A 68,307-nucleotide genomic window follows, 5' to 3' on the forward strand; every position below is an offset into this window, starting at 1 on the left:
TTGATATTATTATTAATACTGTTATATTCATTCAATCTCAGCCCACAGTTCTACTTTATTATTATTATTGCTGTTGATATTATTATTAATACTATTATATTCATTCATTCAGTCGCAGCCCACAGTTCTCCTTTATTATTATTATTGTTGTTGACATTATTATTAGTACTATTATATTCATTCAATAGCAGCCCAGAGTTCTCCTTTATAATTATTATTATTGTTGATATTAATAATAATAATAATAATAATAGGCATTTGTTAAGCGCTTACTATGTGCAAAGCACTGTTCTAAGCGCTGGGGAGGATACAGGGTGATCAGTCCCACGTGGGGCTCACAGTCTTAATCCCCATTTTACAGATGAGGTAACTGAGGCCCAGAGAAGTTAAGTGACTTGCCCAAGATCACACAGCAGACATGTGGTGGAGTTGGGATTCGAACCCATGACCTCTGACTCCAAAGCCTGGGCTCTTTCCACTGAGCCATGCTGCTTCTCTGTTAATACTCTCTTCTTATTAATACTATTATATTCATTCATTCATTCAGTCGCAGCCCACAGTTCTCCTTTATTATTATTATTGTTGTTGATATTATTATTAGTAGTATTATATTCATTCAATTGCAGCCCAGAGTTCTCCTTTATTATTGTTATTATTGTTGTTGATATTATTATTAGTACTATTATATTCATTCATTCAGTCGCAGCCCGGAGTTCTCCTTTATTATTATTATTGATATTACTATTAATTCTATTTATTATATTCATTCATTCAATCACAGCCCAGAGTTTATTATTATTATTGTTGATATTATTATTAATACTATTATATTCATTCAGTCAATCGCAGCCCACAGTTCTCCTTTATTATTATTATTGTTGATATTATTATTAGTACTATTATATTCATTCAATCGCAGCCCAGAGTTCTCCTTTATTATTATTATTATTGATATTATTATTAGTACTATTATATTCATTCAGTCGCAGCCTGGAGTTCTCCTTTATTATTATTATTATTGTTGATATTCTTATTAATGCTATTATATTCATTCATTCAATCACAGCCCAGAGTTCTCCTTTATTATTATTGTTGATATTATTATTAATACTATTATATTCATTCAGTCAATTGCAGCCCACAGTTCTCCTTTATTATTATTATTGTTGTTGATATTATTATTAGTACTATTATATTCATTCAGTCACTGCCCAGAGTTCTCCTTTATTATTATTATTGTTGTTGATATTATTATTAGTACTATTATATTCATTCATTCAGTCGCAGCCCGGAGTTCTCCTTTATTATTATTATTATTATTGTTGGTATTATTATTAATAGTAGTATATTCATTCAGTCAATTGCAGCCCACAGTTCTCCTTTATTATTATTGTTGTTGATATTATTATTAGTACTATTATATTCATTCATTCAATCGCAGCCCAGAGTTCTTTATTATTATTATTGATATTATTAATACTATAATATTCATTCATTCAGTCATATTTATTGAGCGCTTACTATATTGAGACTATCTCAATGTATATTGAGAAGCAGCGTGGTTCAGTGGAAAAGAGCACGAGCTTTGGAGTCAGAGGTCATGGGTTCAAATCCCGGCCCTGCCAATTGTCAGCTGAGAGCTCCCCTCCTCCAGGAGGCCTTCCCAGACTAAGCCCCCTCCTTCCTCTCCCCCTCCTCATCCCCCACCTTACCTCCTTCCCCTCCCCACAGCACCTGTATATATGTATATATGTTTGTACATATTTATTACTCTATTTTATTTGTACATATTTATTCCATTTATTTTATTTTGTTAATATGCTTTGTTGTCTGCCTCCCCCTTCTAGACTGTGAGCCCGCTGTTGGGTAGGGGCCGTCTCTCTATGTTGCCAACTTGTACTTCCCAAGCGCTTAGTGCAGTGCTCTGCACACAGTAAGCGCTCAATAAATACGATTGAATGAATGACTTTGGGCAAGTCACTTCACTTCCCTGGGCCTCAGTTCCCTCATCTGTAAAATGGGGATTAAGACTGTGGGCCCCCCCTGTGGGACAACCTGATCACCTTGTAACCTCCCCAGCGCTTAGAACAGTGCTTTGCACATAGTAAGTGCTTAATAAATGCCATTATTACTATTATTATATGCAGAGCACAGTACTAAGCCCTTGGGAAGTACAAATCGGCAACATATAGAAACGGTCCCTACCCAACAAAGGGCTCACGGTGCTTACTATGTGCCAAACGCTATTCTGAGCGCCGGGGTAGATCCAGAGTAATCAGGTTGTCCCACGTGGGGCTCACAGTCTTAATCCCCATTTTACGGATGAGGTAACTGAGCGCTGAGTATTTAAGTGCTTACAGTGTCCTATGTACACTGTTCTAAGCGCTGAGGCAAAAACAAGGTGATCAGGTTGTCCCACGTGGGGCTCACAGTCTTAATCCCCATTTTACAGATGAGGTAACTGAGTGCTGAGTAATAAGCGCTTACTATGTGCTTACACTGTACTATGTACACTGTTCTAAGCACTGGGGTAGGTAAAAGGTAATCGGGTTGTCCCACAGTCTTAATCCCCATTTTACAGATGGGGTTACTGAGGCACAGAGAAGTGACGTGACTTGCCCAAAGTCACACAGCTGGCTCAGTGGGAAAGAGCCCGGGCTTTGGAGTCAGAGGTCATGGGTTCAAATCCCGGCTCCGCCACTTGTCAGCTGTGTGACTTTGGGCCAGTCACTTCACTTCCCTGGGCCTCAGTTCCCTCATCTGGAAAACGGGGATGAAGACTGTGAGCCCCACGTGGGACAGCCTCATCACCTTGTATCTCCCCAGTGCTTAGAACAGTGCTTTGCACCTAGTAAGCGCTTAATAAATGCCATTATTATTATTAAGTGGCCGAGCCGGATTTAGAACCCATGACCTCGGACGCCCAAGCCCCGGCTCTCGCCACTGAGCCGTGCTGCTCTGTGCGCTGTTTCTCAGTTCATCCCCACCCACCCCCTGCACCGGGCTCAATCCTATTCCCTTGCAGCGGTCGGCACGTTGTTTATAATAAATGCCGTAGTTTTTATTTCCCGTATGGAAGAACTTAGCGTCTCCTGCCGATTTGGAGGCTTCACCGGACGCTCCCGTTTCCAGATCAATTAGGAAAATGCTGGCCGAAACCAGCCCTGGCACCGATCCCCGGGGCGGGGGGTGGACCCCGCTGTTTACCCACCCCCCTGAAATGGCACGCATCCCCAGCTTCAACGGGCTTAGCAGGAAACCCATTTTTTCCCCGTGACTAGACACCCGCTCCGATCCAGTGAGCCTTCGCAACAGCAGGAGCTCACAACTTCCCCTCTGCATTTCAGAACTTCCTCCTGTCTGGAACAGGATTCTGTCTCTAGATGTTGCCAACTTGTCCTTCCCAAGCGCTTAGTACAGCGCTCTGCACCCAGTAAGCGCTCAATAAATACGATCGATTGATTGATTCACCTTCCACAGATTGCAGGGTGGAGCCGGGATCTGGCCATGCCCTCCCCACCGGGCCACCACAGCCACCCAATCCCTTATGTCCCAAACTCCAACCAGTCATTTTTAATAGTCGTGGTGTTTACTATGCACTCACTAGGTGCAACACACTGTGCTAAGGGTGAGGGACATACCAGATCATCAGACTGGGCACAGTCCCCGGATCACAATCTGAAGAGACCTGGGATCTTGCCTCCAATTGACAGATGGGGGAAACTGAGGTTCAATCAATCAGTCATATTTATTGAGCGCTTACCGTGTGCAAAGCGCTGAACTAAGGATCAGAGAGGTTAAGGAACTTGCTCAAGGTCCCACAGGCCAGTGACAAAGCTGGGATTATTATTATTAATAATAATTGTGGGATTTTATTTTGTTAGTACGTTTGGTTTTGTTCTCTGTCTCCCCCTTTTAGACTGTGAGCCCACTGTTGGGTAGGGACTGTCTCTGTATGTTGCCAACTTGGACTTCCCAAGCGCTTAGTCCAGTGCTCTGCACACAGTAAGCGCTCAATAAATACGATTGATGATTTATTAAGCGCTTACTCTGTGCCAAGCAATGTACTAAGCACTGAGATAGTTACAAGATAATCAGGCTGGGCAGTCCCTGTCCCACATGGGGCTCATGGTCTAGGTGGGAGGGAAAGCAGGCACATGGCATCCTCATTTTAGAGATGAGGAAACTGAGGCACAGAGAAGTTAAATGACTTGCCCAAGGTCACCCAGCAGGCGAGTGGTAAAACCAGGATGAGAACTCAGTGCTTGGCATATAGTAGGCGCTTAACAAATGCTGTTGAAGAAAAAAAAAGTCCTCTGATGCCCATTCATTCATTCAATCGTGGTAAAGCCAGGATGAAAACTCCGTGCCTGGCATATAGTAGGCGCTTAACAAATGCCGTTGAAGAAAAAAAATAAGTCCTCTGATGCCCATTCATTCATTCATTCATTCAATCTTGGTAAAGCCAGGATGAAAACTCGGTGCCTGGCATATAGTAGGCGCTTAACAAATGCCGTTGAAGAAAAAAAATAAGTCCTCTGATGCCCATTCATTCATTCATTCATTCATTCAATCGTATTTAGCGTCCAGGTTCATGCACTTTCCACTAGGCCAGCCTGTCGGCTCCTGTTCAGAAAGTCACTTCAGTAGGGAGGCCTCGGCCACGGACCCAGTGCCGTCCCTCCCCCGGCCCCCCTCTGCCTTTCCCTGCCGACTGGGTCGCCAACTCCAGAGCTGGCCCTTGCGGACCCCGGATGCCCGGACCCGGAGGGGGAGGCGGTCCACACTGCCCCAGGCCCAGTCTTCTCCAAACTGGGCCACCGAGTGGAGGCTTTCCGAGGTCCAGCATGCTCAGGCCTGGAGGGTGGACAGGCTTCACCTCTAGCCTGGCCTGGGCTGCCGCCGGCCCCGCACCAAGTCCAGGGCTTGGGGGTCTCTGACCCCGGCAGGAGGAGGCCGAACGTGGGACCCCGGGAGTCGTCGCTCTCAGCTTTCTGGGGGCCCCCGGGCGGGTCTGCAGGTGGGCAGGCAGACGGGTCCAGCCCCCGGCGGGGCGTCAGGCCCAGGCAGGGCCCCCCCCTGCTCCCATGCCCCAGCTGCGGGCAGGTGCCAGGGAACTCTGTAGTTGTCGCCATTGCGCTCAAGGAGCCCGGAAGAGGTAAGGGTGAGGGCTGGCGGGGGGGGTGGGGGGTCTCCGTCCCCATCGCTACATCTGAGGCTGGCAGGGAGGGCTCAAACAGCGAAGGGGAAACCCGCTGGCCCTCTCGGGGCATCCTCTCCTTCGTCAGTGCCAGTCCCGGTTCCGGGGCGCCCCTGCCTCCGGCTGCGTCCTCGGTCTCACCCCACGGGCTTCATCTTGGACGGGGTGGAAGGGGGCATCCTCAGCTGAGCTGCTGCAGATCTGGAAGAGGCAAAGCAGGGTAAGTCGTGAGATGCCCCTCCCCGTGGGGCCTCCCCCGGGATTCGCGGGTCCCATTTCCCACCGAACCATCTGGCTTCGGACAAGCCGGAGCTCTTCGGGTCGCCCCCGACGTGTCTGGCCGCCCCCGGGGGCCCTCCACCTCACCGCCCGCCCTCCGAGCGCCAGGGATCCGAGGGGGCCGGGCAGGGGTCCCCTCCCCGGGCTCACAGCGGAGGACGGTGTCCTTGACCTGGCGGAAGCCCCCATCCGGCTTGCCGCCGTCCACGTAGTACATGTAGCGCAGCTCGGCCGGATAATCGGCCCGGGCCAGGCCGCGCAGCAGAGGGATGGTGCGGCCCGCGGCGCCCGGGGCCTCGCTCAGGGCCTGCAGCATCTGGTACTTGCACCAGGGATCCCGCAGGAAGCCGGGGGAGAGGAGCAGCACCCAGCAGTGGCTGCTGCCCAGCGCCTGGCACAGCTCGGACACCACCGCCCCGCCGGGGGCCGCGTCGCGCAGCTGCAGGAAACAGCGCAGGCCGCAGGGGCCTGCCTCCAGGTAGGACACCAGCTCGTGGGCAGGCCCCAGGTCCCCCTCGCTGTGGCACACGCACACGTCGTACGCTTTGCCCCACCGGGCACCTTCGCCACCCCCGGCGGCGTGGGCCTGGGACTCCGAGGATGGCGCTTCGCTACGGGGCGAGGAGCGGGTGCCGGAGGGCGTCTCGTGGGTCTCGCTGCGGCCGGTCGAGTGGGTCTCGCCGGGGCCGGTGGTCTCGCCGGGTCCGGTGTCGGGGGTCTCTCCGGGTCTGGTGTCGGGGGGCGAACGGGAGCTCTGCTTGCGCCTCTTTAGGACGCGCTGGAGCCAGCCTGCAAGGAGGCAGGGGCTTGGTTCAGGAGAGGGGGCCCAGAAGGGATCTGAGCCGATGCCCCTTCCCTTCCCTCTCAGCCCGCTTCCCCCACTTACCGGCCATACTGTCCGCGGCCTCCGGTCCTGGGGAAGAAGCGGGGTCAGTGACCTCGAGGCCTGATTGGGGGTAGGGGGGAAACCTCGCCTCAGGGAACCCCAGGCCCATGGGGGCGAGAGAGGCAGATCAATCAATCAATCGATCGTATCGTTCTCGCCTGTCCCGCCATCGATCCCCGGCCCACGTCCTCCCCCTGGCCTGGAATGCCCTCCCTCTGCCCATCCGCCAAACTAGCTCTCTTCCTCCCTTCAAGGCCCTACTGAGAGCTCACCTCCTCCAGGAGGCCTTCCCACACTGAGCCCCTTCCTTCCTCTCCCCCTCGTCCCCCACTCCATCCCCCCATTTTACCTCCTTCCCTTCCCCACAGCACCTGTATATATGTTTGTACATATTTATTACTCTATTTTACTTGTACATATCTATTCTATTTATTTTATTTTGTTAGTATGTTTGGTTTTGTTCTCTGTCTCCCCCTTTTAGACTGTGAGCCCACTGTTGGGTAGGGACTGTCTCTATATGTTGCCAATTTGTACTTCCCAGGCGCTTAGTACAGTGCTCTGCACATAGTAAGTGCTCAATAAATACGATTGATGATGATTGATTTATTGGGCGCTTACTGTGTGCAGAGCACTGTACTAAGCGCTTGGGAAGCCCAAGTTGGCAACATATAGAGACAGTCCCTACCCAACAGTGGGCTCACAGTCTAAAAGGGGGAGACAAAGTCTAAAAGGGGTACCAGGCAGAGACCCTGGTACCACCTTGGGTCTTCAAGGGCCCCTCGGGGAGACCCCTGCCCTTTCCCCCCCCCACCCCAGGAGCCCCAGGCCCGACCCGCAGAATGGGGGGACAGTTTCCACCCGCCCTTCCAGCAGTCTACAGGCTAGCCATGCAGGGGCAGGGAGCCATCCGGTCTGGGGTGGAGACCCTCCGAGCCCCCCACCCCCGGGCCTGCTGGGGCCCACCGAGACTCTCCGGCCACACTCACCCAACCTGCGGCAAGGGATCTTTGCAAAGGGCAGCCAGGAGGCCCTCCGGGAGGGAGCAGCCCTCACCCCCAACCACCGCTCGGTAGATCCGGGCTGGGGGCGGCCCCCTCCAGCCGCTCCACGCCCCCGGGGAGGAAGTGAGAAGGGTGGAGCCCCCGCCCCACTTCACAGGCAAGCAGGGCCCCAGGGGACCCCGTCTCCCTCCCCTTCCCTCAGGAAACCCGCTTCCCCATCCGGGCTGCCCCAGGCCAGGCTCCGCCCGCCCTTCCCACCCTCCAAGGCCAAGGAGCAGGTGGGCAGAGCGTGATCTGACCCAGGGGAGGGTGCCAAGCTTGGGGGCGGGGAAGGACACCCCTGCCACTTCCTACTGTGTTCTTCCCGTTTCAGACACCCCCAGTTCCCCTTCCCCTCAGTGCCCTCTACCCCCACGCAATGCCCAACCAACCCATCACCACCTCTGCCCGCTCCCGGCTGCCCTTTGGCAGAGCTTCATGCCCACATGATGGAAACTCGGGGAGAATCTCAGGACACAGAGTGGCAGGGCCTGGGCTCCGTGGAGCGGGTGAACCGGCTTTATTGGGGGACCGCACAGCGAAGCGTGACCCGACAAGTTGTCAGGCCCGGCCACGGACCCGTGGCCGGCACTGGCGAGCATCCCGCCGACCTGTTCCAGGAGGGGCTCGGGCCAAGGCTGAGGGGCAGCCCCTCCCATGGAGGGCCAGGAGGAGACTGGAAAACGCTGAGCACAGGGCCCTGGGCCCGGACTCGGCGGCAGAGAGGCACCGTCCCGTGCCGGGATGGGAAAGGGTCAGGGCAGACACGGGGCTGACCGACGGAGCGCTCGTCTTTCCGTCCCACCGCGTCAGGGCCCGTGGCCTCCGCTGGGCCCCGAGAAGGAAGGGACACCCAGAAGGCAAGCCCCGGGGGTCCGGCTGGACCTACAGGGGAGGGAAGACCCGGGGGCCCGGGCGGGGGTGTGGTCCCCAGCCGGGGGGCCGCCCGCCGGCTCAGATGATGTTCTGCTCTAGGATGGGCTCCTGCAGGAAGAAGCGCTGGAAGGAGAAGGGGCTCAGGTCGATGGAGACGAACTCCCCTTTCAGCACCAGCTCGGCCACGGCCCGGCCCACGGCGGGGGCCTGCTGGAGCCCGTGCCCGCTGAAGCCGGTGGCCAAGATCATGTTGGTGACCAGGGGGTGGTAGCCCACCACGCCGTTCTGGTCGTAGGTGTTGTAGTCGTAGTAGCCGGCCCACGCGCTCTTCACCTGCGGGAGATTCAGTCATTCAGTCGTATTTACCGAGCGCTTACTGGGTGCAGAGCGCTGTACTAAGCGCCTGGGAAGTCCAAGTTGGCAACGTATCGAGACGGTCCCTGCCCAGCAACGGGCTCACAGTCTGGAAGGGGGAGACAGGCAACAAAATGAAACGAGTGGACGGGTGTCGAGATGTCAGAAAAATACGGAACGCTTCACGAATTTGCGTGTCATCCTCGCGCAGGGAGATGCCGGGTGGGTCGCCCGTGGCCCAGGCTGCCGCCGGACTCACGGCCACCAAGGGGAGGCAAGTGCTCCCAGAGGAAGGGATGCGGCTTTCTGTCTTCTTCCCGGCCCCGACCTCCGCTCCTACTCCTCCCGCCCTTCGGCTCGAGCCCCCGCCCCTCCGGCCCGGTCACCTGCAGGGACTCGAAAGCCGGGACCCTCTTGGCCAGGTGAGGCCACACCCTGTTCTGGAAGAAGTCGTGATCCACCTCCAAGTCTCCGATGTCCGGCTCTTCCTCCTGGCGGGAAAGGGGAAGGTCCCGGGCCGCGTCCGGAGGGGGCACGGGGCACGGCTCGTTGTGGGTTCCCTGCCCGAGCCGGCCAACGTCCTTTCGCCTGGCAGGCACCCGGGGGCCCAGCCTCCTCAACACAGGGTGGCCGCGGGCCCGTCAACCGGTCAGTAGAGGCTGGACCGCCACCCCCATCCACACTCACCTCGCGGGGGCTGCAGCCTCCTAGGTAGACATTGCCCAGCCCCTCACGGCGGAAGTAGGCGCCGCTGGTGTCCGCGACGAGCGGGGTCTCCAAGCCGGGGCCCTGGGGGCTTTGCCACACGTACACATATCTGCGTCGCGGAGGCCGGGGGCAGAAGTCAGATAGGGTGGGCGTGAGGTCCTCCCCTCACCTCCTGCTGACGACACCCACCCCCCGTTGCACCTTTTCCTGGGCTCCACGGGCAGCTTGGTGCCCTGCAGGGTGCCTGGTGGGCCCCGCCCGATGCCAGCCAGCTCTGCCACTTGCCCAGACCAGGCACCTGCGGCGTTGATGACTATAGCACACTCCACCGGCTGGTACTCTAGGCTGTTGTCCTTCTTCACCTGAGGGCAGGACGGAGAAACTGAGCCAGGGATGTCCACTGTGGGCTGGGAGGCTGCCGTCCCTCCAGTCCCTCCCACCACGTGGCTCGGGGCTAAGAGGGGAGCTTACGTGGACGTTGTAAATCCTCTTAAAGGTCACGGGTTCGCCGCTGGCGTTAATCATGGTGTGGGAGGAGCTGATCATTTCTGGAGGGAGAAGGAGAGCCGGCTGGGGAGGGACGGAGGCCCGTGGTGGGGCGATTGGCAGAGGGACCAGGCTCGAGCCAGGCCGGGGGGAAGGCGGCGGTCCGCATGGAGCTGGGGGGTGCCCGGGCTCACCTGTGACCTCTCCGTGGCAGTGGAAAACTCCCATGGCCAAGGCCTGGCGACGCAGCCCCTGCAGCAGGCTCCACGGGTCAAACCAGCCTTCGTTCTCCAGTCCTGGATGGGGCAAGAGGGGGGGTTCAGGGAGCCTGAGGCCCTAAGCCTGCGAGACTCCGGGGGCGGCTCCCTCCCCAGCCCCGGGCCTCACCGTAGGATGCCAGGGCCACCCCTTCTGTGTTCAGCCAGGGAAACTTCTTCCGTAGCTGCTCCGGGGACAGCAGTCTCACCTGGGCTCCTTCTTGCCTGCGGGGAGAGGAACGTTCGATCCCGGGAAGGCGCCTGGGCGGCGGGGAGGTGGGCACCGGGGCCGGCCCGGGCTGTGCCCGCACGTGTGCTGCCTCTGGCCCGGACCCCGCTCACCTCTGCACTCGCACGTTGTTCTCCATGAGCGTGGCGCTCTCCTCTGAGGCCAGCAGAAGGTAACCTGATGGGTTGAACTGGAGGTCGATGGGCAGCTCCCCGGGGTGGTCCAGGTACTCCTGGGGGGTGGCGGGTGGACGCGTCATTATCCCCTCGTGACCCGGGGGAAGACCACGGTGCCCGCTCGAAGGGCCGGCTCGGCGCTTGAGCCTCGGGCTTCCCGTCCCACGGCTCCGAACGGGGAAACAGGAGTCCAGGAGTCCCAGGGTCCCGCCCTCCCCACCGCAGGGCTTCTCTCTGATCCCCCCCACCAGCCTCATCACACAAGCCCACGATGGAGGTGTGACTACGTGAGGGTAGTCTGTGAGCCCACTGTTGGGTAGGGACTGTCTCTATATGTTGCCAATTTGTACTTCCCAAGCGCTTAGTACAGTGCTCTGCACATAGTAAGCGCTCAATAAATACGATTGATGATGACGAGGGGCTTACATTGATGTGATGCAGGAAGTTGATGGAGAAGAGCGACATCTGGATGTTCTGAGGCAGCGAGAACTGCTGGCGGATCCCACCCACCGACAGCACGGAGGAGGCTCGACTGTACTGCGGGAGACCCCAGAGGGAGGTCAGCCCCTGCCCGCCTGCCCCCCAACCTCATCACCCCTGCCCCACCCCCCGGTTGGGGGCCCAGGTATGGAGAGGGAGAACAGCGGGCGAGGAATCATTCGAGGAAGGCTTCCTGGAGGAGGAGGATCCTGAGCCGAGGTGGCGGAGACGGGATGGGCCCACCCCGGGCCGTGGGAAACGGCGAGAGTCAACCAGCAGGCTCGGGGGGGGTGGCGAGAGCGGAAGATGCCGGGCTGGGAACGTGTCTACCCACTCACTGATATTGCGTTCTCCCAACCGCTCGGAACAGCGTTCTGCGCACCGTAAGCGTTAGGTGAATTGGATCGACTGATGGGAGGGGAGCGGCCTCAAAGCCACTGTGTGGGGCCCAACGGGAGACCATCCGGGGCAAACTGATTCCTGAGGGGGTGACCCAACGGTGTGTGTGGGGGGGGGAGATACAGTTGAGAGCTCGCCAAGACGGCTCTTGCTGCCAGGATCAGGGTCAGCTGCCCTCGTGGGAGGAAGAGGGCACGAGGCCTTAGGGAGCAGAGTACGAAGTCCTGTTCTTTGGGCTGTGACAGCGGTCCTGACTCAGCCGGGGAAAGGGCCAGGGCCGGCCCTGCGAGGCCCCGCCGCCCCCGGGGGTCGTGGGGAGGCTCACCGTGGGGTCCCGCTCCACCACCAACACCCGCACGCCGTCCCGCCGGCTCTCCAGCCGCTTCAGCCAGTAGGCGACGGACCAGCCGATCACCCCGCCCCCCACGATGATCACGTCCGAGTGCTTGGGGGGCAGGTGGTCCGTGTTGTACAGGGGCTGCCAGGACTCCCCGGGCAGGAGGGCCCACAGCTTGCTCTTGAAGTCCGCCACCTTCTCATCCCAGCCTGGGGGGAGAGGGGCGGCGGGAAGACGGGAGTCGGCGGGATTCTCCAACCCCGCTCCTGGCCCCGGTTGGCAGGGAAGGATGCCCCAAGATGGGGCGCTTTTGTCCCTCCCCTGGCATCGCCCCCCACCCCAACCCTGCCCGGGGCACCCGGGGGTGCGGCGGCCCCCTGCCCGGGGACCAGCGGGGGGTCAAGGAGGAGCTCATCATCATCATCAATCGTATTTATTGAGCGCTTACTGTGTGCAGAGCACTGTACTAAGCGCTTGGGAAGCACAAATTGGCAACATCTAGAGACGGGCCCTACCCAACGGTGGGCTCACAGCTCAGAGTCGCCCAGCCAAGGTCACAGGCCAAGGCCCTGTCCCTTGGGCTGGGAAAGCAGTCCTGACTTAGAGAAGCAGCGTGGCTCAGTGGGAAGAGCCCGGGCTTTGGAGTCAGAGGTCATGGGTTCAAATCCCGCCTCTGCCAACTGTCAGCTGTGTGACTTTGGGCAAGTCACTTCACTTCTCCGGGCCTCAGTTCCCTCATCTGTAAAAGGGGGATGAAGACCGTGAGCCCCCCGTGGGACAACCTGATCACCTTGTAACCTCCCAGCGCTTAGAACAGTGCTTTGCACATAGTAAGCGCTTAATAAATGCTATTATTATTATTATTAGCTGCGGAGGGAAGGGAGAAGCTCTGCACACAGTAAGCGCTCAATAAATACAATTGATTGATTGATACAGCCCGGGCCTGGGAGCCAGAAGGCCCTGGGTTCTAATCCCGCCTCCACCACATGCCTGCTACGTGACCTTGGCCAGGTCGCTTCGCTTCTCTGTGCCTCAGTGACCTCGTCTGGAAAATGGGGATTGAGGCTGCGAGCCCCGCATGGGACGGGGACTGTGTCCGACCTGATTCGCTTGTAATAACAGTAACGATAATGATGGCATCGCTTAAGCGCTTACTAGGTGCCAAGCACTGTTCAAAGCGCTGGGGTAGAAACAAGACGATATGTATATATGTTTGTACGTATTTATTACTCTATTTTATTTGTACATATTTATTCTATTTATTTTATTTTGTTAGTATGTTTTGTTTTGTTCTCTGTCTCTCCCTTCTAGACTGTGAGCCCGCTGTTGGGTAGGGACCGTGTCTATGTGTTGCCACCTTGTACTTCCCAAGCGCTTAGTACAGTGCTCTGCACACAGTAAGCGCTCAATAAATACGATTGAATGAATGAGCCCACTGTTGGGTAGGGACTGTCTCTATATGTTGCCAACTTGTACTTCCCAAGCGCTTAGTACAGTGCTCTGCACACAGTAAGCGCTCAATAAATACGATTGAATGAATGAGCCCACTGTTGGGTAGGGACTGTCTATGTTGCCAACTTGTACTTCCCAAGCGCTTAGTACAGTGCTCTGCACACAGTAAGTGCTCAATAAATACGATTGAATGAATGAGCCCACTGTTGGGTAGGGATTGTCTCTCTATGTTGCCAACTTGTACTTCCCAAGCACTTAGTACAGTGCTCTGCACACAGTAAGCGCTCAATAAATACGATTGATTGATTGAATTTGACCCCATCACCTCTGACCCCAAAGCCCGTGCTCTTTCCACCGAGCCATGCAGCGTGAAGCAGCGTGGCTCAGTGGAAAGAGCCCGGGCTTTGGAGTCAGAGGTCATGGGTTTGAATCCCGGCTCCGCCACATGTCTGCTGTGTGACCTTGGGCAAGTCACTTCACTTCTCTGAGCCTCAGTTACCTCATCTGTAAAATGGGGATTAAGACTGTGAGCCCCACGTGGGACAACTTGATCACCTTGTATCCCCCCAAACGCTTAGAACAGTGCTTTGCACATAGTAAGCGCTTAACAAATGCCATCATCATCATTATTATTATTATTCTGCTGCGTCCGCTAGTACAGCGTGGCTCAGTGGAAAGAGCACAGGCTTTGGAGTCAAAGATCATAGGTTCGAATCCCAACACCACGAATTGTCAGCTGTGTGACTTTGGGCAAGTCACTTCTCTGGGCCTCAGTTTTCTCATCTGTACAATGGGGATGAAGACTGTGAGCCCCCTGTGGGACAACCTGATCGCCTTGTAACCTCCTCAGCGCTTAGAGCAGTGCTTTGCACATAGTAAGCGCTTAATAAATGCCATTATTTTTTGGGAAGCAGCGTGGCTCAGTGGAAAGAGCCCGGGCTTTGGAGTCGGAGGCCGTGGGTTCAAATCCCGGCTCCGCCACTTGTCAGCTGTGTGACTTTGGGCGAGTCACTTCACTTCTCCAGGCCTCAGCTCCCTCATCTGTAAAATGGGGATGAAGACTGTGAGCCCCTCATGGGACAACCTGATTACCTTGTATTTACCCCCAGCGCTTAGAACAGTGCTTTGCACGTTGTAAGCCCTTAACAAATACCAACATTATTATCATTACAGCGCTTGGCACGTACTAAGCGCTTACCAAGCAGCATGGTGATTATTATAGCCATAACAATAATGATTCATTCATTCATTCATTCAATATTTGTTGAGTGCTTACTGCGTGCAGAGCACTGTACTAAGCGCTTGGGAAGTACATGGAGGTACAAGTATAATAATAATAACAATGATAGCATTTGTTAAGCGCTTACTATGCGCAAAGCACTGGAATCATTATCATCATCAATTGTATTTATTGAGCGCTTACTGTGTGCAGAGCACTGTACTAAGCGCTTGGGAAGTACAAATTAGCAACATATAGAGACAGTCCCTACCCAACAGTGGGCTCACAGTCTAAAAGTGCTGGATAATAATAATAATAATAATAATAATGGGGGGAGATGGGGGAAGGAGGGGAGGGGCGTGGGGGTCACCTTGTAAGTGCTGGATAATAATAATAATAATAATAATAATGGGGGGAGATGGGGGCAGGAGGGGAGGGGCGTGGGGTGTTACCTTGTAAGTGCTGGATAATAATAATAATAATGGGGGGAGATGGGGGCAGGAGGGGAGGGGTGTGGGGCGTCACCTTGTAAGTGCTGGATAATAATAATAATAATAATAATAATGGGGGGAGATGGGGGCAGGAGGGGAGGGGCGTGGGGCGTCACCTTGTAAGTGCTGGATAATAATAATAATAATGGGGGGAGATGGGGGCAGGAGGGGAGGGGTGTGGGGCGTCACCTTGTAAGTGCTGGATAATAATAATAATAATAATAATAATAATAATAATAGGGGGAGATGGGGGAAGGAGGGGAGGGGTGTGGGGCATCACCTTGTAAGTGCTGGATAATAATAATAGTAATAATAATAATAATAATAATAATAATGGGGGAGATGGGGGAAGGAGGGTAGGGCGTGGGGCGTCACCTTGTAAGTGCTGGATAATAATAATAATAATGATAATAATAATAATAATAATGGGGGGAGATGGGGGCAGGAGGGGAGGGGTGTGGGGCGTCACCTTGTAAGTGCTGGATGATAATAATAATAATAATAATAATAATAATGATGGGGGAGATGGGGGCAGGAGGGGGGGGGCGTGGGGCGTCACCTTGTAAGTGCTGGATAATAATAATAATAATAATAATAATAATAATAATGGGGGGAGATGGGGGCAGGAGGGGAGGGGCGTAATACATAATGAATCATGATGTGCTTTGCACATAGTAAGCGCTTAACAAATGCCAACATTATTATTATTATTCTGGAGGCCCCCCCCCCCCCCGGGTCCCTCGTCCCGTCCCCCCCCAAGCGCCAGCCTCCCGCTCCGGGGAGCCCCACCGGATTGCTTCCCTCCTTGGCGCGTGCGCAGTCCCCGCCGGCAGAGGCCGGGCCGCAGCAGCCGGCGGAGCATGGTCCGGCCCGCGCCCACGTCCGTCCCCTGACGTCACCCTCCGGCGACGGGGCCCTCCGATTGGCCGGCGGGTCCGCCGGGGCCCCGCCCCCTGGCGCCATTGGCCGAGCCGCCCGCGCCCCGGGGCGCCATTGGCCGGGGGCCGCCTGACGTCACCGGGGGGCGACCGGGGCGGAAGCGCGGGGAGGCGGCCTTCCGGCGCCGCGGCCGGGTGACGTGTCCCCGAGCACGGCCGCCCCCGGACGGGACGGGTCCCCATCCTCCTCCTCCTCCTCCTCCTCACCGCCGGCACCATGCTGGATTTCTTCACCATCTTCTCCAAGGGCGGGCTCGTGCTCTGGTGCTTCCAGGGCGTCAGCGACTCGTGCACCGGACCCGTCAACGCGCTCATACGCTCCGTGCTGCTCCAGGTGACGCCCCCTCCCCTCCTTCCCCCATCTCCCCCCATTATTATTATTATTATTATTGTTATTATTATCATCCAGCACTTACAAGGTGACGCCCCACGCCCCTCCCCTCCTGCCCCCATTTCCCCCCAGTATTATTATTATTGTTATTATTAATTATCCAGCACTTACAAGGTGACGCCCCACGCCCCTCCTTCCCCCATCTCCCCCCATTATTATTACTATTATTATTATCCAGCACTTACAAGGTGACGCCCCACACCCCTCCCCTCCTGCCCCCATCTCTCCCCATTATTATTATTATTATTATTATTATCCAGCACTTACAAGGTGACACCCCACACCCCTCCCCTCCTTCCCCCATCTCCCCCCATTATTATTATTATCCAGCACCTACAAGGTGACGCCCCACACCCCTCCCCTCCTGCCCCCATCTCCCCCCATTATTATTATTATTATTATTATTGTTATTATTGTCCAGCACTTACAAGGTGATGCCCCACACCCCTCCCCTCCTTCCCCCATCTCCTCCCATTATTATTATTATTATTATTATTATTGTTATTATTGTCCAGCACTTACAAGGTGATGCCCCGTGCCCCTCCCCTCCTGCCCCCATCTCCCCCTATTATTATTATTATTATTATTGTTATTATTATTATTATCCAGCACTCACAACGTGCCAACCACTGTTCATTTATTCAATCGTATTTTTCCCCCATCTCCCCCCAAATAATCGTGCCACCCCATCACTCTCCTGGGCCTTTATTATTATTATTATTATTATTATTATCCAGCACTTACTTATAACATGCCAACCACTGTTCATTTATTCAATCGTATTTTTCCCCCATCTCCCCCCAAATAACCATGCCACCCCATCACTCTCCCGGGCCTTTATTATTATTATTATTATCCAGCACTTACAACATGCCAACCACTGTTCATTTATTCAATCATATTTTTCCCCCATCTCTCCCCAGATAACCGTGCCACCCCATCACTCTCCAGGGCCTTTATTATTATTATTATTATTATTATTATTATTATTATTATTATTATCCAGCACTTACTTACAACATGCCAACCACTGTTCATTTATTCAATCATATTTTTCCCCCATCTCCCCCCAGATAACCGTGCCACCCCATCACTCTCCCGGGCCTTTATTATTATTATTATTATTATCCAGCAGTTACGACGTGCCAACCGCTGTTCATTTATTCAATCGTATTTTTCCCCCATCTCCCTCCAAATAACGATGGCCCCCCTTCACTTTCCCGGGCCTCAGTTCCCTCATCTGGAAAATGGGGAAGAAGAATGGGAGCCCCCCGTGGGACGACTGGATCACCTTGTAACCTCCCCAGCGCTTAGGACAGTGCTTTACATGTAGTAAATGCTTAATAAGTGCCATTCTTATTATCTGTTAAGCGCCTACTACGTGCCAACCACTGTTCATTTATTCAATCGTATTTTTCCCCCATCTCCCCTCAAATAACCGTGCCACCCCTTCACTTCTCTGTGCCTCAGTGACCTCATCTGGAAAATGGGGATGAAGACTGGGAGCCCCCCTGTGGGACGACCTGATCACCCTGTAACCTCCCCAGCGCTTAGGACAGTGCTTTGCACGCAGTAAACGCTTAACAAGTGCCATTATTATTATCTGTTCAGCGCCTACTACGTGCCAGCCACTGTTCATTTATTCAATCGTATTTTTCCCCCATCTCCCCCCAAATAACCATGGCACCCCTTCACTTCTCCGGGCCTCAGTTCCCTCATCTGGAAAATGGGGATGAAGACTGGGAGCCCCACATGGGACAACCTCATTACCCTGTACCCCCCTCCCCAGCGCTTAGAACAGTGCCTTGCACATAGTAAGCGCTTAATAAAATGCCATCATTGTTATTCTCCAGGCCTCAGTTACCTCATTTGTAAAATAGGGATTAATAATAATAATATTATTATTATTCATTCATTCAGCCATATTTATTGAGCGCTTACTGTGTGCACAATAAGCGGCAACATCTAGAGACGGTCCGTGCCCAACAACGGGCTCACAGGCTAGAAGGGGAGACAGACAACAAAACAAAACATGTGGACGGGTGTCAAGTCTTCCGAACAAATGGGGGGCTCCCAGTCTTCATCCCCATTTGACAGAGGAGGGAACTGAGGCCTGGAGAATAATAATGATGGCATTTGTTAAGCGCTTACTATGTGCCAACCACTGTTTTAAGCGCTGGGGCGGGGTTGGGGGGGGGATACAAGGTGATCAGGTCGTCCCACGGGGGGCACACAGTCTTCATCCCCGTTTCACAGGTGAGGTCATTGAGGCTCAGTGAAGTGACTTGCCCAAGGTCACACAGCAGACCTGTATATATATTTGTTTTACTTGGACATATTTACTATTCTATTTATTTTCTTAATGATGTGCATTAGAGAAGCAGCGTGGCTCAGTGGAAAGAGCATGGGCTTTGGAGTCAGAGGTCATGGGTTCGAATCTCAGCTCCACCAATTGTCAGCTGGGTGACTTTGGGCAAGTCACTTCACTTCTCTGGGCCTCAGCTCCCTCATCTGGAAAATGGGGATGAAGACTGTGAGCCCCACGTGGGACAACCTGATCACCTTGTAACCTCCCCAGCGCTTAGAACAGTGCTTTGCACATAGTAAGTGCTTAATAAATGCCATCATTATTATTATTATTATTTATTATTTAGCTTTAATTCTATTTGCTCTGACAACTTGACACCTGTCCATGTTTCATTTTGTTGTCTGTCCCCCCTTTCTAGACTGTGAGCCCGTTGTTGGGTAGGGGCCGTCTCTATATGTTGCCGACTTGGACTTCCCAAGCGCTTAGTACAGTGTTCCGCACATAGTAAGCGTTCAGTAAATACGATTAAATGAGTGAATGTGGCAGAGCCAGGATTTAGAACCCATGACCTCCGACTCCAAAGCCCGTGCTCTTCCCACTGAGCCACACCGCTTCTCTACCCTCAGCCTTTATTTTTATTATTAATACCGGTATCAATTAATATTATCAGTACTATTCATTTACCCAGTTGTATTTAATGAGCGCTTACTGTGTGCAGAGCACTGAACTAAGCGCTTGGGAAGTACAAGTCATCAACATCTAGAGACGGTCCCTACCCAACAACGGGCGCACAGTCTAGAAGGAGGAGACGGACAACACCACGAAACAGGTAGACGGGTGTCAATACCATCAGAATAGATAAATAGAATTATAGCCATATTCATTCATTCAGTCATATTTATTGAGCGCTTCCTGTGTGCAGACACTGTACTAAGAGCTTGGGCAGTACAAGTTGGCAACATATAGAGACGGTCCCTATCCAACAACGGGCTCACAGCCTAGAAGGGGGAGAGACAGACAGCAAAACAAAACTTGGACAAGTGTCAAAATTGTCAGAATAAACAGAATTATAGTTGTAATAAATAGAATTATTAATAAAGTAGAGTAGTAAATCTGTACAAATAGACACAAGTGCTGTGGGGAGGGGAAGGGGGTAGAGCAGAGGGAGTGGAGGCGAGGTGGCCGACTTGGACTCCCCAAGCGCTTAGTACAGTGCTCTGCACACAGTAAGTGCTCAATAAATACAATTGAATGTTGGGGAGGGGATATAATAATAATAATAATAATGGCATTTATTAAGCGCTTACTATGTGCAAAGCACTGTTCTAAGCGCTGGGGAGGTTACAAGGTGTAGTCTATATATAGTGCCAAGCCTTTATATATATAGAGAGAGAATCAGGTATATATAGAGAGCGCGGGAGAGAAAGCGACTTTGTTTATATATACCTATATAATAATAATAATAATGATGGCATTTACTAAGTGTTTACCATGTGCAAAGCACTGTTCTAAGCGCCGGGCCAGATACAAGGTGATCAGGTTGTCCCAAGTGGGGCTCACAGTCTCAATCCCCACTCTACAGATGAGGGAACTGAGGCCCAGTGAAGTGAGTTGCCCAGAGTCACACAGCTGGCAATTGGCGGAGCCGGAATTTGAATCCATGACCTCTGACTCCAAAGCTGGGGGAGATACGAGGTAATCGGGTTGGCCCTCATGGGGCTCACAGGCTCCATCCCCATTTTCCAGGTGGGGGAACAGCCCCAGAAAGTGAAATGGCTAGCCCAGGGTCACCCAGCGGATAAGTGGCGGAGTCAGGATTAGAACCCGCATCCTCGGGTTCCTGCCGCCAAGCGATGCTGCTTCTCCGCTTCTCGCTGCTTGAAGCCTTTAATAATAATGGCATTTATTAAGGCGCTGAGGAGGTTACAAGGTGATCAGGTTGTCCCACGGGGGGGGCTCACAGTCTTAATCCCCATTTTACAGATGAGTCCCAGAGAAGTGAAGGCCCTTTCAAGGCCCTGCTGAGAGCTCACCTCCTCCAGGAGGCCTTCCCAGACTGAGCCCCTTCCTTCCTCTCCCCCTCGTCCCCCTCTCCATCCCCCCCATCTTACCTCCTGCCCTTCCCCACAGCACCTGTATATATGTTTGTACATATTTATTCCTCTATTTATTTTCTTTGTACATATCTATTCTATTTATTTTATTTTGTTAGTATGTTTGGTTTTGTTCTCCGTCTCCCCCTTTTAGACTGTGAGCCCACTGTTGGGTAGGGACCGTCTCTAGATGTTGCCAATTTGTACTTCCCAAGCGCTTAGTCCGGTGCTCTGCACATAGGAAGCGCTCAATAAAGACAATTGATGATGACGACGAAGTGACTTGCCCAGAGTCACCCAGCCGCCGCGTGGCGGAGCCGGGATTCGAACCCACGACCCGGGCCCTCTCCACCGAGCAACGCAGCTTTTCTCTCCCCTGTCCCCACAGGAGCGCGGGGGCAACAACTCCTTCACCCATGAGGCGCTCACGCTCAAGTACAAGCTGGACAACCAGTTTGAGCTGGTGTTCGTGGTAAGCGGCGGCTCCGGGCCGGAGGGGCGACCCAGCCGGGACCCAGAGATTCATTCGTCGGTCCGGTCGTATTTATTGAGCGCTCACTGTGTGCGGAGCACTGGACTAAGCGCCTGGGAAGTCCCCGCCGCGGCTGGGCCCCGGGTCCGGCTCCCCTTCCCGGGGTGGAGTTTGGCGGACGCCCTGACGGCCCCCGCCCCCGCTGCCAGGTGGGCTTCCAGAAGATCCTGACCCTGACGTACGTGGACAAGCTGATCGATGACGTGCACCGGCTGTTTCGGGATAAATACCGCACCGAGATCCAGCAGCACAGCGCGCTGGGCCTGCTGCACGGCACCTTCGACTTCCAGAACGACTTCCTGCAGCTGCTGCGGTGAGAGGGGCCCCGGGACCCCGACCAACCAGCGTGGCTCGGTGGAAAGAGCCCGGGCTTTGGAGTCAGAGGTTAATCAATCAATCAATCAGTCGTGTTTATTGAGCGCTTACCGTGTGCAGAGCACTGGACTAAGCGCTTGGGAAGTCCAAGTTGGCAACATAGAGAGACGGTCCCTACCCAACAGCGGGCTCACAGTCTAAAAGGGGGAGACGGAGAACAAGACCAAACATACTAACAAAATAAAACAAATAGAATAGATAGGTACAAGTGAAATAGAGTAATAAATATGTACAGACATATATACGTATATACAGGTGCTGTGGGGAAGGGAAGGAGGTCAGATGGGGGGGATGGAGAGGGGGACGAGGGGGAGAGGAAGGAAGGGGCTGAGTGTGGGAAGGCCTCCTGGAGGAGGTGAGTGCTCAGTAGGGCCTTGAAGGGAGGAAGAGAGCGAGCTTGGCGGATGGGCAGAGGGATTGGGGGCATTCCGGGCCCGGGAGATGACGTGGGCCGGGGGTTCAAATCCCGGCTCCGCCAACTGCCAGCTGGGTGACTTTGGGCCAGTCACTTCACTTCTCTGGGCCTCAGTTCCCTCATCTGTAAAGTGGGGATTAAAACTGTGAGCCCCCCCACGGGACAACCCGATCACCTTGTAACCTCCCCAGCGCTTCGGACAGTGTTTTGCACATAGTAAGCGCTTAATAAATGCCATCATTATTATTATTACTCCGCTCCCCTGCCGGGGCTCCTTCAGGGAGGCGGAGGACAGCAGTAAGGTTCGGGCTCCCCCCGCCATGAAGAAGTTCGAAGACTCAGAAAAGGCCAAGAAAACTGTGAGGTCGATGATCGAGACCCGGGGGGAGAAGCCCAAAGAGAAGCCCAAGGGCGGCAAGAAGAACAAGGGAGCCAAGAAGGAGGGTGAGGCTTGGGAGGGGGTGGCCCTGTGTCCCTCCTTCCCGGTTTTCCTCGGTGGGGCCCGGCCTCACCCCCCCGCGGCGCGTCCTCCCGCCCCAGGCACCGAAGGCCCCTCGGCCGGCGGCGGAGGCGCCCCGGCGGCGAAGGCGTCTCCCCCGGGGGGCTCCGGAGCCGGAGAGGAGCTGTCCAAGGAGGAGCAGATCCGCCGGAAGCGTGAGGAGTTCATCCAGAAGCACGGCCGAGGCAACGAGAGGGCCGGGTGAGTGGGGCCGGCCCTCCCCCGGGCCCCGGGGCCCGTGGCCTCGGCCCGGCGGCGGCGGGGGGCTGACTCCTCTCCCGCCTCGCCCCCGCAGCAAGTCCTCGAAGGCGGAGGCCCCCAAGGAGAAGGGCAAGAAGGCGCCGCGGGTGTGGGCCCTGGGGGGGTAGCAGCGGCCACGAGGTCCTGGACTACAGCGCTCCCACCGCCAACGGCACCCCCGAGCCCGCCCCGCCCGAGGACATCGCCCTGGTCAGTGGACGGAGGGAGGGAGGGAGGGACGGAGGGAAGGGGCCGAGCCCGGGTGACCCCCTCCTCTGCCCCCAGATCCGCGGGACGCAGGCCGGGGGGCAGCTCAAGGAGCTGGACTGCAGCAGCTCGGACGAGGACGAGGCGGACCGGGCCGCACCGGCCGTGGCCAAACCCAGGTGACGGGGCGGGGGCGGGCGAGGCCGGGCGGCCGAGGGCGAGGCCGGGCCGCTGACGGCTGCCGTCCCGTAGCGCCCGGAAGGGAGCCCTGGGCGGCATGTTCGGGATGCTGAAGGGCCTGGTGGGCTCCAAGAGCCTGAGCCGCGAGGACATGGAGTCTGTGCTGGACAAGATGCGGGACCACCTCATCGGTGAGCGGGCTGAGCTGGGGCGGGGGGGGGGGGCCGCGCGGCGGGGAGGCGGCGGGGCGCCGCCGGGCCTGACCCCCTCCCCGCCCGCCCTCCCTCCCTCCCCAGCAAAGAACGTGGCCGCGGAGATCGCCGTGCAGCTCTGCGAGTCGGTGGCCGGCAAGCTGGAGGGGAAAGTCATGGGGACCTTCAGCAGTGAGTAGCCCCCGGGCCCCGCCTCGCGTGCCCGGGCGGGCGCGCGCGTGGACGTGGGGCGCGCGCCCCACGTTCCCCTTTTCCCTGCCGCAGCCGTGACGTCCACCGTGAAGCAGGCGCTGCAGGAGTCCCTGGTGCAGATCCTGCGGCCCCGGGGCCGGGTGGACATGCTCCGCGACGTCATGGACGCCCAGCGCCGCCAGCGGCCCTACGTGGTGACCTTCTGCGGGGTCAACGGGGTCGGCAAGTCCACCAACCTGGCCAAGGTAGGGGCGGCCCCCATCCCCCCACCCCGCCGGGGAGCCAAAGGGGAGAGGGGAGGGCGGGGGCCGCGGTGACCGCGCCCGCCCGCCCGCCCGCCCCGCCCAGATCTCCTTCTGGCTGCTGGAGAACGGGTTCAGCGTCCTCATCGCCGCCTGCGACACGTTCCGCGCGGGGGCCGTGGAGCAGCTGCGCACCCACGCGCGCCGCCTCACCGCCCTGCACCCGCCCGAGAGCCACGGCGGCCGCACCATGGTGCAGCTCTTCGAGAAGGGCTACGGCAAGGACGCCGCCGGCATCGCCATGGAGGCCATCGCCTTCGGTAGGAGCTGGCGGGGGCCGGCCCTCCCCGCCCCTCCTCCCCGCCGGCCCCCGCCCCCCGCCCACCGGCCGCTCCGCTGTCCCCGCAGCGCGGAACCAGGGCTACGACGTGGTGCTGGTGGACACGGCCGGCCGCATGCAGGACAACGCCCCCCTGATGACCGCCCTGGCCAAACTCATCGCCGTCAACACGCCCGACCTGGTGCTGTTCGTCGGGGAGGCCCTGGTGGGCAACGAGGCTGTGGATCAGCTGGTGAGGACCCCCGCCCGCGCCCGCCCGCCCGCCCTTCTCCCCCGGTCCTGACGCCTCCGCCTGCCCCTTCCAGGTGAAGTTCAACAAGGCCCTGGCTGACCACTCCGTGGCCCAGACCCCCCGCCTCATCGACGGCATCGTCTTAACCAAGTTCGACACCATCGACGACAAGGTGGGTGGGCCCGCTGGGGGTGGGGGGGCGGGCGTGTGCGACGGGGGCTGCAGGGCCGTCTCCCGCCCCGCCCCAGGTGGGAGCCGCCATCTCCATGACTTACATCACGAGCAAGCCCATCGTCTTCGTGGGCACCGGCCAGACCTACTCCGACCTGCGCAGCCTCAACGCCAAGGCCGTGGTGGCCGCCCTCATGAAGGCCTAGCCCGGCCCTGCCGCTGCCCCCCGGCCCCGTCCTGCCCCCCCCCCCCCCCCCCATCAAGAATGCGCTTCAGTCCGCGAGCGACTTGTCAGTGTTACGCACGGATCCGGAGGGGGCCGGGGAGGGGGTTGGCCTCGTCCCGCTTTGCTCCCCGGGGTGCCGGGCTTCAGCCGCCGGAGACGGGAAACCCCCTCCCTCCCTCGACCCTTCTCCTCCCCCCGGGCCCCATCCTGTGCAGGGGTGGGAAGCATTCACGGTTGCTGCTAATTGACTGACGACCTCCATTCACTCACGTCTTCAAAAACCAAAAAAAAAAAAAGCCCAGCCAGGGCCACAGAGGCCGCCCGTCCCTCCGCCCCCCAAACCCCCTTCCCTCTCCTCCAGCGTGCCTGGTATCTGCGTGCAGCGGGGCAGAACCCAGAACCCAGCCCTCGGGCCCCCCGGGCAGCGAGCACCCCGCCCTAGCTTGGTATTGCAGATGTGTTGGTAGTGCAATAAGGTGAAGGCTGTCCGCCCAGAGAAATACATAATTTATATAAGAAAATAAATTTCATAAATAAAGGCCGCTCGCGCGTGGGGACCGGGGACTCAGTGACTGGTGCGAGGCGGCCCCGCCAACGTCAGACGGACAGGCTTTTAATCCAGCTCAGATAGGCAAAATACTGTACACTGTGACGGGCCTAGAAAACTAGAGCTTTGGGAGGGGGGGGAACCTTTAAAAAACGGGGTGGGCGGCAAAGGGGCGCGAAGGCAACGTGAGATGGCGGCGGCGGGCCCGCGGTGCCGGCCCCTCGTGCCGCGGGCTTCCTGGACGGCAACTGCTCCGACGGCGGCATCCACGGGGATCCCGGGGTGACGGGCGCTCGCTCAGGTGCCACCCCCTGGGGAGACGGGAGGCCGAGGGGGTGAAGCCGGTCCGTGCCCGCGCGCGGGGAGGGTGGGGAAGGGGAGGGGAGGGAGCTTCGGCCTCGCCGCGGGTCGCCCTTACCTCTGCCTTGGTCGTGGGCCGTGGCGGAGCCGTTCAGCTGGCCTTCTCTGGCCACGCCTGGAGGGTAGATCATCATCATCAATCGTACTTATTGAGCGCTTACTATGTGCAGAGCACTGTACTAAGCGCTGGGGAAGTACAAATTGGCAACATAGAGAGACAGTCCCTACCCAACAGCGGGCTCACAGTAGATGGAGGTAGGACCCAAGGTCAGCGGGTGGGACTCGCAGAGGGTCCCCACGGGCCTGAGGACTGACCCCCCCCCCCCCCAAGACACCCAGCCTGGGCCACGGCGGGCCCGGATCCCTGCGGCCAACCCCCCGCCGGGAGAGCCGGGGCCCGAGGAGCACCCGTGCGGCCGCCCCTCACCTGCCCTGCCCCGGGCGGCGATCTCGCCGGCCAGGCGCTGGAAGTACTCGGGCAGGTCGGCGTACTGGTTCCCGTAGGAGATGACCTTGATGCCCTTGTCCAGCATGTTCTCCCGCAGCTTCTTGAACTCGTCCACGTCGCCCCTGCGCACCAGCATGAAGTGCTCCAGGTCGGACTTGTGCTTGACGGCCTCCAGGAAGAGCGCCTGGAAGGTGGTGTCGTCCACGGTCCAGCCGCAGCCCAGGAACAGGAAGGACTTGTTCTCGTACAGCTTCTGGATCTCCCTCTGGGAGGGGCGAGGGACCCATCAAGCCCGGGCCCCCCGGGGCCGGCCTCTCCCGGCGTCCTGCCGATCCGGTGACCGCCCGCACGGGGGGAGGCTCGGGCAGGTCGAGCTCCCGCCAGGAGCCACAGCCGGGACGATTCCCTCCGGGCAGCAGGAATCGGGTTTCCCGACTAAGTCTATTTTTCAGGAAGTGGGGCTGGGGGAGAAGCTTTGGCCACCGTCCACTCTCCCTGGGCGACCCGGCTCCCCTCCTGTTGGGGCGGGGAGGGCCGGCCGCCTTCATCAATCATCACCAATCGTATTTATTGAGCGCTTACTGGGTGCAGAGCGCTGTACTAAGCGCTTGACTCTCCACCTGCCGTGGGAGGCCTCACCCGGGATGGGGTCCCGGGCGGTGGCGAGACGCGGGCTGCTGCAGTCAGCCGGGGCTCCCCTCGGGCGCTGGGTCCGCGGGCCCCCCCGGGGTGTCTTTTAAACGGGGAATAACGAACGCCCGGGAAAACCATTCGACTCGTCCACGTCTCCCCGGTGGAGGGGACAGAAATCAATGCCGAGGATCAGGTCTCTGGCTGGCGGCCCCGGACCCTAACGTGACCCTAGAAAGGGGGGTCCGGTCCCCGTGACGGATCCGAGAAAGGATAGGAGGGCCGAGGGTGGTCAAGGCCACCTCGCCCCCACACCATCATTCTGACCCCATTTGCCACCTGTGCCTCAGTGGCCACAAATGCCACAGCCACTCCCGGGGGGCTCAGGACGGGATCCCACGGGGCTCTCCTACTTGGGCGCCCCGCGGCACCCGGGAGGAGCCCGGCCACCCTGAGGGGATGGAGGCGGCCCTCAGACCCACACTCACCATGACTTCCGTGTTGCGCAGCACGTTCTGGTAGCCGGCCGGGTGGAGCACGATCCCGCTGGGGTTGGTGTAGACGCCGTGGATGTGCAGCACGCTCAGCTTCCTCTTCTCCTGAGCCCATTCCAGCACCTGCGGGCCGCGGACCCGGCTCAGGAGGATGGGGGGCGGCCCCCCGACCGAAGCTGGAGGCCCGGTTCCCTCTGAACCCCCGGGGCGTCGTTCAGCGAGGGCTAGGGAGGAGGGCTGGAGGGGGCCGACCCGCCCGGCTCACCTTCTTCTCGTCGGTGAGGTCGAGGGACTCCAGGTGCTTGCCCTGGTCGGCGGCGTACAGCTCCAGGAGGTTGTCGAAGTTGGTGGTGAGCACCAGGGCCCCGTTCTCCATCAGGTGGAGGACGGAGCTGAGCAGCTGCTTGCCCGAGTCTTCCATCTTGGACTCCAGGTCGTCAAACACCTCGTACAGACAGTCCTTGAAGAAGGTGGAGCGGACGTTGCTCGTGCGCTGGACCGGGGTTGGGGGGGGGGGGTTGGAGATCGTCAGTTGGGGTGTGGGGAGGGCGACGGGGGCGCAAACCGCTACGTTCGTCCTCCGGGGCGGCTCGGATTTCCCAACCCGAATTCCCGGTAGACCGTTCCCGAGAGGGGCCGCGGGGCAGCGGCGGGGCCTGGACCTCCCCGCCGACCTGAATGAGGTGAGGCGGGGGCCCGAAGACCCCGGGGAGGGGCAGTTTGGGACCGGTTTTGCGGAGCCGTCCTGATTCCGCTTAGGGAAAAAAAAAATCGGTTCCGCTCTCACTGTTTCTTGGGAGCAAACTAACCCAGTGCCTGGCCCATGGGGTTGCTGCGAAGCACAATAATAATAATAATGATGGCATTTATTAAGCGCTTACTGTGTGCAAAGCACTGTTCTAAGCGCCGGGGGGATACAAGGTGATCAGGTTGTCCCACTGGGGGGCTCACAGTCTTAATCCCCATTTTCCAGATGAGGTAACTGAGGCCCACAGAAGCAAAGTGCCTTGCCCAAGGTCACACAGCTGACAATTGGCGGAGCCGGGACTTGAACCCACGACCACTGACTCCAAAGCCCGGGCTCTTTCCACTGAGCCACGCTGCTTCTCACAAGGTTGCGGGAGATAATAATAATAATGATGATGGTATTTGTTTAGCGCTTCCTATGTGCAAAGCACTGTTCTAAGCGCTGGGGAGGTTACAAGGTGATCAGGTTGTCCCACGGGGGGCTCACAGTCTTCATCCCCATTTTCCAGATGAGGGAACCGAGGCAGAGAAGTGACTTGCCCAAAGTCGGTGGAGCCGGCATTTGAACCCATGACCTCTGACTCCAAAGCCCATGGTCTTTCCACTGAGCCACGCTGCTTCTCTTGGGCACCCACGGGGTGCGATGCCACACTAATAATAATAATAATGATGATGGCATTTATTAAGCGCTTACTATGTGCAAAGCACTGCTCTAAGCGCTGGGAGGACACAAGGTGATGAGGTTGTCCCACGTGGGGCTCACAGTCTTCACCCCCATTTTACAGATGAGGGAACTGAGGCCCAGAGAAGTGAAGTAGCTAAGTGGTGGCGCCGGGATTTGAACCCATGACCTCTGCCTCCAAAGCCCGGGCTCTTTCCCACTGAGCCACGCTGCTTCTCTTCACTAAGAACAGCCCCTCCCCGCCCCAGCAGCCGACGGGCGGTGGCGTCTACCGGAGGCGGACGAAGTCGGCTGAGGATGTGGGCTCGGCTCCAAGTGGGCTTTCCCGGGCCTCCCGCTCTGGTGGATTCCCCCCGTGTCCCGCCCCGTACGGCATTTCCATATCGCGTGGCTCCCTCCCGCACCCGAGGCGGCCTTCCCGCCGCTGGGCCGGCCGAGCCGGCGGGACCGGCTAAAGCCATCCCACGGGAGAGGGAGAACGAGAGGGGAAATCCCGGGCCCTGTTTCGTCCCAGAGGCTGCGGGGGACGGTCAGAAGGCGGGGACTGGCTGCCGATGCGCTACTTAATAATAATAGTAATGGCATTTATTAAGCGCTTACTATGTGCAAAGCGCTGGGGACGTTACAAGGTGATCAGGTTGTCCCATGGGGGGGCTCACCGTCTTTATCCCCATTTGACAGATGAGGGAACTGAGGCCCGGAGAAGTGACTTGCCCAAAGTCACCCGGCTGACAGGTGGCGGAGCCGGGATTTGAACCCGCGACCTCCGACTCCAAAGCCCGGGCTCCTTCCACGGAGCCACGCTGCTCCCCTACTTCTGAAGGGTGTCACCCCAGATCCCCGGCTGCCTCCAGTGGGTTATTTCGGGGGGCGGGGCGTGGGGGGTGAGGTTGGAAGCCGATGGGTTTCTGTGGTGCTTTTAAGAGGGTGACGTTGGGGATGGGAGGTGGGGAGGGTTTCCCTGGGAGCTAGGCCGGGCTCCTCAGAAATGGACAGATTTCCGTGGCATTATTACGGGGGCAACAAGGGGTTGGGGAGGGCTTCCTCGGGAGCTGGGCTGGTTTCTGCGGAGTTTTTAGGGGGGCGACGTCGGGGTGGGGGGCGTCTGCGACTCTCCCGTGTTCCTTTTCGAGAGGGCGGCCGTTCTGCCCATACACGCTCACACGGGCAGCCGAGGGAAGGGAGGGAGGGAGCTCGATGGCCTCGGAGGGCGGCTGGGTGAGCAGGGGGCTGAATCGGAATTCCCTCCCATTCCCCCTTCCCTTGGCTAGGGCCGGCTTTCAATCCCCTCACTTCCTCCCACTGTGCTTGGCGTGTCGGGGAGGGAATTCAGAGCTACTGTAAAGCCCCCAGCCCTCCCCGCTTTGACCTCTAACAGGGGTCCGATCGTTCAACCGCACCCAGGGCCCCCGCGGGAGACCCCTTCCCCACATTCGGTCCCCTTCCCACCCACCCTCGGGCCTCACTCACTGGGGACAGTTTCTGGATGAGGTCGTGGGCGACGTGGACGAGGTTCTTGTCCTCGTGCAGACACTTCTGGAACTTTCTGCTCTCTTCATCCTCCAGGAGGTCGAAGTCGATGGCCGCGTCCAGCAGGGCCTGGATCAGGCCTTTCCAGGACTTGAGGGCCGGAACCTGGGGCGCCACGGCGGCGCTGATGCCCGTCCCGATCACCAGCACCAGCTCCCGGGGCTTCTTGGTCTTCAGGCTCGGCAGCAGCTTCCTTCGGAGGAGGAGGAGGAGGAGGGGGGCCCGATGGGGGCTGGGAATGTCCCGGGCGGACCCCCACGGCAGACTGGAAGCCAAGAGCTGGGCGCGGGAGCCCCAGTTCAAAGCCAACTGGTCCCAGGTGGTCAGTGGCGGCGGGCTCAAGCCGCCGGGGTGGGCCTCCTTCACCCCAGGTGTCTTACCAAGACCGGAGAGCTCCCCATCAAGGCCGAAATCATCCCCAAACGGCGGCTTTCCGGCCAGTGGCGCTCTGAAACCCGGCCTTTCCCATCCTCACCCTGCCTGGAGTCCCTTCCCCAGCTCAGCAGGCCTGGCGGACCACACAGCTCCTCCTTTTTAAAACCCGGAGCCCGTTTCGCTCCCGGGAGAGCCCCTTCACCGTTCAGGTGTTCTGAGTGAAAACCGTCGGAGGCAGTAGGGAATTTGATTTTTGACCCCACGGGACCTTGCGATCCGAGGATGGCTTGGTCTGGGGCGCTCGGGGGCGGAAAGGAACCTGCCTTCGAGGTCTGCTTCAGACCAGCGGCGGTGAAGAGAAGGAATCCCGCCGGTCGATGCCCTGCGGTCCTGGCCAGAGCCCAGAGACACCCCTGGCATTGCACGCGGCCTTAGGGGTGGTCAGCGCACCCCTATCTCGGGACAGGTGACGGTGCTTAGTAGCCAGCCCCTCCTCAGCAGCCTCGGCGTGCACATTTCTCCACCCGGGGCGGAACTAAAGTTCGTCCTCTCCACGGCAACGGGGCCTCTTCTTTGCATCTCTGCCTGATGGGCCCCCGGGGTTGGTCCACCTGCTCCCCCGTCCTCCAGCCCAATTCTCGGGCTGCTCCTCTTTTTCCATTCACGCCCACGATCTGGCGGGACAGCCTTCCTCTTTCCCCATCTCAGGCGGGCCTCCCTTATCGCCCGTCTCTGATCTTCACTGGGGCAGTGCCAAGCGTCCTCTCGGGCACCGGGAACTGCAGACGTCTCTCTTTCCTGAAGCGTGGGCGTGCAGCCCCGGTTTTCGGAAAAGCCTCGAGGACTTTGGCGAGGGAAACGAAGAGAAGACCTGTTCTCCCTCCTACCTGGGCGGTGAGCCCGATGAGGGACAGGAACTGAGTCTAACCCGATTATCCTGTCCCTGCCCCAGCGCTCAGCGTAAGCGCTTAACAAATACCACCGACGTTACTGAAAGAGCTAGCTTCCTTCTGGCTTCAGACGGTGGTTCCACTCCTTCCTTTTCCAAGTTTTAGTTCTAGGAAGTAGCTGTCCTCCGGGAACCGGAGTCAGGATGGCAATGCCCACTGCTTTCTGGGCCCCGTACTGCTTTTGTCCACCTACCTGGGTTTTTTGGTAGGGGGCAATCCATCCATGAGGAATTCAAAGATGTTTTCTCTCTCCGAAGGCTGGCTCCTTGTCCAGGCAATCCAGTTTCTAAGACAGACACAGATAACGATCGGGACCGATCCTCAGCTCCGGGCCACGGCACCGAGAAAACCCGTCTCCCCCAATAATCCGCTGGAGTTCTAAACCGAGGGCTTTAGCGCTTAGTACGGTGCTCCTCACATAGTAAGCGCTCAATAAATACCACTGGTTGACTGATTTAGGTCTGTTCCTTGTAAACCGAGGGCTTTAGCGCTTAGTACGGTGCTCCTCACATAGTAAGCGCTCAATAAATACCACTGGTTGACTGATTTAGATCTGTTCCTCACCCAACCTCCACCCCCAACTTCCTAGCTCCCCTGCTCTGTTTCAACGAGGCGCAGGATAACCCATCATTAATGGTATTTATTGAGCATTCACCGTGGGTAGAACACTGAACTAAGCGCTTAGGAGAAGCCAATGCCACAGGTTTGATATCTATTCTATTTATTTTATTTTGTTAGTATGTTTGGTTTTGTTCTCTGCCTCCCCCTTTTAGACTGTGAGCCCACTGCTGGGTAGGGACCGTCTCTATATGTTACCAACTTGTACTTCCCAAGCGCTTAGTACAGTGCTCTGCACACAGTAAGCGCTCAATAAATACGATTGATGATGATGGTCCACAGGGAGTTTCTACTCAACTGACAGATCCCAGACTGAGCCCCCTTTTTCCTCCCCTCCTCCCCATCCCACCTCCTTCCCCTACCCATAGCACCTATATATATATATATGTATATATATATATTTGTACAGATTTATTACTCTATTTATTTTACTTGTACATATTTACTATTTATTTTGTTAACGATGTGCATACAGCTTTAATTCTATTTGTTCGGACGATTTTGACACCTGTCCACATGTTTGGTTTTGTTGTCTGTCTCCCCCTTCTAGACTGTGAGCCCGCTGTTGGGTAGGGACCGTCTCTAGATGTTGCTGACTTGTACTTCCCAAGTGCTTAGTACAGTGCTCTGCACACAGTAAGCGCTCAGTAAATACGATTGAATGAATTCCTATTCAAGAGACTCCTCCTCCTAGTTTCCAGGAGAAGCCAGAAGAAAAGGCGACGGCGTGGCCTACTGGAAAGCGCACAAGGCAGGAGACCCGGGTTCTAATCCAGCTCCACCACAGGCCTGCTTTGTGGCCTTGGGCAAGTCACTTCACTTCCTCTAGGCTTCAGTTTCTTCAGTGTGGCCTAGTGGAGAGCGCGGGCTTGGGAGTCAGAAGGACCTCGGTTCTAATCCCGGCACTGCCGCATGTCTGCCGCGTGACCTTAGGTAAGGCACTCCACTTCTCTGGGCCTCATCTGTAAAGTGGGGCTTGAGACTGTAAGCCCACTGGTGGGTAGGGACTGTCTCTATATGTTGCCAATTTGTACTTCCCAAGCGCTTAGTACAGTGCTCTGCACATAGTAAGCGCTCAATAAATACGATTGATGATGATGATGTGGGACATGGACTGTGTCCAACCTGATTATCTTGTATCTACCCCAGTGCTTACAACAGTGCCTGGTACATAGTAAGAACTTTACTATGTAAATACATATCTATTCTATTTATTTACATATCTATTCTATTTATTTTATTTTGTTAGTATGTTTGGTTTTGTTCTCTGTCTCCCCCTTTTAGACTGTGAGCCCAATGTTGGGTAGGGACTGTCTCTAGATGTTGCCAATTTGTACTTCCCAAGCGCTTAGTACAGTGCTCTGCACATAGTAAGCGCTCAATAAATATGATTGATGATGATGATGAAGAACTTTATCTTCTTATTTATTTATTTTTAAAAGAGGGGACGAAAATACCATCTTACCTCCTTCCCTTCCCCACAGTACCTGTATATATGTTTGTACATATTTATTACTCTATTTATTTTACTTGTACATATCTATTCTATTTATTTTATTTTGTTAGTACGTTTGGTTTTGTTCTGTCTCCCCCTTCTAGACTGCGAGCCCGCTGCTGGGTAGGGACTGTCTCTAGATGTTGCCAACTTGGACTTCCCAAGCGCTTAGTACAGTGCTCTGCACACAGTAAGCGCTCAATAAATACGATTGATTGATTGATTGATTGACTGAAAATACCTGTTCTCCCACCTTCTTAGGTGGTGAACTCCATGTGGGCCAGGAACAATGTCTGATCTTATGATCTTATATCTTCCCCAGTGGTTGGCCTGTAGTAAGCACTTAATGCCATCATTATTATTATTAATCACCATCGTCATCATCATAACTACCTAGCTTTCCCATTCTATAGGGGACTGGGTGGATACGATCCCGTTTGCCAGAGGTTTCAACCAGGGACGCAGAACAGAGAGCCATCACGGAAGCCCGGTCCTTACGGGGCACCTGGTTCCAGAATGCCCTGCCGGCCACAGAAGCAGTATTCATTCATTCAATCGTATTTATTGAGCGCTTACTGTGTGCACAGCACTGGACTAAGCGCTTGGGAAGTCCAAGTTGGCAACATCTAGAGACGGGCCCTACCCAACAGCGGGCTCACAGTCTAGAAGGGGGGAGACAGACAACAAAACATATTGACAAAATAAAATAAATAGAATAAATATGTACAAATAAAATAAATAAATGGCAAGAGCACGGGCTTTGGAGTCGGAGGTCAGGGGTTCAAATCCCGGCTCCGCCACTTGTCAGCTGTGTGACTTTGGGCAAGTCACTTCACTTCTCTGGGCCTCAGTTACCTCATCTATAAAATGGGGATTAAGGCTGTATATGTTTGTACATATTTATTACTCTATTTTACTTGTACATATCTATTCTATTTATTTTATTTTGTTAGTATGTTTGGTTTTGTTCTCTGTCTCCCCCTTTTAGACTGTGAGCCCGCTGTTGGGTAGGGACTGTCTCTAGATGTTGCCAACTTGTACTTCCCAAGTGCTTAGTACAGTGCTCTGCACACAGTAAGTGCTCAATAAATACGATTGATTGATTGACTGTGAGCCCCTTGGGACAACCTGATCACCTTGTAACCTCCCCAGCACTTAGAACAGTGCTTTGCACATAATAAGCGCTTAATAAATGCCATTATTATTATTATTAGAGTAATAAATACGTGCAGACATATATACATATATACTGGTGCTGTGGGGAGGGGAAGGAGGCAAGGCGGGGGGGATGGGGAGAGTAAGGAGGGGGCTCAGTCTGGGAAGGCCTGGGAGTCCGAAGGACCTGGGTTCTAATCCCGGCTCCACCATCTGTCTGCTGGATGAGCTGGGGCAAGTCACTGCACTTCTCCTGGCCTCCGTTCCCTCGTCTGTAAAATGGGGATTAAGACTGAGTGCCCCATGTGGGATACGGACTGTGTCCAACCTGATTAGCGCATATCTCCCCCAGCATTTAGTAGAGCGCCTGGTACGCGGTAAGCGCTTAACAAAAACCATAAAGGAAAAAAAGTCCAGAGCGAATCCTCCGGAAGGCTGAAGATGCCCCATTCACGCCCGTGTTCAAAGCTCTGGGTGGAATTGAAAGCCTAAAGGCCGGTAAGAGGAGCCAACTTGCTCCAGGGGGCAAGACCCGGCCCGGCCTGAGTCGTCTTTCCCGGCTTCTTGATCTCACCAGGTGAAAATAATTGTGGAATTTGTTAAGTGCTTACTGTGTGCTAAGCTCTGAGGTAGCTACAAGATCATCAGGTCGGACACAGCCCCTACCCGAGAGGGGCTCACAATGCCAAGAGCGAGGGAGAACGGGGACTTAATCCCTATTTTACAGCTGAAGAAACTGCGGCCCAGGGAAACTGAGCGACGTACCTCGGCTCACGAGCCGGATAATATATATAATATGTTGGCATTTGTTAAGCGCTTACTATTTGCAAAGCACTGTTCTAAGCGCTGGAGGGGCTGCAAAGTGATCAGGTTGTTCCACGGGGGGCTCCCAGTCTTAATCCCCATTTTACAGATCATCAATCGTATTTATTGAGCGCTTACTATGTGCAGAGCGCTGTACTAAGCGCTTACAGATGAGGTAGCTGAGGCTCAGAGAAGTTAAGTGTCTCGCCCAAGGTCACACAGCAGACGTGAGGCGGAGCAGGACTTCGAACCCATGACCTCTGACTCCAAAGCCAGGGCTCTTTCCACTGAGCCACACTGCTTCTCTCGGATCCCCGAGGCGTCATACTCAATATCAGTTCCCGGGGCGGAATTCCAAGGAGGAAAGTTCCGGAATGCTGTCCATCTACCGGCCCTCTCTGCCCCCGCTCCTCGGAAGCCGGTGGAGGTGGGCTGCCAAGCTGATTTGGCGCTTTGCAAACGCTCCTTTAAGATCTCGCCGCTCTCCCAAGCCCTTGGAGAAGCAGCACGGCTCAGGGGAAAGAGCCCGGGCTTTGGAATCAGAGGTCAGGGGTTCAAATCCCGGCTCCACCAGCTGTCAGCTGTGTGACTTTGGGCCAGTCACTTAACTTCTCTTATGCCTCAGTTACCTCAGCTGTAAAATGGGAGTTAAGACTGTGAGCCCCCCGTGGGACAACCTGATCACCTTGTAACCTCCCCAGCGCTTAGAACAGTGCTTTGCAATCAATCAATCAATCAATCGTATTTATTGAGCGCTTACTATGGGCAGAGCACTGTACTAAGCGCTTGGGAAGTACAAATTGGCAACACATAGAGACAGTCCCTACCCAACAGTGGGCTCGCAGTCTAAAAGGGGGAGACAGAGAACAGAACCAAACATACCAACAAAATAAAATGAATAGGATAGAAATGTACAAGTAAAATAAATAAATAGAGTAATAAATATGTACAACCATATATACATATATACAGGTGCTGTGGGGAAGGGAAGGAGGTAAGATGGGGGGATGGAGAGGGGGGCGAGGGGGAAAGGAAGGAAGGGGCTCAGTCTGGGAAGGCCTCCTGGAGGAGGTGAGCTCTCAGCAGGGCCTAGTAAGCACATAGTAAGCGCTTAATAAATGCCATCATTATTATTATTATTATTATTATTTTGACCTCCCGGCAGGTTGAGGGACAGCGGCCGACCGGGCGTTTCCCTGTGCCCCGGCTAGGAATGCTTGGTTAAGGTGAGAGGGACCTGTTTGTGGTGAGGATGGCACCAGGACAATTCCCAGGCAACCCCCAAGCTTCTTCAGCAGGGGGAAGTGGGGGGAGCTGGGGAGGTGCCCTAAACCAATTTGATATATTTGAGGGCCTCTCCCTCCTCCCACGGCAGCCCTATCAAGCCCCTCAGTTTTCGGGTTCCACAGCTTACGAACACCGAGGGATTCAAAGCGCGGCGGCGGCGGAAACAAGTCGCGTAGAGCTCCTCTGGCCGCCGTTCGCTTTCAAAATCAATCAATCGACCGTATTTATTGAGCGCTTACTGTGTGCAGAGCCCTGTACTAAGCGCTTGGGAAGTACAAGTTGGCAACGTATAGAGACGGTCCCTACCCAACAGTGGGCTCGCAGTCTAAAAGGCAAATCCCAAGGGAATAGCCGCCGCCTTGGGTCTTTGGAAACCCCCACTAAACCGCGATGGGGGGAGCAGGCGTGACTCGGGCGAGGTTGGGCCCTCGGCCCACCTGGGGCTGGTGGGGTCCACCCCAGGCCGGAGAGGTCAGCGGCCGCTCAGAAGCCTCCTTTCTCCTGGACTTTTGACAGCCAATGCCGCCTCGCTCCCTCACCGGCCGGGAGTGGACGCCCCGCGGGGGTCCCCCCATCAGGGAGCGGGACGGTGGGGGAGAAGGAGGAGGAGGAGGGTGATTAAAACAGCTCCCAGATGAACTAAACAAAAGATCTCTCAGGCTTAATCTGGCCCCGGCAGCTTGTGCCGGCTTGCCCGCCGACGCTCATGCACCTGGAGGAGCTCGGTGACCGTTACCCGGACTCTGGGCCAGAAAGGGGGTGGGGCGACCGGCCCCGCCTGGAAACCCGGTGCCCGAGACAAAGGAGAGGAAGCCGCGGGCCTTGGCTTTCCAGGCCGGCCGGATCCGGGATGTCCTTGGTTATTTGCGGCCGAAATGGGTCAAGGCCCGAGCGGGGGCCCCGTCGTCACCGGCCGACCCGTGCCCGGGGACCTGGGTCGAGAGCCCGAACCTGTTTCCCGGCCCGCGTCCCTCCAGATTTGGCTTCCTGGGTCGGGGAGGGGGCGGGCATCGTCAGAGCAGCCGGCCAAGAGGCTACCGGTCCCAGCCGCTCGGAGAGGCGACTCAGGATATACATAGCTGCAATTTATTTATTTATATTAATGTCTGTCTCCCCTCTAGACTCAAAGCTGGTTGTGAGCAGGGAATGAGTCTGTTTATTGTTATATTGCACTCTCCCAAGCACTTAGTACGGTGCTCTGCACACAGTAAGCGCTCAAGAAATACAACTGAATGAATGAATGGTAGTCGCACAGCCTGAGGTCTCATGATCCTCCCCTGCCTCGAAGAGTCAGGTCTGGCCAGAGACGGGAGCAAGGCCCCATATAGAGCCCGGCTCCGGACTAGCATCCCAAACCGCCCGGGTGTCTGGAGGGCGGAAGACAGCCGGGCCCGGGGGCTTTATCTTCCCCCAAGTGCCCCTCGAGGTCCCCAAAAATCGGCTCACCTAGGCCTCCGCCGCCGCTCCCGACCCCAGGGCCCTGTCGGATCTGACTTCCCACTTCCTGCTGCTGATGCAAACCACATGGTTCCTCTCAAACTGCTTTATGCTCGGACTTTGGGACTGTGTTCAACGCCGCTCCGGGGACCCACTGGAAAGATTTTTCAATTTGCCGCTATTTTACTCTCCGGATTAAAAAAAAAAATCTATTTAAGTTAAGCCACCTCCTTGCACCTCGTTGCTAGGGATGTCTGTGCAAACATGGCTCAGCCCTCTGCGGCCAATTCCTAGGGAGCAGCAGATGAGCCGTCGTTTTGGCGCTCTGGTAGTTGTCGCTGACTTGAGCGGGGAGATGATCTCAGCTGAAGCAAGGAGGCCCGGTGGGGGGAAGATGGGGGGCGGGGGGGCAGGTGGCTTTGATGAGTCCTTTTAGATTAAACAAACACAACCACCCACAAGACTGAAGTGGCTTCCCTGTCCTTCCTCAAATCGGCAAGCGGCTTAGCGATTTCGTCGAGGAGGAGACTAGCTGTCTCAAAGGCTTCCTTGGCTCTCGGCTCTTTCCCTGCCACCCACAAAGACACCGTTTTAGTGCAGCCCTTAACATCCTCGTCCTTTAACCGTTGATCTCTCGCCCTTCTGATGCCGAACCCCTTTCCTGGCCCGTAAAACACCTCCCTTAGCCTGCAATCGCACTGTCCGCCAAGTTGCCATTTTCTGGCACCACGACTGGTTTCTCTTTGGGCTCCCGGTCCTGGGGGACCCTGTAAAATGGGCAGTGCCAGGCTGCCCGGGGTCTCGAGGAGGTAAGACCACCCGGACAAAGCACCGCTTTGCCTCCGCTTATCAGTCTGTAGCTGAAAGACTCCCTGAGGCAACTTAGAAAGGCCATTTTCTAAGGGCAAAGTCTGATCCTGAAAGATAAGCTGAGAGGGGTTATAAGGAAGCAACTCACCAGGATTGGGGGAATCCATCACCCACTCCAGTGGAAGTAAATAGAGGATAAGAAAAGATCTCCCAAAATTTGAGTCGACTTGCAGAGATAGCGGGGAGAGAGAGGGGGAAGCCATCCACGTCCCCTTGGGGAGAAAGCGCCGATGTGGACGGCAAACGTGGTGCCGCGGATGGGGAGGATGTTTCCGAGGTCCCTTCCAGTGGGCGTGAGTGTCACTCGGAGAATCTCGGGCACACCAAGCCTAGGAAAATGCCATTGGGCCCTTTTCTGGCCCCGCTGCTGCCGTTTGGAACGAGCCTTGTTCAGTCACAGATGACTAAGGAGGAAAAATATGGATGACCACCCGCGGGACACGAGGTCGGGTCGCTCCACGGCAGCCAAAAATGCGTATATCGAGGGCAATCGGGCCTTTTAAATCTGTTCTCGACAACCGGAGAAAGATGGGCAGAGATGCACTGGGCGAGCCGAACGCAAGGGAAAACGGCACGGTCGCTAGCCGGCATCAGAGCCCGGTGAAAAAAGGGGTCAAAACAAGTTCCCAAGTGGGGGGAAACGCGAGAACCAAACTGAGGCAGATGATCGTGCACGAGGAAGAAGGCCACCGAGAAAATGGGAGGAGGCCAGATGGGCCCCGACCTGACGGCTCGGAGACGTTACTAACAGAGGAGGAAGTCGCTGCCAGCAGATTTTTGCACGAATTCCTTACCCTTGAGCTCAGAGGGCTGCGACGCCTATGCCCCAAACCAGAAGCGAGGGGGAAACGCTCCGTCTTTTCTGGTCAAACCCGCGTCCCCCTCCTCCCTCACTCCAGTCGGGCAGCTAGATTGTGCCACGTGGTTGCGGGGTAGGGGGGACATTTCAAATACTCACTGTGTCGTTTCAGGATGATGGTCCCTACTTGCTTCTTCTCCGGACGCTTGACTCCCGGGCTCACGGGTCACTGCTGATCCAACCGCATGTGGTGGGGGGGGAGGTATTAGCAGCGCTGTTCAGCACCCACTGGACGCAAGGAACCGGAGGACTGAGCGAGCCCTGGACAGAATATGACACGGAGAAGTGACGTGTGGCCTACTCACGAGACGCTTACCCTCGACTGGTCCAATAATGAGACTATTTACTGAGCACCCACTGAGAGCAATGCACTGCCCCTAAGGAAAGTGAAGTCCTATTCCCTGCCCTCAAGGAGCCTATCCTCTAATGATACCTAGAAAGCCTCCCGCCTCAACTCTCTCCTCCGGCACAGCATGCCCGGTCTGTTGGGAGAGAAGGCGATATTCATTCGATCATTGGTATTTATTGAACGCTTACTGTGTGCGGAGCATTATACTAAGCAGTCGGGAGAGTGCAATACAATATTAAAAAGACGCATCCCTTCCCACACCGAGCTTACAGTCTGCAGGTGGAGACAGACATTAAAAGAAAGAAATAAATGACAGATATGGATGAAAGTGCTGTGTGGGGCTGGGAGGGAGGATGAATAAAGGGAGCGGATCAGGGCGACGCAGAAGGGAGTGGGAGCAGAGGGAAGGAGGGCTTAGTCAGCGTTAAGAGCTCAGAAAAGGTGAGCCTAGATAAAATTTGAACCACCCACTCGTCCACAAAGAAGCGTACGGTGAAGTGGAAAGGCCGGTGGCAATGAAGAACGCTCTACCCTGGGGCCCTCGTCTCGAGGATCGGCGCCTGAGAGTTTTGGTAAGGTCTGTTAGTCTTGGTAATATGTCCCCCACGCCACCCCTAAATAGGGGGGCCCCGGAGACATTTAAAAACTCCCAACACCCCTTTGTCTACCTCTCTTCCTCCCCGTTTTCATTTACATAACTGTTAAAACATTTCAAAAATAAAAACCAGTACTTACCTCGCGGGAGCAACTAGCGCTTGTACTTCTGTCCAGGCCTGGCAACATTCACTGGCTTTCTGCTTCTTCCTGCTGTTCCGATAAGACAATCGCTCTCAAATTGAGCACGGCCCAAGCAGCAGATCACTGAAGGTTGAAAAACCAAATATGGGACATAAAGGCATCTGGGGCTTTTTTTTTTTTTCTTATGGTATTTGTTAAGCGCTTACTATGTGCCAGGCATTGTTCTAAGTGCCGGGGCAGATACAGAATAATCAGGTTGGGCACAATCCATGTCTCACATGGGGCTCGCAGCCTAAATATCCATTTTACAGATAAGGGAATTGAGGCAGAGAAGTGACTCGCCCACGGCAGACAAGTGGAGGAGCCAGGATTAGGACTCAGATCCTCCTGGCTCCCAGGCCTGGCATTATAGAGGTCAGAACAGTTGAAAACTAGACCGTCCAGCAGATTTTTGAGGGTTTAAAAGCCAAATAGGGGACATAAAATTAGCCGGAGCTTTATCAGTTGTGGATAAGAGTCGGACCAGTCCTCTAAACCGTAAGCCCGCTGTGGGCAGGGATTGTCTCTATTGCTGCATTGTACTTTCCAAGCTCTTGGTACAGTGCTCAATAAATACAACTGAATGAATAAATGGATCAGCTGAAATCTGGGCTCTCCAGCCTAAACCGGACAAATGGGCGCCCTGCTCCTCGGACACAATTTCTTGGGTCTCCAACGGCCCCTCCTAGGCATGGCGGCAGAGCCAATCTGTAAGGTGTACAGATCAACGACCCTTCGTGCTCGCTCCTCCGGACCGCCCGCCCCCGTCCCAGACCTTAGCACAGCGCTTGGCATATAGTTAGCGCTTGGGTGTGCGGCGTGACTGAGAAGGGTGCTGGGAAACCCAGCAGAACCTCCCTTCGGGCTGCCCGGGGTGGTGGTGATGAGTTGGACCATGGTGGGGGGCGGGGGGGAGGGAGAATCCTGAGTCTGGGGAAGGAGGGAGGGAGGGTCCTGAGTGGGGGGGGCAGGGAGGGTCCTGAGTTGGGGGGAGGCAGGGAGGGTCCTGAGTGGGGTGGAGGGAGGGAGGGAGGGTCCTGAGTGGGAGGGCAGGGAGGGTCCTGAATGGGGGGGGGCAGGGAGGGTCCTAAGTGGGTGGGGGCAGGGAGGGTCCTGAGTGGGGGGGGGAGGGAGAGTCCTGAATTGGGGGGGCCTGCAGGGAGGGTCCTGAATGAGGGGGGCAGGAAGGGTCCTGAATTGGGGGGGCCTGCAGGGAGGGTCCTGAATGAGGGGGGCAGGAAGGGTCCTGATTTGGGGGGGGCAGGGAGGGTCCTGAATTGGGGGGCAGGGAGGGTCCTGAGTGGGGGGGAGGGAGGGTCCTGAATGGGGGGGCGCGGGGAGGGTCCTGATTGGGGGGGGGCAGGGAAGGTCCTGAGTGGGGGGGGGGGCAGGGAGGGTCCTGATTGAGGGGGGGCAGGAGGGTCCTGAATTGGGGGGGGGGGCGTGCAGGGAGGGTCCTGTATGAGGGGGGCAGAAAGGGTCCTGATTTGGGGGGGGGAAGGGAGGGTCCTGAATGGGGGGGCGCGGGGAGGGTCCTGATTGGGGGGGGCAGGGAAGGTCCTGAGTGGGAGGGAGGGAGGGTCCTGAATGGGGGGGGCAGGGAGGGTCCTGAGTGGGGGGGGGGCAGGGAGGGTGGTCCTGAGTGGGGGGGAAGGAGGGTGGGTCCCTGAGTGGGAGGGAGGGAGGGAGGGAGGGTCCTGAGTGAGGGGGGGCAGGGAGGGTCCTGGGGGGGGAGGGAGGGTGTGGGCGGCAGTGGTTGAGGGGTCTCCCTGAGGGGGGGAGGGGGGGGAGGGGGGGAGGGAGGGAGGGCGGGGGTCCGGGCCGCCGCTAAGGGAGCCCCACCGTCCCGCGGCGCCTCGGCGGGCCTTACCGCTCCGCGCAGCCGCACTGGGCGCCGGCCGGCCGGCAGGCTGGCAGGCTGGCAGGCTGCCTGGCTCCGAGGCCCCGCCCCCCAGCCCGCCCGAGGCCCCGCCCCCCGACGCGCAGCCGCACTGGGCGCCCGCCGCGCTCACGTGACACCCCCCTCCCCCGCGCAGCCCGCCGGGAGCTCGCAGCTTCCGGAAAGATGGCGGCGCCGGGCTGGGGCGCCCTGGGCCCGCGGCTCCGGGCCCGGTGGGCGGTCGCCGCCTCCGCCTCTGCCGCCTCCGTCCGGCCCGTCTCCTTCTCCTTCTCTGCCGCCCGGCCCGTCAGCGCCCAGCGGCTGGCGATGAAGCTCCGGAAGGAAAAGCAGGAGGAGGAGGAAGAGAAGAAGGCGGTGAGGCGGACGGGGACGGCGGCTCCCAGAAGGCAGCGCGGCCGGGGACTGCGACTCCCAGAAGGCAGCGCGGCCGGGGACTGCGACTCCCAGAAGGCAGCGGGGCCGGGGTGGGCGGGGCCCACGGGGGACAGTACTCATTCATCCATCCATCCGTATTTATTGAGCGCTTACTCAAGAGAAGCAACGTGGCTCAGTGGAAAGAGCCCGGGCTTTGGAGTTATTCATTCATCCAGTCACTCATCCATTCACTCATCCATTCATTCGTATTTATTGAGCGCTTAAGAGAAGCAGCGTGGCTCAGTGGAAAGAGCCCGGGCTTTGGAGTCATTCATTCATTCATCCAACCATTCACTCATTCATTCACTCGTATTTATTGAGCGCTTACTCAAGAGAAGCAACGTGGCTCAGTGGAAAGAGCCCGGGCTTTGGAGTCATTCATTCATCCATTCACTCATTCATTCACTCATTCATTCATTCGTATTTATTGAGCACTCACTCAAGAGAAGCAGCGTGGCTCAGTGGAAAGAGCCCGGGCTTTGGAGTCATTTCATTCATTCATCCATCCATTCAGTCATTCATTCTTTCATTCGTATTTATTGAGCGCTTACTCAAGAGAGGCAGCATGGCTCAGTGAAAAGAGCCCCGGCTTTGAAGTCAATCATTCATTTATCCATCCATCCCACTCATTCATTCATTCATTTCTTCATTCATTCGTATTTATTGAGCACTTACTCAAGAGAAGCAGTGTGTCTTAGTGGAAAGAGCCCGTGGTTTTGGAGTCATTTCATTCATTCATTCATCCATCCATCCATTCATTCATTCATATTTATTGAGCGCTTACTCAAGAGAAGCAGCGTGGCTCAGTGGAAAGAGCCTGGGCTTTGGAGTCATTCATTCATTCACTCATTTATTCATTCATTCATTCGTATTTATTGAGCACTTACTCAAGAGAAGCAGCATGGCTCAGTGGAAAGAGCCCGGGCTATGGAGTCATTTCATTCATTCATTCATCCATTCACTCATTCATTCATTCATTCGTATTTATTGAGCACTTACTCAAGAGAAGCAGCGTGGCTCAGTGAAAAGAGCCCGGGCTTTGGAGTCATTCATTCATTCACTCATTCATTCATCCATTCACTCATTTATTCATTCACTCATTCATTCATTCATTCGTATTTATTGAGCGCTTACTCAAGAGAAGCAGCGTGGCTCGGTGAAAAGAACCCGGGCTTTGGAGTCATTCATTCATTCACTCATTCATTCATCCATTCACTCATTTATTCATTCACTCATTCATTCATTCGTATTTATTCAGCGCTTACTCAAGAGAAGCAGCGTGGCTCGGTGGAAAGAGCCCGGGCTTTGGAGTCATTCATTCATCCATTCAATCATATTGAGCGCTTACTGTGTGCAGAGCACTGTACTAAGCATTTGGGAAGTCCAAGTTGCCAACATCTAGAGACGGTCCCTACCCAACAGCAGGCTCAGAGTCTAGAAGGGGGAGACAGGCAACAAAACAGATTAACAAAATAAAATAAATAGAATAAATATGTACAAGTAAGATAGATACATAAATAGAGTAATAAATACGTACAAACGTATATACAGGTGCTGTGGGGAGGGGAAGGAGGTAAGGCGGGGGGAGGAGGGGGAGAGTCAGAGGTCATGGGTTCAAATCCCGGCTCTGCCAATTGCCAGCTGGGTGACTTTGGGCAAGTCACTTCACTTCTCTGGGCCTCAGTTCCCTTATCTGTAAAATGGGGATGAAGACTGTGAGCCCCCTCTGGGACAACCTGATCACCTTGTAACCTCCCCAGTGCTTAGAACAGTGCTCTGCACACAGTAAGCACTTAATACATGCTATCATTATTATCATTATTGTGTGCAGAGCACTGTACTAAGCGCTTGGGAAGTACAAGTTGGCAACATATAGAGACGGTCCCCACCCAACAGCGGGCTCACAGTCTAGAAAGTCATAACCATAATCATAATAAATGTTGGCATTTGTTAAGCGCCTACTATGCCAAATGCCATTATTATTAAATGGCATACAAATGTCATTGTTATTATTACTATGTGCCAACCACTGTTCTAAGCGCTGGGGGTGGATAATAATAATAATAATAAAGGCATTTATTAAGCGTTTACTACTTAGAGAAGCAGTGTGGCTCAGCGGAAAGAGCCCGGGCTTGGGAGTCAGGGCTCATGGGTTCGAATCCCAGCTCCGCCACATGTTTGCTGTGTGACCTTGGGCAAGTCACTTCACTTCTCTGAGCCTCAGTTCCCTCATCTGTAAAATGGGGATGAAGACTGTGAGCCCCACGTGGGACAACTTGATCACCTTGTATCCCCTCCCAGCGCTTAGAACAGGGCTTTGCACATAGTAAGCGCTTAATAAATGTCATCAATTATTATTATTATTATGTGCAAAGCACTGTTCTAAGCGCTGGGGAGGTTACAAGCTAGCTCTCTTCCTCCCTTCAAAGCCCTACTGAGAGCTCACCTCCTCCAGGAGGCCTTCCCACATTGAGTCCCGTCTTTCCTCTCCCCTTCCTCCCCATCCCCCCCCGCCCTACTTCCTTCCCCTCCCCACAGCACCTGTATATATGTCTGTACAGATTGATTACTCTATTTTACTTGTACATATTTACTATTCTATTTATTTTATCTTGTTAATATGTGTTGTTTTGTTCTCTGTCTCCCCCTTCTAGACTGTGAGCCCGCTATTGGGTAGGAACCGTCTCTATATGTTGCCAACTTGTACTTCCCAAGCGCTTAGTCCAGTGCTCTGCACACAGTAAGCGCTCAATAAATACGATTGAATGAATGAATGAATGAATGCAAGGTGATCAGGTTGTTCCCACAGGGGGCTCACAGTCTTCATCCCCATTTTCCAGATGAGGGAACTGAGGCTCAGAGAAGTGAAGTGACTTGCCCAAGGTCACACAGCTGACAGTTGGCGGAGCCGGGATTTGAACCCATGACCACCCAGAGGACGGGACAAGATTAATTAGGAGTGCTTATGAATGGCTTACAGTGCCCCAGAGCCCTGGGGTAGATACAAGATCGGCGCATTGTCCCACGTGGGGCTCAAAGTCAGAGGTCGTGGGTTCTAATCCTGGCTCCGCCACTTGTCAGCTGGGTGACTAGGGAAGCCGCGTGGCTCAGCGGCAAGAGCCCGGGCTTTGGAGTCAGAGGCCATGGGTTCAAATCCCGGCTCCGCCACTTGTCAGCTGGGTGACTTTGGGCAAGTCACCTCACTTCTCTGGGCCTCAGTTCCCTCATCTGGAAAATGGGGATGAAGACTGTGATCCCCACATGGGACAACCTGATTACCTTGTAACCTCCCCAGCGCTTAGAACAGGGCTTTGCACATAGTAAGCGCTTAATAAATGCCACCATTATTATTATTATTATTAGCTGGGTGACTTTGGGCAAGTCACCTCATTTCTCTGGGCCTCAGTTCCCTCATCTGGAAAATGGGGATGAAGACTGTGAGCCCCCCATGAGACAATCTGATCACCTTGTAACCTCCCCAGCGCTTAGAACAGTGCTTGGCACATAGTAAGCGCTTAATAAATGCCGTCATTATTATTATTCACTTCTCTGTGCCTCAGTTCCCTCATCTGTAAAACGGGGATTGAGACTGTGAGCGCCACGTGGGACAACCCGATCATTTTAGAGCAGTGCTTGGCACATAGTAAGCGCTTAACACATACTGTCATTACTATTATTATTCATCCCCATTTGACTGATAATCAGTCAATCAATCAATCGTATTTATTGAGCGCTTACTGTGTGCAGAGCACTGGACTAAGCGCTTGGGAAGTACAAGTTGGCAACATCTAGAGACAGTCCCTACCCAACTGTGGGCTCACAGTCTAAAAGGGGGAAACTTTTGATAAGGTCCCTGAGGCCCAGAGGAGCGAAGTGACTTGCCCAGCGTCACCCAGCCGACGAGTGGCGGAGCCGGGATTAGAACCCACGACCTGTGACTCCTAAAACCGGGCTTTTGCTGCTTCACAAAGCTGGTGGGGCAGTGGGGGGGCCGGGATGGTTAAGAACGCCCACCCCGGCCCCCAATACGGACGCACGCAGGCCTTTTCAAGCAATCAATCGTATTTATTGAGCGCTTACCGTGTGCAGAGCACTGTACTAAGCGCTTGGGAGGTACAAGTTGGCGGCATATAGAGACAGTCCCGACCCAACAGTGGGCTGGTCGGTGTCCGGATCCCAGCAGGGATCATCCCTCCGTGCCCCCCGTTCTTCCCCTGTCCCCCAGGTCCACCGGACCCCCCTCCAGAGGAGGGTCCGGGAGCTGGTGCAGTACGCCCGGCAGCTGCCCCGGATTCACCCCAACGTGTTGGCTAAGGTGCTGAAGGATGGCATCCTCTATCAGGACAAAGAGCTGGTGGTCATCAACAAGCCCTATGGACTCCCCGTTCACGGTAATAATAATAATAATAATAATAATAATAATAATAATAATAAAATAATAAAAAAAAATAATAATGAGGGTATTTGTTAAGCGCTTACTATGTGCCAAGCACTATTCTAAGCGCCGGGGTAGATACAAGGTAATCACATGTTTGCTACCCTATTCATTTTGTTAATGATAATAACAATAGCATTTATTAAGCGCTTACTATGGGCAAAGCACTGTTCTAAGCGCTGGGGAGGTTACAAGGCGATCAGGTTGTCCCACGGGGGGCTCACAGTCTTCATCCCCCTTCTACAGATGAGGGAACCGAGGCACAGAGAAGTTCAGTCATTCATTCAGTCGTACTCACTGAGCGCTCACTGTGTGCAGAGCACTGTGATTCATTCATTCATTCAACTGTATTTACTGAGCGCTTACTGTGTGCAGAGCACTGGACTAAGCGCTTGGGAAGTACAAGTTGGCAACACATAGAGGCAGTCCCTACCCAACAGCGGGCTGTGATGTGTGTGTAAATGATGTGCATCTCTCTATATATGTTTGTACATATTTATTACTCTGTTTTACTTGTACATATTCTATTTTATTTTAATGTGTTTTGTTGTCTGTCTCAAAACATATTAACAAAATCAAATAAATAGAATGAATATGTACAAATCGAATAAACCTATTTATTCCCCGGGCTTTGGAGTCAGAGGTCATGGGTTCGAATGCCAACTCCATCACATGTCTGCTGTGTGACCTTGGGCAAGTCACTTAATTTCTCTGGGCCTCAGTTACCTCATCTGTAAAATGGGGATTAAGACTGTGAGCCCCAGATGGGACAACCTGATAACCTTGTATTTATTTATTCATTCATTCATATTTATTGAGCACTTACTGTGTGCAGAGCAGTGTACTAAGCGCTTGGAAAGTACAAATCGGCAACAGAGGTCTTGGGTTCTAATCCCAGCTCCGCCACTTGTCAGCTGTGTGACTTTGGGCAAGTCACTTCACTTCTCTGGGCCTCAGTTCCCTCATCTGTAAAATGGGGATTAAGACTGTGAGCCCCATGTGGGACACCTTGATCACCTTGTATCCCCCCCAGTGCTTAGAACAGTGCTCTCCGCACATAGTAAGCGCTTAACAAATACCATCATTATTATTATTATTTATTATTTACTATCCTATTTATTTTGTTAATGATGTGCATCTATATATATCTGTGTATATGTTTGTACATATTTATTACCCTATTTATTTTACTTGTACATATTTATTCTCTGGGCCTCATCACTTCTCTGGGCCTCAGTTCCCTCATCTGTAAAATGGGGATTAAGACTGTGAGCCCCACGTGGGACAGCTTGATCACCTTGTATCCCCCCCAGCGCTTAGAACAGTGCTCTGCACATAGTAAGCACTTAATAAATGCCATTAATATTAAATATTAACGTTTATTTTATTTTGTTAATATGTTTTGCTTTGTTTGTCCCAAAACATTTAAATAAAATAAATAGAATAAATATGTACAATAAATGGAATAAATATGTACAAATAGAATAAACATATTTACAATCCTATTTATTTTGTTAATGAGGTACATCTATATATATCTGTATATATGTTTGTACATATTTATTACCCTATTTATTGCACTTGTACATATTTATTCTCTGGGCCTCATCACTTCTCTGGGCCTCAGTTCCCTCATCTGTAAAATGGGGATTAAGACTGTGAGCCCCCCGTGGGACAACCTGATCACCTTGTAACCTCCCCAGCGCTTAGAACAGTGCTTTGCACATAGTAAGCGCTTAACAAATGCCGTTAATATTAAATATTAATATTTATTTTATTTTGTTAATATGTTTTGTTTTGTTTGTCTCAAAACATTTTAATAAAATAAATAGAATAAATATGTACAATAAATGGAATAAATATGTACAAATAGAATAAACAAATTTACTATCCTATTTATTTTGTTAATGATGTGCATCTCTGTATATGTATATGTATGTATATATGTTTGTACGTGTTTATTACTCTATTTTAATTGTACATATTTATTCTATTCCTTTTATTTTGTTAATATGTTTTCTTGTCTGTCAAAACATATTAACAAAATAAAATAAATAGAATAAATATGTACAATAAATAGAATAAATATGTACAAGTAGAATAAGCATATTTACTATCCTATTTATTTTGTTAATGATCAATTAATCAATCATATTTATTGAGCTCTTACTGTGTGGAGAGCACTGTACTAAGCGCTTGGGAAGTACAAGTCGGCAACACATAGAGACAGTCCCTACTCAACAGTGGGCTCAGAGTCTAAAAGGGGGAGACAGAGAACAAAACCAAACATACTAACAAAATAAAATAAATAGAATAGATATGTACAAGTAAAATAAATAAATAAATAAATAAATAGAGTAATAAATATGTACAAACATCTATACATATATACAGGTGCTGTGGGGAAGGGAAGGAGGTAAGATGGGGAGGATGGAAAGGGGGATTCATGTGCATCTATATATATGTATCTGTATATATATATATGTATATATGTTTGTACATATTTACTACCCTATTTTACTTGTACATATTTGTTATATTTATTTTATTTTGTTAATATGTTTTGTTTTGTTGTCCGTCTCCCCCTTCTAAGCCTGCGAGCCCGCTGTTGGGTCGGGACTGTCTCTAGATGTTGCCACCTTGGACTTCCCAAGTGCTTAGTCCAGTGCTCTGCACACAGTTAAATGCCATTGAATGAATGAATGAACGAACGTAGGGCTCACCGTCTTCACCCCCATTTTACAGATGAGGTAACCGAGGCACAGAGAAGTTAAGTGGCTTCCCCAAGGTCACACAGCGGACAGGTGGCGGAGCTGGGATTAGAACTCACATCCTCCGACCCCCAAGCCCGGGCTGTTGCCACTAAAGCCACGCTGGTCGATCCCGGAGAAGCCGGGGGCCATGGACGCCCCCTCCTTCCCCCCGCCACCCCAGGCGGCCCGAAGGGACGGCTCTAAATCTCTTTATCTTCGTGCTGAATATTTTTAAACCAACTTTTCTTCAGCACTTGAATTACGCTGTATTGTGCTCTCCCAAGTGCATTTTATAGTATGCTGCACCTAGTGAATGCTCAATAAATTCCATCGATTGATTGCATCTACCCCAGGACTTAGTACGGTGCTTGACACACAATCAATCAATCAACCGTATTTATTGAGCGCTTACTGTGTGCGGAGCACTGTACTAAGAGCTTGGGAAGTCCAAGTTGGCAACATCTAGAGACAGTCCCTACCCAACAGTGGGCTCACAGTCTAGGAGGGGGAGACAGAGAACAAAACCAAACATACTAACAAAATAAAATAGAATAGATATGTACAAGTAAAATAAATAAATAATTAGAGTAATAAATATGTGGTTGGCAACATATAGAGACAGTCCCTACCCAACAGTGGGCTCACAGTCTAAAAGGGGGAGACAGAGAACAAAACCAAACATACTAACAAAATAAAATAGAATAGATATGTACAAGTAAAATAAATAGATAAATAAATAGAGTAATGAATATGTGGTTGGCAACATATAGAGACAGTTCCTACCCAACAGTGGGCTCACAGTCTAAAAGGGGGAGACAGAGAACAAAACCAAACATACTAACAAAATAAAATAAATAGAATAGATATGGACAAGTAAAATAAAGAAATCGATTAATAAATATGTGGTTGGCAACATATTGAGACAGTCCCTACCCAACAGTGGGCTCACAGTCTAAAAGGGGGAGAAAGAGAACAAAGCCAAACATACTAACAAAATAAAATAAATAGAATAGATATGGACAAGTAAAATAAATAAATAAATAGAGTAATAAATATGTACAAACATAGTCCTTACCCAACAGTGGGCTCACAGTCTAAAAGGGGGAGACAGAGAACAAAACCAAACATACTAACAAACTAAAATAGAATAGATATGTACAAGTAAAATAAATAAATAGAGTAATAAATATGTGGTTGGCAACATATAGAGACAGTCCCTACCCAACAGTGGGCTCACAGTCTAAAAGGGGGAGACAGAGAACAAAACCAAACATACTAACAAAATAAAATAAATAGAATAGATGTGTACAAGCAAAATAAATAAATAGAGTAATAAATATGTGGTTGGCAACATATAGAGACAGTCCCTACCCAACAGTGGGCTCACAGTCTAAAAGGGGGAGACAGAGAACAAAACCAAGCATAGTAACAAAATAAAATAAATAGAATAGATATGGACAAGCAAAATAAATAAATAGAGTAATAAATGTGTGGTTGGCAACATATAGAGAACATATATATTCCTGGGTCTACAGAGGTGGGGGACCGTTAGGGGGTGAGGGTGGGCTAGGGTACACACACAGTAAGTGCTTAACAAAGACCGCGGTCATTATTATTATTATTAGCCTTCACTCCGAAGCAAGACGCTGTGCTAAGCGCTGCAGTAAACACAACATAATCTGAACAGACTCAGTCCCGTTCCCAAGGTGGGCCTCACAGTCTTCTCTGCTGGAGAAGATGGTCAAGACTGTGAGCCCACTGTTGGGTAGGGACCATCTCTCTGTGTTGCCGACTTGAACTTCCCAAGCGCTTAGTACAGTGCTCTGCACACAGTAAGCGCTCAATAAATACGGTTGATTGATTGATTGATGTCCGATCTTTCCACTGGAACCCAGGGACCTGCTCAGCTCCGTACTCCCCTGCCTCTCCTCTCTCTGCGGGAAGCCCCTGTGCCTAATTAGCACGGAGTTATCAATCAATCGATCGTATTTACTGAGCGCTTACTGCATGCAGAGCACTGTACTAAGCGCTTGGGAAGTCCCAGTTGGCAACATATAGAGACGGTCCCTACCCAGGTTATGATTATCAGAGTGTCCTGGGGCGTGGGGAGATAAGACCAGGGGTGACCCGAGAGGCGTGGGGTCCGCTTTAGTCGGTCCTTGAGCACCCCCCGGAATCCCCAGACCCAATCAATCGTATTTATTGAGCGCTTACTGTGTGCAGAGCACTGTACTAAGCGCTTGGGAAGTACCAGCCGGCAACATATAGAGACGGTCCCTCCCCAACAGTGGGCTCACAGTCCAGACTCGAGCCCGCCCGGGAAGGGGAGGTCTGCCCGAGGGATGCCGGGCGGCGGCGGACGCTCAGTCCTGTTTCACCCTCTGCCAGGGGGCCCCGGGGTCCGGCGCTGCGTCACGGATGTGCTGCCCATCCTGGCCAAGATGCTGGGCGGGCTCCAGGCCGAGCCGCTGCACCTGTGCCACCGCCTGGACAAGGAGACCACGGGAGTCATGGTGCTGGCACGCAGCAGGGACGTGGCCCATCAGGTCCAGGGGCTGTTCAAGATGCGCCAGGTGGCAAAGACGTACTGGTACGGGGGGCAGAGCGGCGGGTGGGGGGGGGGTGCCCCTTCCCCTCCCCAAAGGGGTCCGCTCGCACCCCGCTGCCAGGGCGGGCCCGTCGAGGAGTCCCGATCTGGGACGGTGGGCTAGGCCAGGGGAAGGAAGGTGGGGTGGCAACAGCGGAGAGTCCTCGGGCTCTGGCAGACCCGGCATCCCCGGTGCTCGTCCTGGGCGGAGCTGAGATCCGGGCCCGTCCCTTGCTGACCCCTGAGCCCGGCTGGGGGGGCTCCCCGAGGGTACCCTTCTGACCTCCCTTATTCTTCCCCAGGGCTGTGTGCGTGGGGGTCCCGGTGCACTCTGAGGGGGTGGTGGACATCCCCATCGTGGAGAAGGAGGTTCAGAGCCAACAGCAGCACCACAAGGTGGGTGGACCTCCCCGCCTCCTCCGCCCACCTCCCGGCCCGCCCGTCCTCCTCCCCCTCCCCGCACGCTCACCCTCTCCCTCGGCCTCCAGATGACCCTCGCCCCCAACTACCACCTGGAAGGCGGCAAGATGGTGAAGCGGCGCGCCAGCCGGGACGCCCACAGCGCCGTCACCCAGTACCGGACGCTGAGCGGCACGGCCTCCTGCACCCTCCTGGAGCTCCGGCCCGTCACCGGTGAGGGGGCCGGCCGGGCTCCGGCTCTCTCCCGGAGCGGCGGCCCGGCGCTGGTGGGCTCTCCGGAGCTGCTGCGGGGGTCCGGGCGGGAAAGGGCCACGCCGCGCCCGGCTGAGGGCCGGGGGATCGGAAGCGTGGGCGCTGGGACCGGCTGGGTCTTGGGACTCAGCCGTGAGGGCTCGGGTATCCTGTGCGCCGATGGTCCGGCGGGGAGACCCGCAACGGGGTAGGGAACGACCCCTCTCACAGGGTGGCGAGGCGACGGGCCGGCATCCCGTCCCCTTCCCCCTCTCTCCTTCCTTGGATCGGTGCCGCTTGCGGAGCGTGCGCTCTGTGCAGAGCGCCGAACAGAGCGCTCGGTTCACTGTTCTTCCCTCCCCACCTGCTCAGGGGTGAAGCATCAGCTCCGGGTCCACCTGGCCTTCGGGTTGGGGTGTCCCATCCTCGGTGACCACAAGTACTCAAACTGGAACAAGCTGGCGCCCCAGGTGAGGGGGTTCCCCCCCCCCCAAGTAGAGAGGGAGACGGGGGCCGGTTTCTGGGGGTCCCGGGAGCTGGGGAGAAGGCTGCAGACCTCACCTACCGACTCCTCATATGGAGCTTGGGGTCCCGGCGGGATCAGTCTTCCGGATCGGATCGGAGCTGGGTGTCTCAGGGTCTGCGGGCTCCCGCTGAGTGGGAAGCCCCTTCCCCCAAGGTCTGTCTCCTCTTCCCCTGGCACAGAAGCTGCCCCCCGTCATCCTGAAGAGCCTAGGCTTGGAGCAGAGGAAGAGTCGCTATGTCCCCCTCTTCCTGCACGCCCAGGGGCTCACCCTGCCCGCCCTGGGCAGCCGCAGCGGGGACCTGGATCTGGAGTGCCCACCCTCCGCCTTCTTCAAGCGCTGCATGTCTCGCCTGGGGCTGGAGCCCCCGGGGAGAAACTGAGGCTGGCAGAAGGGAAGCGGCTGCTCCTGCAGCGCCGGCGGGGGCACCGACCGCATAAGCCCACGTGAGCTGAAGAGAGGCGGAGGGCCGGCCGCTCCTGGACGTCGTGGGCACCGAGAGCGGCTCCCACGATGGGTCCGTTCGCTGGGGGCCCCCCCGCCCGGTAAAGATGACCGGCTGCCTGCCTGCCTCGTCTGTCTGTGGTGAGGGAGGCCCAGCAAGGCCCCTGAGCCGTGGCTCCTCGTCCTGATTTGGACACCGGGGCGGGACCCTCGCCTCCCCCAGGGGTCAACTGGTTCAAGAGGTCCCCCACCTCTGAGCAGGCCATGTGCAGCCCCTTAACCCTGGGCAGGCAGAATGTATCGCTGCCTATATACCGTGCCTCATTTTTGAGGCGGCAGAGACCTTCAGCACAGTCTCGCAGGACCGAAAGATGACCCCTCTGCCCCTCAACCCCCACCTTGAAGAGAGCTAAAGCCCTTTAGGCTGTGGCCCGGATCGGTTGCGTTCTTTGTGTGTTTCCTCCGAGCTGGCGGGCGTGTTTTTACACAGGGAAAATCGTCATTTGTCGGGCGCCTTTCCCGAGAGCTTCGTAAAAAATGTTCTTCTTTGGGTCTGTGGCCTCCCTTATAGGCGGCAGAGTTGGGTGTGCATCCCGAATACAGGGGACCCCGGGGCAGGGAGAGGGAGGCATGGGGCAGCCTGAGGGTTGAGAGCCGAGCTCTCTCCCCTCTTCCCCAATCATTGCCAGTCCATCAGGAGGATATACTGAGCACTTCCTCCGTTTGGGGTGCTGCACTAAGCCCTCGGGAGAGTAGGGAAGGAACGTGGCCTAGTAGAAAAGGCGCAGACTCGGGAGTCAAAGGCCCTGGGTTCTTATCCCGGCTCCACCACCTGTCGACTGTGTGACCTTGGGCAAGTGACTTCGTTTCTCCCTGTCTCTGTTCCCTCATTTGCAGAATGGGGACTCAGTACCTGTTGTCTTCTAACTAGACTGTCAGTCGTATTTCCTGAGCACCTACTTTGTGCGGCGCACCGGACTAAGGGCTTGGGAGAGCACAGAACAACAGAGTTGGTTGACGTGTTCCCTGCCCACAGTGAGCTTGCAGTCTAGATAGGGAGACAGCCATTAATATAAAGAAAATGTCCGTAAGGGCTGTGGGGCTGAGGGAAGGGTGAATAAAGTATAAATCGAAAGGCAGACTGTGAGTCCCATGTGGGACCTGTTTATTTTGTATCCACTTAATACATTAACAAATGCTATTATTATAATAGAGTTAATAATAATAATAATGACAACATTTATTAAGCACAGACTGTGTGCAAAGCACTGTTCTAAGCACTGGGGAGGTTACAAGGTGATCAGGTTGTCCCACAGATACCACCCCTGCCCTCAAGGAGCTAACAACCTTAGCTGACAAGGAACACATCAAACCATCACTAGTACTAAGCACGAACTCATGTGCACATTCTCCTTCCTCCCCATTAAATTGGAAGCTTCCTGAAGACTAGAGATTGTGTGTGGACCAACTGTTTGGATTCTCCCAAGCCCTCAGTGCAGCCCGTGGTAGACGACTGTAAGGTCCTCGAATGCAGGGATTGTGTCGGCTAACTCTGGTGTCCTCACCCAACTATTGATTGATTAATGTCTTTTGGATACCTACTGTGTGCAGAGCCTGGGAGAGTCCTGTTCCTGCCCTAAAATATTTTACAATCTAATAGAGGTAGACAAACACGGTTAATTAGGGAAGGGAGGAAGAAGAGAATGGGAGACGGCTCTACGGATAGCTGAGTGCCGAAATTTGTCGTAAATTTGACAAATTGAGAGTACGTAAATTTGTCGGGAAGGGCTACGGGGGATTGGGAGTGCAGAAGTCATGCAGAATTTCTGAGGCCGAAATTGGGGGGCTATAGCCTGGAAAAGAAAGCGTCAAAAGCCGGAAGGAGGTGGGATTTCAACCCTCCCAGGCGCTTCGTACAGCGCTGTGTACGCATGAAGTGCTTAAGCAATACCTTTGATTGATTTTAGACTGTGAGCCCACTGTTGGGTAGGGACCGTCTCTATATGTTGCCAACTTGGACTTCCCAAGCGCTTAGTACAGTGCTGTGCACACAGTAAGCGCTCAATAAATACGATTGACTGATTGATTGATTGATTTTGGAAGGGCTCTGAAGAGTGGAGGGCTGTGGTCTGGTAGATAGGAGGGGAAAAGGGAGCAGAGTCACTACGATTTCCAGAGCTGGTGACATTGGTGCTGTCCTCCTTCCCACCCATCGCCCCCCTCATCATCATCATCAATCGTATTTATTGAGCGCTTACTGTGTGCAGAGCACTGTACTAAGCGGTTGGGAAGTACAAGTTGGCAACATATAGAGACAGTCCCAACCCAACAGTGGGCTCACAGTCTAATCCCGCCATCTCCGTGGATGGAGCTCAGCATCGCGGCACATCTTTTCCCCGAGCAGGTGGAAGAGGGCTTCCTGATTTCTCCTTGTAGAAAAGCAAAATCTGAAGGTTTGGTGGGTTCACCCAGGAGCCCAGGTAAGGGGGGGAAAGAGTTCCCTCGCCTTGGAAGTCCCTAGTCCTCTGCTGCTTTATAATAATAATAATAATAATAGTGATGGCATTTATTAAGCACTTACTATGTGCAAAGCACTGTTCTAAGTGCTGGGAGGATACAAGGTGATGAGGTTGTCCCACGTGGGGCTCACAGTCTTCATCCCCATTTTACAGATGAGGGAACTGGGCACAATAAGTGCACAACCAGTTGATCGGGTTTGGGAGCGACACCTAGGCTTGGGTAATAATAATAATAATAATAATAATAATAATAATAATAATAATAATGGTATTTGTTAAACTCCTACTATGTGCAAAGCTCTGTTCTAAGTGCTGGTACGGGTAGGGTTGGGGGGTTTGAGAAGGGGAGAGGATTTTGGAGAGAAGATTTGATTGAGTTCTGAGAAAGGGGTTCGGGGAGGGTGTCGGCGGTTGTTAGAAAAGCAGCGTGGCCTAAGTGGAAAGTTCCCTGAACTGGGAGTCAGAGGCCTGAGTTCTAATTCTGATTCCACCATTTATCTGGTGGGTGACCTGATGCAAGTCACTAAACTGTGCCTCGGTTCCCTCATATAATAATAATAATGATGGTGTTTGTTCAGCGCTTACTATGTGCAGAATCAATCAATTATATTTATTGAGCGCTTACTGTGTGCAGAGCACTGTACTAAGCGCTTGGGAAGTACAAGGTGGCAACATACAGAGACAGTCCCTACCCAACAGTGGGCTCACAGTCTAAAAGGGGGAGACAGAGAACAAAACCAAACAGACTAACAAAATAAAATAAATGGAATAGATAGATACAAGTAAAATAAATAGAGTAATAAGTAAAATAAATAAATAAATAGAGTAATAAATAAATAGAGTCAATGGAAGCCTGGGACTTGGATAACCTGGAGAAAGAAAATATGCATTTCCAATTTGCAGAATGAATCTTTACCATTTACACTGTTCTGAGCGCTGGGGTAGTTACAAGGTGATCGGGTTGTCCCACGTGGGGCTCAGTCTTAATCCCCATTTTACAGATGGGTAACTGAGGAGTGAAGTGACTTGCCCAAAGTCACCCAGCTGACAAGTAGTGGAGCTGGGATTAGAACCCGTGACCTCTGACTCCCAAGCCCGGGCTCTTTCTACTGAGCCACGCCGCTTCTCATCTGCAAAATGGGGATTCAGTACCTGTTCTCCTTCCTACTTGGACTGTGAACTCCGTGGGGGACCTGATTATTTTGTCTCTAAGCGCTCAATGACTATCACAACTATTATTAATATACCAGATATGAATCAGCGTGGCTCGGTGGAAAGAGCCCGGGCTTTGGAGTCAGAGGTCATGGGTTCAAATCCAGACTCCGCCAGCTGTCAGCTGTGTGACCTTGGGCAAGTCACTTATCTTCTCTGTGCCTCAGTGACCTCATCTGTAAAATGGGGATTAAAACTGTGAGCACCCTGTGGGACAACCTGATCACCTTGGAACCTCCCCAGCGTTTAGAACAGTGCTTTGCACATAGTAAGCGCTTAACAAATACTATCATTATCAAGCGCTTAGTACAGTGCTCTGCACACAGTAAGCGCTCAATAAATACGATTGAATGAGTGAATTAATGATTAATTACATACCAGACAACTTCGCAGTCCACTTCCAACCTCCCCCAGAGTGGCCGGCAGAGGGCGCTTTTGAGCAGTCAGTCTCTTCGGCCAGCAGAGGGCGCTTTGAGCAGTCAGTCTCTTCGGCCAGCAGAGGGCGCTCCTGAACAGGCAGTAATTCCCGTCTCCTTCCGCGGCGGGAGCGACCAGCAGAGGGCGCTGCGGGGCAGGCGAGGATTCCCGTCCTCATCGCGGAGGGAGCGGCCAGCAGAGGGCGCTGCGGGGCAGGTAAGGATTCCTGTCCTCACGGCGGCGGGGGCTGCCAGCAGAGGGCGCTATGGGGGCAGACGATTCATTCATTCATTCAATCGTATTCATTCATTCATTCATTCAATCGTATTCATTCATTCTTTCAATCGTATTTATTGAGCGCTTACTGTGTGCAGAGCACTGTACTAAGCGCTTGGATAGTCCAAGTTGGCAACATCTAGAGATGGTCCCTACCCAACAGCGGGCTCACAGTCTAGAAGGGGGAGACAGACAACAAAACAAAACACATTAACAAAATAAAAGAAATAGAATAAATATGTACAAGTAAAGTAAATAAAGATAGTAGTAAATACGTACAAACATATATACATATATACAAGTGCTGTGGGGAGGAAAAGGAGGTAAGGCGGAGAGGAGGGAGAGAGGAAGGAGGGGGCTCAGTGTGGGAAGGCCTCCTGGAGGAGGTGAGCTCTCAGTAGGGCTTTGAAGGGATGAAGAGAGGTAGCTTACTGTGTACTACCTACTTTATTGAGCACTTACTGTGTGCAGAACACTGTACTAAGCGCTTGGGAAGCACAAGTTGGCAACATAGAGAGACGGTCCCTACCCAACAACGGGCTCACAGTCTAGATTGATTCCGAGAAGCAGCGTGGCTCAGTGGAAAGAGCCTGGGCTTGTGAGTCAGAGGTCGTGGGTTCAAATCTCAGCTCTGCCACCTGTCAGCTGTGTGACTTTGGGCAAGTCACTTCACTTCTCTGTGCCTCAGTTACCTCATCTGGAAAATGGGGATTAAGACTATGAGCTCCCCCCCCCCCGTGGGAAAACCCGATCACCTCGTTAGTACAGTGGTGAGCAACTTGTACTTCCCAAGCGCTTAGTACAGTGCTCTGCACACAGTAAGCGCTCAATAAATACGACTGAATGAGGAGACTGGGGTTCGATTCCCCGACGGGGAGGAGAGTGTCCATTTCTTTGGAGAAGCAGCGTGGCTCAGTGGAAAGAGCCCAGGCTTTGGAGTCAGGTCATGGGTTCAAATCCCGGCTCAGCCACTTGTCAGCTGTGTGACTTTAGGCAAGTCACATAATAATGATAATAATGATGGCATTTGTTAAGCGCTTACTATGTGCAAAGCACTGTTCTAAGCACTTAACTTCTCTGTGCCTGTTACCTCATCTGAAAAATGGGGATGAAGACTGTGAGCCCCCCGTGGGACAACCTGATCACTTTGTAACCTCCCCAGTGCTTAGAACAGTGCTTTGCACATAGTAAGTGCTTTTGTTCTAAGCGCTGGGGGGATACAAGGTGATCAGGTTGTCCCACATGGGGCTCACGGTCTTAATCCCCATTTTACAGATGAGGGAACTGAGGCACAGAGAAGTGACTTGCCCAAATTCACACAGCTGACAATTGGTGGAGTTGGGATTTGAACCCGTGACCAAAGCCCGTGCTCTTTCCACTGAGCCATGCTGCTTCTCTAGTGTTCAGTGTTATATTGTACTCTCCCAAGCGTTTAGTACAGTGCTTTGCACACTGCACCTGTATATGTGTTTGTACAGATTTATTGCTCTATTTTACTTGTACATATTTACTATTCTACTTATTGTGTCAATGATGTGCATCCAGCTTTATTTCTATTTATTCTGATGACTTGACACCTGTCCACATAGTTTTTTTTGTTGTCTGTCTCCCCCTTCTAGACTGTGAGCCCGCTGTTGGGTAGGGACAGTCTCTCTATGTTGCCAACTTGTACTTCCCAAGCGCTTAGTACAGTGCTCTGCACACAGTAAGCGCTCACTAAATACGACTGAATGAATGAATTCATTCATCTCTCCCCCTCTTTCCCCTCCCCATCCCCCGCCTTACCTCCTTCCCCTCCCCACAGCACCTGTATATATGTTTGTACGTATTTATTACTCTATTTATTTATTTTATTTGTACATATTTATATTTTATTTTGTTAATATGTTTTGTTTTGTTGTCTGTCTCCCCCTTCTAGACTGTGAGCCCGCTGTTGGGTAGGGACCGTCTCTCTACGTTGGCAACTTGTACTTCCCAAGTTAGTACAATGCTCTGCACGCAGTAAGCGCTCACTAAATACGATTGAATGAATGAATGTATATATGTTTGTCTGCATTTATTACTCTATTTTATTTGTACATATTTATTCTATTTATTTTATTTTGTTAGTATGTTTTGTTCTGTTCTCTGTCTCCCCCTTCTAGACTGTGAGCCCACTGTTGGGTAGGGACCGTCTCTCTATGTAGCCAACTTGTAGTTCCCATGCGCTTAGTACAGTGCTGTGCACACAGTAAGCGCTCCATAAATTTTAGACTGTGAGCCCACTGCCTTTTAGACTGTGAGCCCACTGTTGGGTAGGGACTGTCTCTATATGTTGCCAATTTGTACTTCCCAAGCGCTTAGTACAGTGCTCTGCACACAGTAAGCGCTCAATAAATACGATTGATGATAAATACGATTGAATGAATGAATGAATGTGCATCCAGCTTTATTTCTATTTATTCTGATGACTCCTGTCTACTTGTTTTGTTGTCTGTCTCCCCCTTGTAGACTGTGAGCCCGTTGTTGGGTAGGGACCGTCTCTCTATGTTGCCAACTTGGACTTCCCAAGCGCTTAGTACAGTGCTCTGCACACAGTAAGCGCTCAATAAATACGATTGGATGAATGAATGAATGAATGAATGAATGAATGAATGAATGAATGAATGAATGAATAAATGCCATCGTTATTAATGATTCCGTCCTCTTCCGCGGCGGGAGTGTCCAGCAGAGGGCGCTGCGGGGCAGGCGATGATTCCCGTCCTCACCGCGGCGGGAGCGGCCAGCAGAGGGCGCTGCGGGGGCAGGCGATGATTCCCGTCCTCACCGCGGCGGGGGCGGCCAGCAGAGGGCGCTGCGGGGCCGGCGGTGATTCCCGTCCTCACCGCGGCGGGAGCGGCCAGCAGAGGGCGCTGCGGGGCAGGCGATGATTCCCGTCCTCACCGCGGCGGGGGCGGCCAGCAGAGGGCGCTGCGGGGCAGGCGATGATTCCGTCCTCACCCGCGGCGGGAGCGGCCAGCAGAGGGCGCCATCGAGAGGGCCGCACTCAGCCGTGCAGTTCATAAGAGAAAACGGATAATAATAATAACCGGATAATGGATAATAATAACAATAATCTGTTTAGAAGCAGCGTGGCTCAGTGGAAAGAGCCCGGGCTTGGGAGCCAGAGGTCATGGGTTCTAATCCCGGCCCCTCCACTTGTCTGCTGTGTGACTTTAAGCAAGTCTCTTCACTTCTCTGTGCCTCAGTTGCCTCATCCGGGAAATGGGGATGAACAATAATAACGATGGCATGTGTTAAGCGCTTGCTATGTGCGAAGCACTGTTCTAAGCGCTGGGGGGGATACAAGGTGATCAGGTTGTCCCACGTGGGGCTCACAGTCTTAATCCCCATTTTACAGATGAGGGAGCTGAGGCACAGAGAAGTTTAGTTTATTATTTATTATTCTAATTATTTATAATTATAGAGTAATTATAGAGTAATTATTTATTACTCTATTTATTTATTACTCTATTTATTTATTTATTTATTTATTTTACTTGTACATTTCTATCCTACTTATTTTATTTTGTTGGTATGTTTGGTTCTGTTCTCTGTCTCCCCCTTTTAGACTGTGAGCCCACTGTTGGGTAGGGACTGTCTCTATGTGATGCCAATTTGTACTTCCCAAGCGCTTAGTACAGTGCTCTGCACATAGTAAGCGCTCAATAAATACGATTGATTGATTGATTGATTAAGTGACTTGCCCAAAGTCACACAGCTGACAAGTGGCACAGCCAGAATTTGAACCCATGACCTCTGACTCCAAAGCCCAGGCTCTTTTCCACTGAGCCACGCTGCTTCTCACTTCACAGAGAAGTGAAGTGACTAGCCCATAGTCACACAGCTGACAAGTGGCAGAGCTGGGATTAGAACCCACGACCTCTGGCTCCCATGCCTGTGCTCTTTTCACGGAGTCACGCTGCTTCTGAGCCCCACGTGGGGCAACCTGATGACCTTGTATCTCCCCCAGCATTTAGAACAGCGCTTGGCACATAGTAAGCACTTAACAAATACCCAAATTATTATTACTTTCGTTTTCTGAAGTACAGGCGTGGAGGGGGCACGGGGCAGAGGCCCTGAGGAAGTGTGTATGGTTGTGGGGGGCTGACCTTGGGAGTCTTCCTGGCCTTCTTATTCAGGGGGTGGGTAGGGGAAGGGTGCCGTCAGGAACGGCCTCTCACCTGCCCCCAAACCACACTGTATTCTCCCAAGTGTTGTCCACAGAGCTCAAGAAATGCCCTTGTTGCCCGAGGGAGAGGGAGGTGGGGCGGACAGGGCAGAGCTTCAGTGGGCAGGGAATGGGCAGAGCAGAGTCGTGGACAAGCAGGCAGAGCTGAGCACGGGTGGGCAGAGCTGTGGGGAGCAGGCTGAGTGGAGTGGTTGGCACGACTGTGGGGGTGGAAGGGCAGAACAGGGCAGAGGGTGTGGAGGCCGAGCCGAGATGGGCTCGCCCCCAGCCTGGGGAGATGTTCTCGTGGGTTGTGGGATGGCAGGGCTTGTCCTCCAGCTGGGCAGGGGCCACGGGAGCCCGTGGGAAGAGCCAGGGGTGGGGTGGGGGGGGGAGGGAGGGGAAGGGCAGTGATCCCTGTGGCCCAAGGGCGGGCCAGGGGGTGGTGGAAGGGCAGGGCAGTGATGCCTATGACCCAACCTCTTCAGGGACCGGTTGACTCCATGTGGGGGAAGGGCAGGAGCCTGGGATGGAGGGAGGGAGGCCACAGGCATGGCTGGTGGGCCTTCCCCCTCACCCCTTTCCCTTCCCTCTCCCCCTCCTCCCTTCCCCTCTTCCCCCTCTCTCCGCCCCTGTCCCCGGAGGGATCCTGGGCATTACCTCAACGCTGACCGCTGACCGGCACATCTGGCCCAGCTCTCGGCTCCTCTAATTGGCTCATTAGCTACCCGGCCAGCTTCCCCAAACCCCCCAACACCCCCAGCCTCCCCCCCTGGACCTCTTGCAGCCCCTCCCCTGAGCCCCTCCTCCCCAAGTAGCCCAGATTTCTCAGCCCCGGGGGACAGGGTCAGGGTGGGAAGGAGGGAAACTGCAGCCTAGAAGTGGGGTCACAGTCTGTACAGCCCCCAAGACTCACCCCAGTCTTCCCCCACCTCCCATTCCCTAGGGCTCCCTAAACTTAGCGCTTCCTGGCTTCCCTCCCAGTTTCCCCTGTCCCAGCCCAGGACCCGTCCTGAGGCCTCCGGCCAGCCCCTGGGGTGGGGGGTTCTGCTGCTTCGTCCCTGCTCCCCTCCCACCCCTCATTTCCCAGCCCAGGGTGGTCCAGGAACAGCAGACCCAAGACCCCCTGGGCTGGCAGCTCCACTTTGGCCATGGGAGGGGAAACTGAGGCCCACCCCAGCACTCCCGGCCTCCAGCTCTGTGGATTAACCCCGCTCTCCCCCTTCCAGGCTGCCCGGCCTTGGGAGAATGTGCGGTGGAGGTGGGGGACGGGGACACAGTGGGCTCTCTGTCTCGGAGACCCCCGGGGGATGGGACAACGGTCCGTCAGCACCTGGGAGGGAGGCCAGGTGGGCTCCGGCCCAGTTGAAAGGGTGACATTGTTCCTCATTGAGAGGTGATGAGAGCCTTGGGGACAGGCCGGCGTGGGAGCCCCTGACCCACACCTTGGGGCCGTCTCTGCAGATGGGGGTGGGCGGGGGTGACGGAAACTGTCCAGCCCCCAGGGAGTCCCCTACCATGGACCAAGAAGAACCCCAATGCAGGGGGCTGCGTGTTTGCTCCAGGGCCCAACCGGGGGTGGCGGGGAATAGAGCCTGCTTGCTCTAGACTGGAAGCTCGTCGTGGGCAGGTGATATGTCTTCATCATCATCATCAATCGTATTTATTGAGCGCTTACTATGTGCAGAGCACTGTACTAAGCGCTTGGGAAGTACAAATTGGCAACATATAGAGACAGTCCCTACCCAACAGTGGGCTCACAGTCTAAAAGGGGAAGACAGAGAACGAAACCAAACATACTAACAAAATAAAATAAATAGAATAGATATGTACAGGTAAAATAAATAAATAAATAAATAAATAGAGTAATAAATATGTACAAACATATATACATATATGCAGGTGCTGTGGGGAAGGGAAGGAGGTAAGGGGGGGGATGGAGAGGGGGACGAAGGGGAGAGTAAGGAAGGGGCTCAGTCTGGGAAGGCCTCCTGGAGGAGGTGAGCTCTCAATAGGGCCTTGAAGGGAGGAAGAGAGCTAGCTTGGCGGATGGGCAGAGGGAGGGCATTCCAGGCCCGGGGGATGACGTGGGCCGGGGGTCGATGGTGGGACAGGCGAGAACGAGGTACGGGGAGGAGATTGGCGGCGGAGGAGCGGAGGGTGCGGGCTGGGCTGGAGAAGGACAGAAGGGAGGTGAGGTAGGAGGGGGCGACACTGTGGCATTTGTGGAGCACTTTACAGTGCCAGGCACTGTACTAAGCGCTGGGCTAGATACAGGGTCATCAGGCTGAACTCAGTTCCTGGCCCACACGGGGCTCACCGTCTTAATCCCCATTTTATAGGTGAGATAATTGAGGGCCAGAGAAGTGAAGTGACTTGCCCGGCAGACAAGTGGCGGAGCTGGGATTAGAACTCAGGTCCTTCTGACTCTCACAAGCGCTCAGTAGTGCTCTGCTCTGCACACAGTAAGCGCTCGATCAAAAAAATACGATTGATATGGGGGCCTGGGTCGGGCAGATTGTGGGGCCCTCTGCTCCCTGGAGAATGCCACTCCATTGACTCAGCTCTCGCCCCTGCTGCCTGGATTTGGGGAGGGGATCCCTCCAGGGATCTGGGTTTCCCGGCTCCCCCCTCCTCCCCATGTCCCCCCTTCAGGGATCCAGGCCTCAGGCCAGAGTCCCCGGCAATCCACCCCCATTTACATTTTTTACATTTTATTTTAATAGTATTCGTTAACTGCATACTACAGGTCAAGCAGAGTTCTGAGCGCTGGGGTAAATACAGATTAAGCAGGCCAAATACAGTCTCTGCCTCCCATGGGGCTCACAGTCTAAATGAGAGGGAGAACAAGTGTTAAATCACCGTGGCGCAGTACAGGAAACTGAGGACAGAGAAGTTGCGATTTGCCCAAGGTCACACAGCCGGTGAGTGGTGGAGCCAGGATTAGAACTCAGGTGTTCTGACACCCAGGCCTGGGCTCTTTCCACGAAGCCACACTGCTTCCATGCTGCTTTATGCAGTTCCCCCAATGTGAGGGGCCAAGGGAGATCATTCTCACCTCCTCCAGGAGGCCTTCCCAGACTGAGCCCCTTCCTTCCTCTCCCCCTCGTCCCCCTCTCCATCCCCCCATCTTACCTCCTTCCCTTCCCCACTGCACCTGTATATATGTATATATGTTTGTACATATGTGTTACTCAATTTATTTATTTATTTATTTTACTTGTACATATCTAGTCTATTTATTTTATTTTGTTAGTATGTTTGGCTTTGTTCTCTGTCTCCCTCTTTTAGACTGTGAGCCCACTGTTGGGTAGGGACTGTCTCTGTATGTTGCTAACTTGTACTTCCCAAGTGCTTAATACAGTGCTCTGCACACAGTAAGCGCTCAATAAATACGATTGATGATGATGATGGTTCCCTCCGCACATCCGCCAAGCTAGCTCTCTTCCTCCCTTCAAGGCCCCACTGAGAGCTCACCTCTTCCAGGAGGCCTTCCCACACTCAGTCCCCTCCTTCCTCTCCCCCTCCTCCCCCTCTCCATCCCCCCCCGCCTTACCTCCTTCCCCTCCCCACAGCACCTGTATATATGTATATATGTTTGTGTGTATTTATTACTCTATTTTATTTGTACATATTTATTCTATTTATTTTATTTTGTTAATAATATGCTTTGTTTTGTTCTCTGTCTCCCCCTTCTAGACTGTGAGCCCACTGGAGCCGTCTCTAGATGTGGCCAACTTGTACTTCCCAAGCGCTTAGTCCAGTGCTCTGCACACAGTAAGTGCTCAATAAATATGATTGAATGAATGAATGAATGAATGAATGAATGAATGAATCATCCCCTGTCAGCCCCATCCTCCCTCTCATCTCGCCCTCTCTGCCACACCTGAACTCTCCCAGGCCAAATCTAACATGTCCCGTCACGTGCCCTGCCCGTCTCTGACACCACATGGGTGGATCCTTCCCCACTGGGCTGGGCTCCCCCGGGGCCTCCTCTCGCTCTCACTACACGCTACCGACCGGTTCATCTTCAGAGTTCAAATCAATCAATCAATCAATCAATCATATTTATTGAGCGCTTACTGTGTGCAGAGCACTGCACCAAGCGCTTGGGAAGTCCAAGTTGGCAACATCTAGAGACGGTCCCTACCCAACAGCGGGCTCACAGTCTAGAAGGGGGAGACGGAGAACAAAACCAAACGTATTAACAAAATAAAATAAGTAGAATAGATATGTACAAGTAGAATAAATAAATAAATAGAGCAATAAATGCGAACAAACATATATACAGGTGCTGTGGGGAAGGGAAGGAGGTATGGCGGAGGGGCAGGAGGGGGAGAGGAAGTTCTAGACTGTGACAGGGTTTGCTTCCATTTGTTGCTGAATTGTACTTTCCCAAGCGCTTAGGTCAGTGCTCTGCATACAGTAAACGCTCAAAAAATACGACTGAATGAGTGCTACCAGCAGATCAGTGGCAGAGCCAGAGTTAGAACCCAGATCCTTTTCACTCCCAGGCCTGTGCTCCATCCATTAGGACAAGCTGCGCCTCAATGCCCCCCGACCCTTGTGTTTGCCAGAGCTGAAGGCCTTGGATTCCGACTCTGGCAACTCCCCTGAACCCCGTGCCTCGGTCTCCCCAGCTGCAGAGCAGGCATCCTGTGATGTGATGGGGATGGGGATGGGGGACGCTCCCCCGCTTCCCTCTGGGGTCTCCGCTCGCCGGCACAGTGGGCGGTGCGGGTGGGATTCGGGGGCCGCGGACTGTCAGCTCGGGGAGCCCGCGTGGGCCACTCCCACCCGCCCGTCCCGAGCTGGGCCGGGAGAGAAGGAAACCGCGCCATGTGGTTTTCATTCGATCGCTCTTAAGTCATCAAAATGTTGTTTTTTACGAGGCTTTTGATGTCCAACAC

At 54.0% G+C, this 68,307-nt stretch overlaps 5 protein-coding genes across 9 annotated transcripts; 2 read left to right on the forward strand and 3 right to left on the reverse strand.

The window, feature by feature from the left end:
- Positions 1 to 5,310: 5,310 nt before the first annotated feature.
- LOC119934846 (TIR domain containing adaptor protein) lies at positions 5,311 to 7,451 on the reverse strand. Its single transcript, XM_038754393.1, has 4 exons — positions 7,352 to 7,451; positions 6,366 to 6,392; positions 5,630 to 6,268; positions 5,311 to 5,401 (listed from the first exon to the last, which is right to left on the reverse strand). The coding sequence occupies exons 2-4, from the start codon at positions 6,370 to 6,372 to the stop codon at positions 5,382 to 5,384; spliced, it is 666 nt and encodes a 221-aa protein (XP_038610321.1). The 5' UTR covers positions 6,373 to 6,392; positions 7,352 to 7,451; the 3' UTR covers positions 5,311 to 5,381.
- Positions 7,452 to 7,887: 436 nt separating this feature from the next.
- FOXRED1 (FAD dependent oxidoreductase domain containing 1) lies at positions 7,888 to 15,763 on the reverse strand. 2 transcript variants are annotated; one of them, XM_038753416.1, is made up of 11 exons: positions 15,659 to 15,763; positions 11,696 to 11,916; positions 10,918 to 11,028; positions 10,429 to 10,547; positions 10,217 to 10,311; positions 10,024 to 10,125; positions 9,815 to 9,891; positions 9,545 to 9,705; positions 9,323 to 9,452; positions 9,022 to 9,126; positions 7,888 to 8,614 (listed from the first exon to the last, which is right to left on the reverse strand). In XM_038753416.1, the coding sequence occupies exons 1-11, from the start codon at positions 15,729 to 15,731 to the stop codon at positions 8,360 to 8,362; spliced, it is 1,449 nt and encodes a 482-aa protein (XP_038609344.1). In that variant the 5' UTR covers positions 15,732 to 15,763; the 3' UTR covers positions 7,888 to 8,359. The 2 variants fall into 2 exon arrangements, with proteins under 2 accessions (XP_038609344.1, XP_038609345.1); XM_038753417.1 differs by lacking the exons at positions 11,696 to 11,916; positions 15,659 to 15,763 and adding an exon at positions 11,310 to 11,461 and having other exon boundaries at positions 10,918 to 11,023.
- Positions 15,764 to 15,995: 232 nt separating this feature from the next.
- On the forward strand, positions 15,996 to 25,219 carry SRPRA (SRP receptor subunit alpha). The gene is given in 15 exon segments (XM_038753415.1): positions 15,996 to 16,141; positions 20,988 to 21,071; positions 21,281 to 21,444; positions 22,202 to 22,365; positions 22,462 to 22,621; positions 22,716 to 22,779; positions 22,781 to 22,870; positions 22,946 to 23,046; positions 23,120 to 23,238; positions 23,344 to 23,430; positions 23,524 to 23,696; positions 23,800 to 24,013; positions 24,102 to 24,265; positions 24,339 to 24,437; positions 24,514 to 25,219. Coding segments are annotated over 15 exon segments (1,929 nt in total). The 5' UTR covers positions 15,996 to 16,024; the 3' UTR covers positions 24,643 to 25,219.
- Positions 25,181 to 42,995, reverse strand: FAM118B (family with sequence similarity 118 member B). 4 transcript variants are annotated; one of them, XM_038753421.1, is made up of 10 exons: positions 42,947 to 42,981; positions 41,035 to 41,160; positions 40,050 to 40,211; positions 31,619 to 31,711; positions 30,041 to 30,293; positions 27,407 to 27,601; positions 27,136 to 27,264; positions 25,997 to 26,282; positions 25,628 to 25,684; positions 25,181 to 25,520 (listed from the first exon to the last, which is right to left on the reverse strand). In XM_038753421.1, the coding sequence occupies exons 4-10, from the start codon at positions 31,648 to 31,650 to the stop codon at positions 25,507 to 25,509; spliced, it is 966 nt and encodes a 321-aa protein (XP_038609349.1). In that variant the 5' UTR covers positions 31,651 to 31,711; positions 40,050 to 40,211; positions 41,035 to 41,160; positions 42,947 to 42,981; the 3' UTR covers positions 25,181 to 25,506. The 4 variants fall into 4 exon arrangements, with proteins under 4 accessions (XP_038609349.1, XP_038609348.1, XP_038609347.1 ...); XM_038753419.1 differs by having other exon boundaries at positions 25,182 to 25,520; positions 27,407 to 27,634; positions 41,035 to 41,106; positions 42,947 to 42,995; XM_038753418.1 differs by having other exon boundaries at positions 25,182 to 25,520; positions 27,407 to 27,634.
- Positions 42,996 to 43,141: 146 nt separating this feature from the next.
- On the forward strand, positions 43,142 to 54,736 carry RPUSD4 (RNA pseudouridine synthase D4). Its single transcript, XM_038753510.1, has 7 exons — positions 43,142 to 43,330; positions 47,616 to 47,781; positions 52,967 to 53,168; positions 53,468 to 53,561; positions 53,654 to 53,798; positions 54,189 to 54,286; positions 54,522 to 54,736. The coding sequence occupies exons 1-7, from the start codon at positions 43,142 to 43,144 to the stop codon at positions 54,720 to 54,722; spliced, it is 1,095 nt and encodes a 364-aa protein (XP_038609438.1). The 3' UTR covers positions 54,723 to 54,736.
- Positions 54,737 to 68,307: the final 13,571 nt, after the last annotated feature.

The sequence above is a fragment of the Tachyglossus aculeatus genome, chromosome 11 (genome assembly GCF_015852505.1).
Source record: "Tachyglossus aculeatus isolate mTacAcu1 chromosome 11, mTacAcu1.pri, whole genome shotgun sequence".
Classification (NCBI taxonomy): Eukaryota; Metazoa; Chordata; class Mammalia; order Monotremata; family Tachyglossidae; genus Tachyglossus; species Tachyglossus aculeatus.

Bases quoted from the DNA above. Each gene is read 5' to 3' on its own strand.
- LOC119934846 (XM_038754393.1), bottom strand. The intron at 5,402-5,629 runs GTGAGCCCGGGG...TGCCTCTTCCAG, and splicing joins CAAGGACACCGTCCTCCGCT to ATCTGCAGCAGCTCAGCTGA.
- FOXRED1 (XM_038753416.1), bottom strand. From the start codon at position 15,731: ATGCTCCGCCGGCTGCTGCGGCCCGGCCTCTGCCGGCGGGGACTGCGC. The intron at 9,892-10,023 runs GTGAGCCCGGGC...TTCTCCCTCCAG, and splicing joins CTGCCACGGAGAGGTCACAG to AAATGATCAGCTCCTCCCAC. The intron at 9,453-9,544 runs GTGCAACGGGGG...TCCGCGACGCAG, and splicing joins CCCGTGGAGCCCAGGAAAAG to ATATGTGTACGTGTGGCAAA.
- FAM118B (XM_038753420.1), bottom strand. From the start codon at position 31,650: ATGGATGGATTGCCCCCTACCAAAAAACCCAG. The intron at 27,265-27,406 runs GTGAGCCGGGCG...CGCGGCCCGCAG, and splicing joins ACCTCACCGACGAGAAGAAG to GTGCTGGAATGGGCTCAGGA. The intron at 25,685-25,996 runs GTGAGGGGCGGC...TCTACCCTCCAG, and splicing joins CGCCGCCCGGGGCAGGGCAG to GCGTGGCCAGAGAAGGCCAG.
- RPUSD4 (XM_038753510.1), top strand. From the start codon at position 43,142: ATGGCGGCGCCGGGCTGGGGCGCCCTGGGCCCGCGGCTCCGGGCCCGG. The intron at 53,169-53,467 runs GTACGGGGGGCA...ATTCTTCCCCAG, and splicing joins CAGGTGGCAAAGACGTACTG to GGCTGTGTGCGTGGGGGTCC. The intron at 53,562-53,653 runs GTGGGTGGACCT...CTCGGCCTCCAG, and splicing joins GCCAACAGCAGCACCACAAG to ATGACCCTCGCCCCCAACTA.